General features: G+C 41.2%; 1 protein-coding gene across 6 annotated transcripts; it reads left to right on the forward strand.

Annotated features, from left to right (window-relative positions):
• The first annotated feature begins 26,446 nt into the window (after positions 1 to 26,446).
• KMT5B (lysine methyltransferase 5B) lies at positions 26,447 to 59,040 on the forward strand. 6 transcript variants are annotated; one of them, XM_052810832.1, is made up of 10 exons: positions 26,447 to 27,103; positions 35,796 to 36,038; positions 36,895 to 37,042; positions 46,834 to 46,999; positions 48,308 to 48,417; positions 50,406 to 50,572; positions 51,242 to 51,261; positions 51,459 to 51,595; positions 54,197 to 54,382; positions 56,327 to 59,040. In XM_052810832.1, the coding sequence occupies exons 2-10, from the start codon at positions 35,879 to 35,881 to the stop codon at positions 57,798 to 57,800; spliced, it is 2,568 nt and encodes an 855-aa protein (XP_052666792.1). In that variant the 5' UTR covers positions 26,447 to 27,103; positions 35,796 to 35,878; the 3' UTR covers positions 57,801 to 59,040. The 6 variants fall into 6 exon arrangements, with proteins under 6 accessions (XP_052666792.1, XP_052666790.1, XP_052666789.1 ...); XM_052810830.1 differs by having other exon boundaries at positions 26,449 to 27,103; positions 35,793 to 36,038; positions 54,197 to 54,393; positions 56,329 to 59,040; XM_052810829.1 differs by having other exon boundaries at positions 26,449 to 27,103; positions 54,197 to 54,393; positions 56,329 to 59,040.
• The last annotated feature ends 6,189 nt before the right edge of the window (positions 59,041 to 65,229 follow it).

The following is a 65,229-nucleotide window of genomic DNA, read 5'->3' on the forward strand; positions in this document are numbered from 1 at the left end:
AATAGCAGCAGCACTGAAAATAAGTGGAGAGTGCCCAGCTTCTGCTACACTGTATATTTAATAGTTCTGTGTCCAGATGCTTCTACTTTCTCCACAGACCATTTTTCTATTCATTTGAAATGGCAACAGGGAACATTCAAAAGGTACAAATAGATACAATACTGTAGCAAGGATTTTTGGAGGGGATCAAAAAATCTCAAACCATCAAGATGTAAAATTATGTCCTGTTGAAAACTGGAATAGACAAAAGCCATACACAACATCTCTGGCTCCTGTGGCTTGTCCTCCCAATTCCTATGGTCAATATCTCCTTGGAGCTAAGACCAAACACTTCATTTCCTCTCAACTATTACATGAAATCACTGGACTGTTGAGCACAAGAAATTAGATCACAGCAAATACAAATTTTCCCTCATAACACAGTGAGGATTGCCTTTTACACCATGCCATACTCTTAAGGGCTACAAAATTAGTGCTCTGTTTTGTCTCCTTGAACTAGCAGACACTGAGTTTCCAGGGCTATTAGAAGCTATGTGCACAACTTCTATGTGCACAGACTGGCTACTTTAGGAAGACAAGTGTGGATCAGAAAAAAAACTTGCTTTGGTGTGGGTTGGAAAAAAATCTTTTCTCTCTCGTCATTTTAGAGACTGTCATCCTTTTCCAGGTGCTCCAATACCATTTTAGGGCTTCATCTGTTGGACAAAATGAGGTCTACTTTGCACAGCTCAAGCTTTCTCAAGCCAGAGTCCTATGTTCACCTGGGAGATGTTGCTCATTCAAACATCCTGCCTTAGGTAGCCATTGACTTCAGCTGCAGCTATGCTCCTAGGTCCATGTGGTGATGGGAATTTCTTCACAATACATTTACTTTTTATGGGCTGCTACACCCATCTCATAGGAGGAATTCCTTGCCAGAGCATGTTTTATTTCTTCTTTGTCAAGACACACACTTCACTGCAGAACAGTCCTTCATGGAGTAGCAAAGGAGGCTACCTTCTCTCACAGGTACAAACCAAGTGTCTCAGAAGGAGACATCTCTTCTCACAATTTATTCACAAAGCCTATGACACAGCTGCTCTAAGGAAAAACGAAAGACCAACAATGTACAGGTTTAGGTCCCTTTAAGTATCCTGGGGATTATATACACTATCCATTTGGGTAGACTGTACTGTCTATCTAGACTATCTAGTGATATGATGGGAAACACCACTGGAGTCCATAGCCACAGTGAGCCCATAGGACATCCTAGCAAGTTTTCAGCCTAAACATGGAACCGTAGTCTCTTGACTACTTACTTTGTGTTTCTTTTCCCCTTTCATTCCTTCTCTGGTTCCCAGTGCATTAATTTATCTTGTCCACAGACCTGAAGAAGCTCTAAGTACTGTCTTCTCTGCCTGCTTCCTCTCAGGTAGGGCATTACCTTACTCCTGAAGACTTCAAGAGGGTGCCCAGTCAAGTAAAGAAGTGCAACTTGCACTTGCTGGGACTTGCACGTACAACCACACCCTTTCAAACCACTTGGAAGGAGTGTCTCACAGCAGGTTTTCCCCACTGAGAGACGTGATCTTCCACCTGTTGACCTCTGGCATGGAAATTAAGAAGGAACGTGTCTCAGTAGACCATACAAGTTTTGTGAGAAACCCTGTTCCTGCTACTGCTGAGAAAATCCTTTTCTCCTCTTTTCTTTCAACCCTTCTTCCCAAATTGAAGAAACACTTCTCATTTGGTATGTCTATTACATTTACAGACTCCCTGCTGCGTAAGAAAGGGTGATGCAATGAAAGACTTCTGCTGTCTCTTTCCAGAACTTCATGGTGCTAAAACCAATAACACACATTCACCATGGAACACAGAAAAGCTGAGAACAACCCAGCTCAACCTGGCCATGCCGTAGGAAAAACCTCACTTACAACAAAATGGAGACTGAAGACTCGTGGGCTTCCAACGTCATCATAGCATGGAGTATTAAAATAGCTAGCTCAGACCCTGAAAGCCATAAAGCATAAGCAGCATAACGATTCATACAGGCTAATTTACGCCTTCTACTCTGCAGTTAGTTCGAGTATCTCTGTGTAGTTCCACTGAAGACAAACCCTAAGAGGAAGAATGCCAAAAACTTAACAGACTTCATAGTGTTTACTACAAGGACATCCAACCAAGATCTTTCTGTGATCATTATTCCAGAATAAACTGATAGGAAAGAGCAGACAAGAAGTGTTTGTTAAGGCAAAGGAGGTTTGGATTTTAATCTTCCCTTTGATTTTTGCATAGTTTTGGCACTTACATTCAACAACTCTGTTCTAGTGCCTCTCACTGAACAAGGAGCTAGGTGTTACAGTAAGCCTATGTCAGTAATGCTAACTAAACACTTGTGATCCTGAGCAGATGGAGAAAACGCAGCTGAGGGGCATCGTATGCATTTTACTCATTTCTCCTTTTCTCTTCTCTCCTAGTCTCCACTACTGAAATAAAGATTGCTGAATCCACTGAGCCCTTCCCCATTTAGGGCCAATATACAATTGCTTCTGTAACATTTTCTAGTGCTTTATCAGTCCAGTCTTACATGACTCATAACAAAGCTTTCATCACTTTCTTCATAAGACAATTTAACAGTCTCCTAGACAACATGACAGCAGTACGTAGGTCCTAAAATTAAGCAAGAGAAGCTGTATTCCAGTTCCTCTGTAAAGGCATCCTGTGAACGAACCTGACTCCACAACTTTTCTCTTTGCATTTTTCAACTACAACCAAACAGTTATCAAACCTCTGTAGCATAGCCAAGTTCTTCTTTATCTAGTTCTTTTTTCTCAGTCTTGTTTGAATGTAAGTGTGACTCCTGGTTAGAATCAGAAGCTGAGATTTCACAGTGCTATCACTAGGTAATTTTTAGTCGTCTTCCACAGCCACTGAAGTGACCAAGCATTTTAATTTAATCCAGATGCTCCCAGTTCTTTGTTGAAAGTTGCTAAGGCAGATCTGAGACATTTTTCTAACGAATCCAAGATGCTCTCATGTTTTCTCTCAGTTTCCTGTCTAGGTCTTTCTCATTCAATAGAGCCCTTTCTCTAGCAGAGTAAAGCGTGTTGGGTCAGACATTAATTATTTTTAAGATGACTGGCAGTTGTTCTTGTTAGATCAGAAATCCAAAAAACCCAGGTAGAGAGAATCCCTAGCTGTGTAATAAATGGTCCTTGTTTAAGACAAGATTGTAGGTGTGAGCAAAGGCTTCTACAGACCTGAAGTTGCAACGTTGTTTACTTTACTAGTAACCACACATTCTCTGGAAGTCTTCAGTGGCATATACACCAAGGCCCAGATCCTAACAGGTTGCTTAAGCAACTAAGTGGAAATTAGAAATCTCGTTACTCAGGGATTTGTGATGAAGTAACATATTCAAAGTGATGACCAGGACATGCATTTAGAATGCCTGAAACTCAGCCATGCTCAGGAGCTTCAGGTCAAATTCTATTATAATACAGGGTGAGTCATGAAGAATACAATTGCCTTGAAGGTCTCTCAGTTAGACACCACTGGGAGCTTGGCATGCCTACGCAGGAATAATGAAAAGTAGATTCATCCTTGTCAAGATTTGAACTGCAACTCTGTCATATATGAAGCTTAGAGTTAGTTGATAATTATTTATGTAGGTAAGCAGTAGTGTGCACTACATGTTAATGTTTTATAATATGGGGACTTAAATCAACATAATAGGAAGAAGGTAGCAACTGGAAAGAAAAATCAGCAGAGAATTTTGACAGGATAGCATCTCATTCTCATATCTTACTTATTACTGAAAGAAATTGTCCCAGACAAATATGAATACAGGCTTGTGTCATTCCTGATCTAGAGAAATTTAGATTCAGTGCTATAACATGGATCTGTAACACAAAATGATTATTAGGTAGAATTTACTAAATGGCTTTGCTAAATCTGGAAGATGATTGCCCAGACTGTTGACTTTGAACCATTTCCATTGCCTTTTAAAAAAGAAAACTTAGTATCTTATTGTTTCCCCCTACTCCTGAAATACTTTTCTTCTTCTTTAAGTGGGGCCATCACTGGGAATTGCAGAGAGATGCACAAGGAATGCACAAAGTGAGAAATGGTGTAATGCAAGCACGCATTTCACCCTCCCATTAAAACATACTACCTATTAAAGATAGAAAACACATCTATCTTTTTTGTAAACTTCTTATTTTAGCTCCAGATCATTAGTATTTTGTCCAGTTCATTCAGAGATTCAGGAATTAGTTCATCTACAAAAGGTGACAACAAATGCTGCAGATGAAGGGGGGAAAAAAAGGGAAGGGGAATGTTAGATATAAAACATAATATCCCTCAGGCTATTATGTTACCCAATTGTGTTTTCATTAACATTCAATATTTCTTCTTTTAACTTGTAACTTGTATGCCCTGTATTTTAAGGCATCAAATTATACTGCCATATTGAGGATTATTTAAGCAATCCCAGTAAGTAGGTCAGCCAGTAATTTACTCTTGGTTTATTAGAGGGTGCTAAAAGAAAAGAGCAACACTGTTAGTTATTTGTTAAATGAACAGCTGGACCCAAATTGTTGGGGGAGAAAAAGCCATTAGTTGAGAAAATGTTTTGTTATGACTTCCAGCGTAAAGAAAAGTATGGCAAAATCTTTGTTTGCCACACAAATTTGTGTAGTGAGCAAACACAATTAGAGCAGACTCTTTTGCACAGCAGGTTAGATTAAGCATCAGGAGGAACAATGCAGAGAAGAGCTCTGTATGACCCAGGGGACCAAGATGGAGGATGCATTTGGTCTTGCGTAGCCTGATTAGACTAGGTTTTTCCCCAACTGTGTTAACAGTCTAGAAGCTGCCACTGAAAGAAAGAAGAGAAAAGGATCCCAGTCAGATTTCTTTATAATCACAAGGAAGAATCATTCAGTTATGATTTTGACATACATAAAAGCAAAAATGATGAAGTTGTCCTTATGAAACTAGAATAGCCATCTGGCACCAGACCTCAGATATTTACTTGTGAACTAATCTCCAATTTCCCAGTGTTACCACTGGAAATTCTCTCCAAAACTGTAATGCATCAAATGAATTTTAAAGAGAAGGTATTGATTTTGATGCATGGCTGTAGGTAAATATGTAAGGCTAGCATAAAGCTTTTAAAAGACACTAACTGAATGGCATAGAAGAGGTGAAAGGGCAAAGATCTGGTCTTAAAGCTGACAGATCAAGGCCCAAACACTTATTCTTCCTTCTGACAGCAGTATCAGCAGCTCCTCCATGTAAATACACCGTGGTGAGGGATTTTCATGGGTTTGGATAAAGATGAGGGTAGTGTCCTGTCTGTGCATCGTCATCCCCAAAAAACCGTCACAGTCACCCAGAATGGGCAATTGTGTATGTTCGTACTTAGCATTCATAAAGGAGGTAAATAGTAATGTTCTTCTGCTTCAATTATTTTACAACAGTGCAACTGTGCCTGGGCTCTGGTAGTGAACCAAAAGTTTTGCTGATGTTGGCCTCAGGAGCTTCCTTGAATGGTAGCTCTCAATTACAGTTTGTCTTTTCCTTTACTTAGAAACGTTGCTCCTTAAAAACAAGTTTTATTCATGAACCTAGCTCTAGCTGGCCTTCCTCAGTGCAGGAGACTGATTTCAAAAGCTCAGCTTCCCTTCCCCTTCTCCCTCCCTCACAAAGAAATTTTTTTTCATAACGTCTGAAGCAAAAACATCATTAAATTTCCAAATCACTGCTAGAGGGTTTTATGGGAGGCTTAACTTTCCAAAGGAGCCTGCAAGAAATCAGAAAGAGGGTTTAATTAACAGCTAATTAAAAAATCCTGATAATTTTTCATATTTATAAAAACGCAGAGGCCAAGTAAGACGGTCATGTTGGTCTGCTACAGAAAAGACAGAATTTGGGGCAGCGAGCAAGAAGAAATGGGTATTCAGAAGGTCACTATTGGGACAGTCCCTGGTCTCTATTTAATTCTCAGTTTTCTAAGTTCATAGCTTGTGGTGGATAACAGGATGTTCCTATTAAATATTGGTGAGTATTAAGCAGTTACAGAATACATTTTTGAACATGTTACAAGGACTAGCTTTCCACACAAGGAAGCATGTCCAAGTCCTTGCTGTTCAGAGCATTGGGAAACTTTGGGCAAATGCATGCACACAGGCATCCCCATTTTTAAAGGTTCAGGAAAACAAGTATAGATTCAAAATATGAACTGAAAGTCAATACATTATAGTTGTACCAACCTGATGGGGGAAACACATTTCATCAGAAATTCATTTTCAAGAAAAGTCCTAGATCCTTCTCTGGCAACCGTCTTGTGACTGAAGAGTCTATTAGCCCTGATATCTCAGACAGTCTTGTAAGCAGCAGTATCAGTCTCTCTCCTTCACGTAACCAGGAATAACCCTTTTAGGACATCATGCATCACATTCCATCTGACAATCCAGAAGCCAGCAGAGATCGCACAGCAAAAAGAGCTGTTTTCTGAGGAAAACCCACTGCAGTCAATGGGCAATCACATCAGTTGAAGTTCATGGCTAGTCCTAAGGCACAGCCGTATGAAGAACACACAGTTCCTGTGACATCCTTCAGGTGGCACAAGCACAGACTGCTGCTCCATTGTTTTCTCCAAATTCCTACCTAACTTCATTGCTGACAGCTGTGGCCACCTTATCTGCATCCCAGCCCTGCTGCCAGCAGGATACTGCATAACACCAAACAAACCAAAACAAGAAATATGGCTGCCTTCAATGTGTTGGAGATAGCATGACCTGCATGGCCTCACTATTACCTTGAAATGGCTCCAGCACTGAGAATAGGCTGACAGAAAAACTTACAATTCTCAATTCACTTTGAGATAGTAGAGGAAGATGGCAGAGTCAAAACAGGTAAGCAAAGCTTACTAACGTCTTTTGCCAAAAGTAAAGAATAAGGCCATTAAAGAACATGGGTGTCCCTGCCATGATGTCTAAGCATGTCAGTACTTCCATGGTCAAGAGAATCAGAGATGACTCAAAAGGGTCAGTGTTGACAACAGGCAGCCACAAAACTAATGCAGTCACCCAACTTTGTACAGGGTACATGAAACTATCCAGGCTCCAGAGAGTTAGTGGGCGTCAGGCGTTGTGATGGATGAATCACCTTTCTTCACAATTCTCTCCTAAAATAGGAGGATTAAGGGCAGAATCATAAATAAGATTGCAAACAGCAAGAGAGCAAACAAGGATCCAGTAATCCCTTGTTTGAAAACAAGCTTGACTGTGCTGCCCCCTGCAAAAAAAGGCACTGTCAGTCTGTCCTGTGTACCTACTGTCTCACCACAAGACATTACAGAGACACACACAGTCCATTAATAGATTCCCTCTGCAAAATTCCACTTCAGAAAACCTTTTGTTTCCAAAGAAACTGAAAATTCAAATAAAAACCAAATCATCTTATCCACAAGATATGACAAAACTTTCCATGTCAAGAAACAGATAGATGAACAGCTAGACAAAGGCAGCAGGATTTTGCAAAGAGTCTGCTATATAGTATCTGTCTGATATGATTAATTACTAAATTACTGGCTTATGACCTGTGGAGTTTCCATTCCCTTACACAGCAGAGGAATATGGGCTAGAACATGCTCTAGCAGAACAACTCAGTAGTACAGCACTTAGACACTAGCTACAAAATGCTGCTGAAAAATACACCAAAAGTAGAACCACCCCTGCTAGTCCTGCAAATACTACTTGTATTTTAACCAAACACATTTTTCTGCCTCGAGTTAACAAATATATGAGGAAAAAATGAACAGCTAGAAGACGCTTGTTCTTTTTTTCCTTTTTTATGTCTAGCTTAAGTAATAAATAGATTGCTTCTAGACTGATGACTTCCCAGTCAGGAGGGGCCATTTGGCTTTTAAGAGCTTACAGAGACTGTAACTAGACCACTGCTGCTTGCTTGTCAAATACGGTTGTCATCTAAAGTTTCATTCCCAACACAAAGCAACTGGAAGAAGAATGCAAAAAAAAGTATATGCATTTCTATGGAAATGCAGAAGGTATCACCTGAAATCCACACACAGATCTTAGGCTCCAAGTTGCAACAGCCTTTACAAGTATTGCCCAACCTGAGAAGCACCAGCTGGTCAAGCAGCTCTGACAAGACAATGACTGGAAGGAAAGGGCATCAGTGTGAAGTGGCCTTTTTGCAGCAAGGATGTGTAAGACTGGCCAACCCTGTCCTACTAGCCCTGCCTGCTACACCTAACAGATACTGGATGAAAAGGAAAAAAAGCTTAGAGAACAGGTTAGCAGTTATTATGGGGTGCAATAGGCCTGGCGGACTGGGGACCATATACAGACTGTAGCCTCACAAAAGAGCTGATGCAGGATAGGATTTTGTGAAGCAGAATTTTGGAGTTTAGCATTAAGCTTCATTTGCAACCCAAATATCACTTTAAGCAGGTTTTAACTTTTTTTTTTTTAAAGCATCTATATTTTAACTAAAATCATTGATCTGTTCTGTGTATCTATACTTTCTGGACAAAAAAGAATGGCAGAAGCCAAAAGTGTACCTATATCAAACATTAGGTGTTACTATGAAAGAATTAAAGCAAATTTATATTATTTGAACATAATGGAAATAAGGCCCAAACCCATCAAGGAGTTATAATGAACAAGTTCTGGTTTCAGTCGTGCAGCCCTTTAAAGGGGTTGCTCTTCCATACCAGCTTTTCTGCTTTCTTGCGGAGATGAACACACCACCAAAAGCAAAGCTGGACTGGAAGAAGGATGATTATTCTTCTGTGCTTCCCAGTTTCAGCACAGAAGCTGTTTCAAAGCAAAGAATAAATTTGCTGTATTTCTTGAGGCAGCTGAGGAAAACCTTCATGGTTTGCTGTCAAGGTACACTAATCCCTCTGCATTCAGCACAACGTTGCACATGCAGCAACATCTTTGGCAGCTGGGGCTTACACATAGTGCCCTTTATGCACAGGAACACAAAGCAGTCCTTAATGCCCAATCTCGAGCCTGGAATTCTGTTGTGGGTACATAAGGCAGAATCTATCAGCCTAATTAGACATTTAATAAGGCATTGCTCTTACCCTTAAGGTCCTCAGTGAAACCAGGGCCTTCCCACTGCCTTCAACTTTCCCCCCAAAATCACAAGCTGTATGCATTCTGCAACCACCTAGACAGCTCTTCCCTGCCAACTCCCCTGCCATGTCACCTACAGAACTGAACCTAGCAGCCTTTTCTTGGGACTAAGCATTTGTTAGCTGCCTGGCAGCCAGCAAGTAGTTATTTTTTCCAGGGTAATTGGGATGTTAAGAAGGCTGCATTGATAAACTGGGCTCTGACTCCCTGAGAGAGAACAGTCACTCTCTGCTTGTGGCAGGTCAGGCTGATATGATCGTTCATGTTGCAGACATCTGTTGGAGAAGCAGCTTTCTGACAGGATGGTACAATGCACTTCTGAAAGCAGAAGCACTACAAAGTTCCTCTTCATGTGAAAACCCACTGACTAGAAAAGCCAGGATCTCCTTAAAAGAAAAAGGGGCTTCCCATCAATATCAGAAGTTTCAAGGAAAGTTTCCCCTATCGTCAGATGTTGTCTTGCATTCAGGTAATAGGAATGAAGAAGGACAGCAAAGCATAGAAAGGAGAAGCAAGATTAATTTGCTTTCTGTACATAGACATGTGTGCAAGCATCTACTCTGATCACTCCATCCATGTTCTCACTAACCCTGAACATGGAAACTCCTTGTTTATCCTGTGCATTACTGAAGAAGTTTCTCTGTTCCTTTCCGCCTCCCCTCAGAGGCATCTTGGAGGTCTTCAAAGAAGTAAATGGGTTTGGCATTTAAGTGACTGGCCTTCAGGTACAAACTCAGAACCCTGAATCAGGTAAGCCAGACCTGCCCTCAGTCTCGGAGCACAGGCTGCTGCTTTGTCAACATTTCATTAACTCAGTATCTGCACACTGGGGCCTCCTTTCTCCTGCTGGTAAAACTACACCCTCCTATAAAACTGATCCAGGTCTTCAAAACCCACAGAGATGTCAACAAAGATGAAATTGCCCGGTCAGCCTTCATCTTGCAAGACCTATCATCTGCACTGCTACCATCATGATTACTTCTGTCAGAAGACTGAGAAGGAATGTCAGATAATCACAGCAAATCGAATAACATGTGGGTACAATCTGCATTTGCAATTAAGGAGCAATAGTCTCCAGACTATAGCTTCAATACTTTTCCTTCTAGATGATCTGAACAACAATGACAATTTTTGTCCTCTAAGAATACTAAAGAACTTATTTCCCAGCTCAGCTAGAAACCTGGATGCAAATTCCTTTTTCCTCTAAATAAAGGGAGAGGTGGAGAATGTGAAAGGCTGAATTTCAGGAGGACTTTTTACTTCATCGCAATGCACTTTTTAAACACTCTTAAGTCACATAGCAAACTTTTGGGGTAGATTTCATTAACTTACTGATAGGTATAAAAAAGAGGATTGGAAATACAGTGAACTAACAGAGGGAGACAGGAGATTAGTGAAATGTTTCACATGCAAAACTAGAACTGCATTGAGGAATCTGTCATCCCAGTCCTTCCCTAACCTCTAATGGCACAATTTTCAGCAGAAGGATTTTGTGTTTTCGTAATGCTTCCTCTGTAAACTGCTAGCAAAGTGTTTCGACTAAGTGGAAAAGCAGACAGACAGCTTTTGAGATTGACCAAGAGGAAGGTGTCTTCTGCAGAAAAACAAAGTCAGAATAAGCAGGCACACCTAGAACACATTATATCCTGATTTTTTTAGTTTGTCTGATCCCATCCTTCTGTCATTAAAAGTATTAGCCCCGCTCACCAAGTTCAAACCTTGCAATCCTGCCCCTTACATCTGCCATTTTGCAATTTCACACAAAGGCCAAAGTCATCAGGATGGAGCCCATAAAGGAGCAAAAAAACCCTTTCAAGCCAAAAAATCCTTGTTGCCAAGGCAAAGCCCCGTCCAGATGTGTTGGTAGTTTCTCACTTGCCTGTACAAAAGAATGCATACAGCCAAAATTTCCATCTCTTGCCTTCCATTCAGCCTCGATGAATAACACAGTCTTTCCAAAGCTTAGAAGAGAGATATCAAGCCACCTCCGTATACACCCATGACAGTAGCCAGATGTTTTTTTCCAAACTTGAATTCTAGACAGAGCTGAAAGGAAAGTGAAAAGGCCATTTCCAGTGACATATTTCAATGTCTTTTACAGTCACAAGGAAGCAGGTCAATTATGACAGCTCCTGAAGTAATAATAACTAAGGCAAATCTATTGCATTGCTCTTTGGAGTCGAGCGAGACTTTCTATCGTATTTAAGGAAGGGATGTTATCAAAGATGTAATTCCACGACACTGAGATATACATTCTTATCACAGGCACACTGAGTGAAAAGTTCAAATGTAAGCATAAATGATCTATTTTTCTTTCCACTCTGAGTAATCGAAGTAACTCATTATGTATCCCAGAGACTCTAGCAGAACCCACCATTGCACAAACAAAATAGCGAACTGGGCATAACGACCAAAATTTGCAAAAGCAGCTAGAGACTGAGTGCCCACTTTGTGACATTTTACAGCAATCTCTAATTACAGAAAGAGCAGAGCAACAACCTCTCTCAATCAGCCTAAGCTTGGCACCTTAAATGGTTAGTGATTGGGAAAACCAAAGGGAAAGTCACAGAAAATTCCATCTCTACAGAGTGAATTTGCCTTGGACCTTCCTGAACCTCTCCTGAGGCTGAGAAAGTCCTCTTTTAGGGCCAATGTCCTGTAAAATGATGTGACACTCCCATCTGCAGAACTGTAAGGGTGGTATAGCAAAGCAGATGCTTTGCACCCATACAGCCGTATCACCAGAGTAACGCCAAGATTGGTGTATATCTTTAAACCTCAAATAAACCAAAGTGATTTTGCCCACATAACTGATAGCTGGTACTGTATCCAAATGCATAACAAAAATTGGCTGGCTTTTAAAAAGAATTTTTTCTAGTTTCCTTCCAACCTGGTCTCAAAGCTACCTCCATAAGATGCTAGCCTCCATTGTAACAGAAATGCAAGAAAAAAAGTTGCTCAATAGATGCACATAGTAAATCCTGAGCCATTTTCCTTTGTTGCAGGTGTCCAAACTTACGTCAGCTCATACTTTTTATTCTTCCCCCAAAAAGAGGAATGAAGCAGACAAGGACAGAATTTGTTTAATTCCTCATCCTTCCCTCCTGTCGTGGTTTCAGCCCAGCCGGTAACAAAGGACCAAGCAGCCGCTCGCTCACTCCTCCCGCCCCCCTCCGGTGGGATAGGGAGGAGAATCGGAGGAGAGAAAAGGAAAAAAAAAAACGGAACCTCGAGGGTTGAGATAAGGGCAGTTTACTGGGACAACACACAAAAAAAGAGAAGTTACAACAAGAACAACGGTACTAATAAAAGACTATACAAAAGTAGTGATGCACAGTGCAACTGCTCACCACCCGGAACCCGACGCTCTGCCACTTCCCCCACCGAAAGTCGAGAGCGCTCCCCCCCGGCCCGCTCCCCATTTATATACTGAGCATGATGTCACATGGTATGGAATAGCTCCTTGGCTAGTTCAGGTCAGCTGCCCTGGCTATGCCCCCCCCCACCTCCCAGGTTCCTGTAAAAATTAACTCTATCCCAGCTGAACCCAGGACATTATCCACCCCTTATTCTATACCATCTACATCATGCCCAGATCTTACATTTTCCAATTAACCACTACCACTTTCCTTGTCTTTTATATATATATATGTATATGTATATGGACACCCCTCTCCCCCCACACACATACAAATAGTATTCCCTTAGTCGACGGGCTATCCCTCTAATGTGTCCACCAATTTTATTTAGTCCATGACTTTGGGGCTCCATCTGTTGTAACAGTCCTTCAGGATAGGAGAGATGGTGTGAGGTGTTGGGTTGTTGTATGCTGCCTCTGGAACTTGCGGCTGGTACATTTGGTGCAACCCATGCCCTTGGTCTGCAGGTCGAAGATGTTGATCTTGGGGAAATTGCTGGGCACCAGTTCAAGTTCTATCACTGTTGTACTTGGCTCAGTTTCAAAGTCCATCCTTCAGTCATTTGGGTAATTCTTACAGTAATACCCTTGATATGGCATATAGACACTATAGATACAATGACATACATTGGCAGGTTATTTAGCAGTTAAATATCATACAGCCTAATTCACTGGCTATTCTCTCCCAAAATCAAATCTCCCTGAGGTACACATCGAACTTCCCCATCCTTCTGCATCACCCACCAGGTGTACCCAGGTCCTTGAGCAAAAACAACCCCTTGGATGGGTTTGTCTCTGCTTGAGGGGGGACTGACCCAGACTGTCTTTCCTAACATACTCCTCATGCGCACTACAGGGACTTTATCTCCTTCTACAGTATGTGGAAGTCTTGGTTGGGCAGGGCCAGCCAGATTGGCAGATCCTCTGGTGTTGACTAACCAGGTGGCTTTTGTTAAATGTGTAACCCAATGTTTGAAAGTTCCCCCCCGCATTGCTCTCAATGTAGTTTTCAGCAGTCCATTGTATCATTCGATTTTTCCAGAGGCCGGTGCGTGATAAGGGATGTGATATACCCACTCAATGCCATGTTCTTTGGTCCCGGTGTCTATGAGGTTGTTTCAGAAGTGAGTCCCGTTGTCCGACTCGATTCTTTCTGGGGTGCCGTGTCACCATAAAACTTTCTCTTCAAGGCCCAGGATAGTGTTCTGGGCAGTGGCATGGGACACAGGATACGTTTCCAGACATCCAGTGGTTGCTTCCACCATTGTAAGCACATGGCACTTGCCTTGGCGGGTTCGTGGGAGTGTGATATAGTCAATCTGCCAGGCCTCCCACTGTTTATATTTCAGCCATCGCCCTCCATGCGACAGGGGTTTTAGCCGCTTGGCTTGCTTAATTGCAGCACATGTTTCACATTCATGGATAACCTGAGCGATAGTGTCCATGGTCAAGTCCACCCCTCGATCACGAGCCCATCTATATGTTGCATCTCTTCCCTGATGGCCTGAGATGTCATGGGCCTACTGAGCCATAAATAGCTCACCCCTACGTTGCCAGTCCAGGTCCACCTGAGACACTTCAGTCTTGGCAGCCTGATCCACCTGTTGATTATTTTGATGTTCTTCAGTGGCCCGACTCTTGGGTACATGAGCATCTACGTGACGTACTTTTACCACTAGCTTCTCTATCCGAACAGCAATATCTTGCCACAGTGCGGCCGCCCAGATGGGTTTACCTCTGCGCTGCCAGTTGCTCTTCTTCCATTGCTGTAGCCACCCCCATAGGGCATTTGCCACCATCCATGAGTCAGTATAGAGATAGAGCACTGGCCACTTCTCTCTTTCAGCAATGTCTAACGCTAGCTGGATGGCTTTCACCTCTGCAAACTGACTCGATTCACCTTCTCCTTCAGCAGTTTCTGCGAACAGTCGTGTAGGACTCCATACAGCAGCCTTCCACCTCCGATGTTTTCCCACAATGCGACAGGACCCATCAGTGAACAGGGCACATTGCCTCCCATTTTCTGGCAGTTTATTATACAGCAGGGCCTCTTTAGCCCGTGTCACCTCCTCCTCTGGCGACATTCCAAAATCTTTGCCTTCTGGCCAGTCCGTGATCACTTCCACAATTCCTGGGCGACTGGGGTTTCCTATGCGAGCCCGTTGTGTGATCAGTGCAGCCCACTTACTCCACGTGGCATCAGTTGCGTGATGTGTAGAGGAGACTTTCCCTTTGAACATCCAGCCCAGCACTGGCAGTTGGGGTGCTAAGAGGAGCTGTGCTTCAGTACCAACCACTTCTGAGGCGGCTCAAACTCCTTCGTATGCTGCCAATATCTCTTTTTCAGTTGGAGTATAGCGGGCCTCAGATCCTCTGTATCCCCGACTCCAAAACCCCAGGGGTCGGCCTCGGGTCTCCCCAGGTGCTTTCTGCCAGAGGCTCCAGGTAGGGCCATTCTCCCCAGCTGCAGTATAGAGCACATTTTTAACATCTTGTCCCGCCCGGACTGGCCCAAGGGCTACTGCATGAACAATCTCCTGCTTAATTTGTTCAAAGGCTTGTCATTGCTCAGGCCCCCATTTAAAATCATTCTTCTTCCGGGTAACTTGGTAGAGAGGCCTTACAATTTGAACTGTAATTTGGAATATGCATTCTCCAAAAGCCCACAACACCTAAGAAAGCCTGTGTTTCCTTTTTATTAGTCGGTGGGGACATAGCTGCTATTTTGTTGATCACATCCATAGGGATCTGATGACGCCCGTCTTGCCATTTTACTCCTAAGAACTGGATCTCCTGTGCAGGTCCCTTGACCTTACTTTCTTTTACGGCAAAACCAGCCTTCAAAAGGATTTGGATTGTTTTCTTCCCTTTCTCAAAAACTTCTTCTGCCATGTTGCCCCATACAATGATGTCATCAATGTACTGCAGGTGTTCTGGAGCTTCACCTTTTTCCAGTGCAGCCTGGATCAGTCCATGGCAAATAGTGGGGCTGTGTTTCCACCCCTGGGGCAGTCGATTCCAGGTGTACTGGACGCCCCTCCAAGGGAAAGCAAACTGTGGCCTGCACTCCGCTGCCAAAGGGATGGAGAAAAATGCATTAGCAATGTCAATTGTGGCACACCACTTAGCTGCCTTTGATTCCAGTTCATATTGAAGCTCTAACATATCTGGCACAGCAGCGCTCAGCGGTGGCGTGACTTCATTCAGCCCACGATAATCTACTGTTAGTCTCCATTCCCCATTAGATTTCCGCACGGGCCATATGGGACTATTAAAGGGTGAGTGAGTCTTGCTGATCACTCCTTGGCTCTCCAATTGGCAAATCAGCTTATGGATGGGGATCAGGGAGTCTCGGTTGGTGCGATATTGCCACCGGTGCACTGTCGTGGTAGCAATTGGCACCTGTTGTTCTTCAACCTTCAGCAACCCCACAACCGAAGGGTCTTGAGAGAGACCAGGCAGGGTAGACAGCTGTTCAATCTCCTCCGTCTCCAATGCAGCTATACCAAAGGCCCACCGGTACCCTTTTGGGTCCTTGAAATACCCCCTCCTGAGATAATCTATACCAAGGATGCACGGGGCCTCTGGACCAGTCGCAATGGGGTGTTTATGCCACTCATTCCCGGTTAGACTCATTTCAGCTTCCAATACGGTTAGCTCTTGGGATCCCCCCGTCACACCAGAGATACAGATGGGTTCTGCCCCTTTATAACTTGATGGCGTTAGGGTGCATTGTGCACCAGTGTCTACTAGAGCCTTATATTCCTGTGGGTCTGACGTGCCAGGACATCGAATCCACACTGTCCAGTAGACTCGGTTGTCCCTCTCCTCCACCTGGCTGGAGGCAGGGCCCCTCTAATCCTGGCTAGAATATCCGTTACTCACTTTTCGCACACGTGAATCAGAAGTCCCTTCAAGAGGATCAGAAATGGGATCAGCCCATCTACTGCATCTGGGGGACTGCTCACGGGAAACTGGAGCAGCAGCTTTCCAAGAAGAATCCTCTTTTCTGGTTGCTTTTTCTCGCAACTCCCGTACCTGTGCATCCAGGACTGAGGTAGGTTCTCCATCCCACTTCCTCATGTCCTCTCCATGGTCACGCAGGTAAAACCACAGGTTAGCCCGTCGTGTGTACTTTCTCTCTCCTCTCTCTTGGGCAGAGGAGTGCTTACTCCCAATAGCTGCGATGCGGGCCTGTACAGGTGGGGAGGAGGACATATCCACTTTGAATTGCTGGAACTCTCGGGACAATTCCTCTACAGCCGAGACACAGGCCCGTAGGGAGGAAGAGAGACTTCCTTCGTATTGCTGGAGTTGGACAGCCAATTCATCCACCGTTTGTCCATTGCCTTCTTTCCAGGACATTACTGCCAATGAGTTGTCATAGGTTGGTGGTGCACTTCGTAGAAACTTCCGCCACTTCGGTTGTGTGCACTGGACTTCATCTGGATCTGTGGGTGACTGCGCATTTTCTGGATCATTATAAATCACCTCCAGCATGGCTAATTCCCTCAGGTACTGGATACCTCTCTCCATGGTGGTCCACTTGCCTTGGTGACATGTAACTTCATCCTTGAAGGGGTATCTTTCCTTTACACCTAACAGAAGTCGCCTCCAGAGGCTGAGGACTTGTGTTTTTCTCCCAATTGCCTTGTCGATGCCCCCTTCCCTAGACAGAGATCCCAACTGCTTGGCTTCCTTACCCTCTAATTCCACACTACTAGCCCCATTATCCCAGCATCGGAGCAGCCAGGTAACAATGTGCTCACCTGGGTGGCGGCTAAAATCTTTTCGCATGTCACGCAACTCACTCAGGGATAGAGATCGGGTGATTATTTCAGGTTCTGCCTCTTCCTCCTGTTCTCGCGATGACCCTGGTTCATCTTCATCTCTCACTAAGCGAACTGATTTCTTTGTGTGTTTCTTTTTCTGTACAGGGGCGACTGATACTGGCACAGGTTGGTTCTCTGGTTTAGCTGCAGTACCTGTTGTCAGGGTTGGGGTAGCCACGCTGCCTCTTGCTCGGGTAGGGTAGCCATGGTGCCTGTTGTCGGGGTTTGGGTTGCTATGGTGCCTGTTGTCCTGTTTTCCATCTTTTCCCCCTTTTCCCCCTGAGGGTGCTGCCTAATATCAAGCAGTGTTTGGTAGATACTGGCCAGGGCCCAGCACAGTGCAGTGACTTGTACGTCTTTGGAATAGCCACAGCATTTTTCTTTCAAATATTCTACCACTTCATGAGGGTTCTGTAGTTGTTCGGGAGTGAACTTCCAAGCCACTGGAGGTGAGAAGTTCTCTAGATACCTGCCCATATCCTCCCACATGCCGTGCCACCCATGAATATCCAGCTTTGGGGCAGATCTCTGGGTGGTACTCTTAAAGAGCCTTTTTGTAGCCCTAAACAAGACCTGAAACATATTCAGGAGGCATAGCACTAACAGCACACTGGCTTGTGCATCCCAAGGATATTCAAAATTCTCAAAGGCTGTTGTAATTAGACAGAAGGAGAGAAGGGAGGCAAACGGACGGGGGGAAGCATCCCCCCCTAACTTCCCCATGGACTGAGTGTAATTACCAATAAAATCCGACAGAAGGTGCCCAAAGTATGGAAATGATATCACTGCCTCATACAGATACCAGCTTAACCTCATGACCAGTGATGTAATCATTTCACAAGTCGACATTGCCCAGTACAGCAAAATGATAATCCCAATCACTCTCCCAGAGGTGAGAAACGTGACTACAGGCAATACATGGAGCACATAAGAACTTACAAAACGCCACCATGTAAACAAATGAATCAACGTTGTGACTAACATCTATTTATCTAATATAAGAAATGCGTACAACAAATTTGTTTCAACACGCTCTGGCCAGATCTGTCGTTATCTCAACCCTTCGTGCCCCACGTTGGGCGCCAAAAAGGACTGTCGTGGTTTCAGCCCAGCCGGTAACAAAGGACCACGCAGCCGCTCGCTCACTCCGCCCGCCCCCCTCCGGTGGGACAGGGAGGAGACGGAGGAGAGAAAAGAAAAAAAACTGGAACCTCGAGGGTTGAGATAAGGGCAGTTTACTGGGACAACACACAAAAAAAGGTTACAACAACAACAACGGTACTAATGAAAGAATATACAAAAGGAGTGATGCACAGTGCAACTGCTCACCACCCGGAACCCGACGCTCCGCCACTTCCCCCACCGAAGGTCGAGAGCCCTCCCCCCGGCCCGCTCCCCATTTATATACTGAGCATGATGTCACATGGTATGGAATAGCTCCTTGGCTAGTTCAGGTCGGCTGCCCCGGCTATGCCCCCCCCCACCTCCCAGGTTCCTGTAAAAATTAACTCTATCCCAGCTGAACCCAGGACACCTCCCCTCCCCTGAACTAACCTCTTGCATGCTTCCGAAATGTGTAATCATAAGGTGAAAGACAACCTTTTCCCTTTCCGAGCAAGTAATCAACACAGTAAACTCCGTTTTGCTTGATGGGAATGCTGCAGAGATGCACTCAACTTATTTTTTGTCACTTGACAGAAATGCTCTGTTTTTCTGATTTTTTTTTTTTTTTTTTTTTCCGGGAGAGGAAAAATTCTTATGCCAGCCCTGGGCCATGAAGCTAAAATTACAAGCACACAAATTATTCTCCTCTGCATCATTGCTGGGTAAAGCAGCCTCTCTGGAAACAATAGCTGGAGCTTGAGGTATCTACAGGGAAAACAGAACATCGTGGTTGATTTAATGCCCTTCTCATGGGATTTACTCTTGGCAAAGTGCCTGTGTGGTTTATGTCAGAAGGGATACATGATTCGCATGTGGATTCAATGCTCACTGTGAGGTAACTCTTTAGTGCTAATGAGCATAAAAGGAGTGAGCATCCCATGAATTAAAAAAAAAATGCACCTGAGAACCACCCTCCATCAGGAGAAAACCAAAGGCCTGCCAGATTCTGGTAGTAGAGGGAGAAAGATGAATATCCACATATCTCTCCAATATAACCAAAAGCAGTGATGAGAAGAAATTACTATTAGGTTCCATAATTGGATAATGAGCAGAACAGTGTCAGTGCATGAAAATCTGCAAACAAAAATATGAAACAAGCACATTTTTGGGTCCCTTTTTGCCCTTTTTCTGCCCTTTGGACCATTTTAGAAACAGACACTATGTTTTTTCCAGGTGTGAGATAATGAATACAGGTAATATATATAGGCAAATAATGCCTTAATCAGCATGCTCTGTTGGAATCAGATCAGTACCCATTAGAAATTTTCCATGATCCTGTACTTTAAAAACAAAACAAAAATCTTTTACAGTAACAAAGATTGCAAGGTGAAAATACTCTGTTTGGTTTTGTTCTACGACTTGAAAGAAAGCATCCCATTGCTGTTCACATGGCTGGAGACTCTGTTCAGTAATAGAACTGCAAATACCATCATTTTGGATTTGGAAATCTGTAGTGGATGAATGAAGTTCCTTCCTTCCTCCCTTATAATAGGTGCAGTCTAGGCAACCCAAGGAGACTGCATAGCAGAACCAGGTCCACTGCTATTTACCATGGATCTATAGATAATAAATAGTACATTGTTTCTTTCGGTAGCCATTCAGGATTTAGATCAGCTGTAACAACTACCTCTATTTTGCCATTTAGAGGAGTTGGGGGACTGAGAGCATTAGGCAGCTCCCTGTTTTTTATGGAGGAAGTCATCTCAGAACTTGCAGAAATAATGCAGGACCAGGGAGAAGTACTGTACATCGTAACTCCTTGGGACCCCACAGTCTTGCACGGTTTTGCCAGTCGATATGGGGAGGAAAAGCCTGGCTATAAAAGGGAGACAAGTGAGAGGTGTTGAAGCATAGCACTTGTACAGAACTAGTAGCCTTCCTTGTTGGTATGACAAAAGAAAGTGAAATACCCCCTGCCAATATAATGAATCTCTGAACAACAATGGAGCTTTGGCAAGACAGTAACAACTCCTCCCTCCAAAGCATGAAAATGATGGAGATCAATACAAGTTAAGGGTGATACTTGCTGAGCTCTCAGTTCTTCTGCATAGCTTCCTTCATATAAACTGGGTTTGAGGTAAGCAAGTAGACATATAGAAACAAGAAAAAAAACCCAACCAACCTAACTTCAGTTTGAAAAGGAAAGAGATGAATTCAGATACAATTTGAGAGGAAATGAAGGAGCCTGTTTCAGAACTGACCTGGAAGTTGCAAACCATGGACAGACTGTGGTCCACCTGGTCATCTGCTCTATGTGTAGTTCCTACACAGTTAAAGGTAAGCAGGGAGAGTCAAGCTTTTGGATATATGCTCCTACAAATCCATAAGCAATTTTAAAAGCATCCAAAGGACAGCATATCATTCCAGAAAGCAGGAAAAAAAAAGGAGGGAAAAAAAGGCTATTTTTTTCTGGTTTCTTGATACCTTTCTGTGCATTTGTATAATATCTAACGTAGTGGGATCCTGATGTGATTAGGCTTTGTCCATGACACTCTAAGAGCAATAACAGGCTTACTGAAATTAGTAAACTCATAATGACTTCAAAGGGCTTTGCCTCAAGGCAGTGAACAATTTCTGGAGCTTGTTTTTCTTCAAATTCTAACCTTTGTTTTCTGTAGAAATATCGCCTTCCTTCTATTAGTACCTCTTATGTAGAGATGGGTCATTCAGAAAGAAAGAAAGAAAGAAAGAGAAAGAAAGAAAAAAAAAGAAAGAAAAAAAAGCAGGAAAGAAAGCAGGAGTAAAGCAGTATTTTTTTTGACACCAAAGCAGTATTCCTTGCTGAAGGACAGTAACTGCAGCATGCTTCCAAGGACTGGTAAAAATCTAACTATCAACAAACAAAACTGATCTTGGAGAAGAGAGAAGGCTGGAAGGGTTTTCACTGGAATCTAGCTGGCGTCCAAACACTCATTTGCTGTGAGTTCCGACGAGAAATTCTGCATCTTTAGCAAAAATAATATGTGGAGTTATTTGCAAATGAATTCTGACTGTTCCTTCCTGCCATGCAACTCCTCATCATTTATTCTCATCTCCCTTTTCCTCTCCCTCTACAACTTGCTTTACTTTTTGGAAATGTATCCCTTGTTTGAGAAACAGGATTTAATATCATCCTAATCGCCTCCTATTTGGGGGGGAGAGGGAAAAAGGAATAGAAATGAATATTATTTCATTTGTTTGCATATGCTCACGTGTTAGAAGGGTGTGATAAACCTGGGATCCATACTGAGAAAATTTTCCCTTTGACCATGAAGGAATTTTATGAAGGAAGGGTTTTCTCCCTGAAGAGGGATTGTATTAGGAAATGGGACAGTCTCTTCCCTGTACACAAAGGATTTTGGTTTGCAGGTGCCTTTTCCAGCCTTCTGGATCTGTTGCCTTCTTCCTAAACAGAAAAATCCGGTTATTGTTAGTGATAGCATTATTCCTGTTTAGCAACCAGCCCTCTTCTATCTTTTTCTTTTGCACATAGCCTAACATGCAGAGAGGCAGTAACTACAACATTGAGTGACAGAGGCTCCTGGATCAGAAGATACTGACATTATTTGTGTTTGATGGTGGGGGAAAAAAACCCAAAACATGACTTATGCAAACCTCTGCAGATATTGATTAGCTTATTTTAAAAATAAAGGGTTGCTGTTGGTATGCATTGGTGGAGAAAATCTGCCTCTACTGCAGGCAGGGAGCTGAGCTTTTATACTCATCATTTCTGCACTGTGCCCCTGTACTAGAGTCACAGAAAAGAGACCTATGATAATGAAGAAGTACAAACCACTGTATTTTGTAAATAACAATCTGCAGACCCTAAGTGAATACAAGGATTTAATTCACTCTAGGATTTCTGCAGCTGTTAATAAATCACTCAAACTGCACTCGGGCAGCTTATGACATCAGCAGATCCCCTCAAGTGAATTACAGCCATTAATTTACACAGAGAAGGCCATCTATCATTTATTATTGACCATCTGTTACTAGGAATATGTACATTTTTGATAAATTAATAAGATTTTGATAGAAAACATCTTTAATTTATTCCTATGTACATTCATTTGTGATGTGCAACTTTGGGTTTGTAATTATCAGTGAAAACCGACTTGTGACATCAGCCAGAGGTGATTACACATTGATGCTACAGTATGCCTCACAGCAAGTTTAGCGAGGCACCGTGGCTAGTGCTTAAGGCCACACTCCTGCACAGATGGAAGGGATTGATCCTCTCGAAGATGTCACAGAAAGATATTTACTCACTCAGCATACAAAGGAAACAAATTCTCTGTGTGCCTGTGCCAATAGAAAAGTGTCGTTTGCAATGTGAAACCTGTTACTCCTTTGCACACAGTTTCTTCCCAATAGTAAAAATAACGGCTATAGAGCATCTGCTTGCTGTAAACAGAAGATAAAACATTGCCATAAATGAAAGATCAAGTTCATTACACCTGACGATCTACTTTGGCTCCTTGTATTTCTTTCTGTTTCCTCATGCTTCTACCTCACTGGGTGATATTGCTGGGCTCTTAGAATCGGCAGAACTGAGGGTAGGGATTTGGGCACAGCATTTCCAGTTTAAAATTCCAACATAAATTATAGCATAAGACATGGTGTGCTTTAAAACTTTCATGGCACAAAGATGCCTTATAGCCTGGCAGGCCTGCTAAAGAGCCAGAACATATATGACAACTCAGCTTTGTTATTAGCACATAGACACTCCTAGATGTCCATTTCAGAAATGCTTACGCTGGGTCTATGTAAAAGTCCTGCAGAATAAAACTAAGCAAAAAAACCCCAAATGCCTGCGTGGCTGAGTAAAACTGTCAAGCAGGTGATGGACTTCTCAGTTGTGGTTATATGTTTGTAGTCCTCCAAATTACCCATCGCCACAGTATTTAAGTCAGATTTGCAAATAAAGTAAGAATGGACATAGAGGCATACAGGGACAAAACACCATTTGCTCAGCTAGAGCTGTATCTTTTTCAGCTTAAGCTGGATTTGGCTTCATATCAATGGAAAGGTTTTGTTGCAGGGGTGGTTTTGAACAGAGAGGCTTAGGGCTGAGGGCTGGATTCTGACCCTGCAGCTGTGGGCGAAAGTCTGGACTGATACAAAGCCCCAGAGATCGCAGTGCAGCAGGAGCTTCTACACGTCACTCGAGCCTAAAGTTCAAGTTTTGCTTCTTAAAAGATATGGTTTTTACAAAACCACTCATCACATAAATATTTTAATAACTACAAATTTTCAGTGAAGACTGGATGACCAAAAACATTTGCGATATTAGGACTGTACTGTCATAGCATATATGGGATGTTGAAAATGTAAAAGCTACTATTCCCAAAGTGGGAACATCTACAAAATCAGCAAAAAGGAAATTTTTGTAACTGTAACAATTTAGGAATACTACTTTGGGACTTAAAGACTACTGATTCTTGCCAACGCACACTGAAATAAACTCATCCATTGCCTGGCATATGCTTGAAACCTTTCGGTCCTACAGCATCAGAAAAAAATTCTCCAGCAGCAGAAGTCACAAAATCACCATAGATACATTGAGTAACATGTGACTGAATGAAATTTTTACGCCTTTAAAAAATAATGCCATCATCACCATCTTTTGATAACTAATTAGAAAGCAATAAAAGTTTATTATCTGGGACCTTTCATGTTCTGGTGAGGGTTAAGCCTGATATGGCAGTATTAATTTAGGAAGTGAAACCAATGTTGAAACTATCTATGGGTTTTTCACAATAAAAAATATAATAAATTTCTGAAATTACATTTAGTAGTCACCATGTATCTGCTGGTTTCCAGAAAAAACATGGGCACTCAAAATTGTTTAACGTAGTAAATTTACTCCTGAAGCATTCTATCATGATTGGACAGTGGTTTGATCACCCAACTTTCTTATTTGCCTTTGCAAATATTTTTAACAGTATTTTGTTTTATTGAATGAAAGACCTACAATGGGAAAATGCTAGAATGTAGAAGAAATGACGAACCCAACTGTAATCAAACTGGGAACAGTGCTTATTTTTTCTTTAACTTTTAGAATTGTCACCAGAATAGCAGAGGAAATAAGTTTTAGATGAATGTATTCTGAAAAACAGTAACATCCTTTCAGACATAGCCAGGGCTTTGTCACCAGAGCACCTGCTGGAGTCTATGGTGGGGATGTCAAGAGTTTTTTGTGTGCATTGCTTCAACCACATTAAGGACTCACCACCCCTTGTTGGAGCTATGGAGAACTCTTGTTGCCATTAGGACTGAAGCCACCATCTTCCAGTCTGGCAACATCTAAACTTCTGAGATGACTGTAGCCATTCCCATAAATATACAGAGCAACCTGGTACATCTATAAAACAATATACAAAGGCTGTTACTAATATTATCACAGTGTCGCTGTTTGCAATGGTATTAATAGTCCATTCTGGTTTGAAGTAAATCTTTCAGAGGTTTACAGTTTAACTGTAGAAGTCTGTGTTAATCTGGTATAGCAACGGGGCACGCAAAATCTTAGCTTCAGAGGCAATTTCTTGTTACCAAATTGTAGTAAAATCAATTTAGCTAGCAATTTGGTTTGTTGGGACACATGCCATTTCCAGATATTGTTTCAGTTGTATAATTAAAGCAAAATTAAACCCAGTTCCATGCAAAATTGTATTTTATTAAAAAACTTCAGCATCCTACTATGAATAAAACTGAGGAGTTGGTATTCCTGGTGAGTGGCTGCTGAGAGGAAAGGTGTTACATGGCAAAGAGTGGCAAGTCTTTCCCTCTTCCACAAACGTTTATGGTTACCTTAAAATGAACGCAAATAACCTAAAGGCTTCTAGTAAACTTATAAAAATAAAACTTATATTTGAGAACAGTCCATACCGTAACCAGCATGCCATATGACAAGAAACATAAAGGGCAACACAAAATACTAAGTACATAATACGACTTCTGAACTTTGAGCAGAAAAACGTTTGCTTTCGAGTTTTCCAACGTAGAAAGGTTCGGCAGCTACCGCGTTAGCGAGTTTTTTTCCACAAACGCACGTAACTCGGCCCGTTTCTGCTGGCGAGCGATAGGTACCACCACCACCCCCCACCCGACCCCGCCACCTCTGCCGGGTCCCGCAGCAGCGGAGCCGCCTTTTGTTTCGCGGGGGCTCTGCTGAGGCAGTCGGCCCACAGAGCTGCGGCCCGAACGGCACGCCGCCTCCGGGGCCGAGCGCCCACGCCCGGCCACCAACACGCGTGGGGAGGGGGGGAGGGGCGCGGCGGAGGACGGGGGAGCGGCCCGGCCCCCCTCCCCCGCCGCGGGGCTGCCCCACTCGGCGGCCCGGGGAAAGGAGGCGCCGTCCCAGCCCCTCCAGGCCGCGGGGGCCATTTTTAAATGCCTGCCAGGCAGCGGCGGGGGAAGCAGGTGGCGGAGCCCGGCAGCTCCCTGAGGCGCTGAAGTTGCGGTCCCCGCTCCCTCAGGCGGGGCAGGGTGGAAGAGGCACCCAACGCCTCCGCCGAGCACGCCAGGGAGGGGGCATAAAGGCAGCCGCCGGCCGCTCGCCCCCGCGGCGGGGAGTCCCCCGCATTTAAAGGGCAGCTCCGGGCGGAGGCATCCCTCCGCCGCGTGAGGCGGCCGGGCCTTCTTCCCCCACACACGGCCGGGCGGCCCGATCCGCGGGGTAGCCCGGGCCTTGTTTTCCCTCAGCGAGATCCCTCCGCCGCGGCGCAGCGCCGCGCTGAGCGCCGATGGGAACTGCGGTTCGCGCTGTGCCTCCTCGGCGGGCGAGGCGCGGGGCCTCGCGGGCTGGCGGCCTGCCTCTGCGCCGACCGGGGTGAAGCGCCAGCGCGGGGAGGAGGCGGGGAGCGGCGCAGGTTGCGGGGCAGGCGGGGGGGGGGGGCGGGCGGGCTGCGTTTCCTTGCGAGTGTTGTATCCTTCCGCGGCGGCGGGCGTAAGGCCGCGCCTGTGTGCGGTGTCCCTCCGCCGCCGGCAGCGCAGGGGCAGGCGGCGTCTTCCCGGACGGGGCGAGGAGGTCACGGGCTTCGCCGGCAGAAAGAAGAAGAAACTTCGGAGCGTGGTAGCCGGCGCAGCGGCCCGCCTGGCTCAGCAGGCCGTCGGACAGAGGGCTCCCCGCAGAGAAGAAGGCAAAGGAGGAAGAAGGGGCGGCGACCGCGGCCTGTCTTCGCCGTCGCCCCGCGGGGTCTCTGCGAGGGAGCCCGGGGAACTCTTTCTCGCGGGGCTCGGCGGAGGGATCTCTAGGAAGCGCCCCCTGTCACCTCCCCCCTGCACCGCTCGCCCCTCGGCGCCGCCATCTTGGATTTTAATCCGCCATTTTTTTTCCTCCCCCCACTCGGAATTATTTTTTTATCACTATCGCTGCTTTTCCCCCTACCTCCTTAGTTTTCCTCCCCCCTCCGCCCCTCTCTCGCTCAGTCTTCGCTTCCCCCCCCCTCCCCTTTTTTCCCCCTCGCCCCCTTCCCTTTGATGATTCATTTTCCCCCAGTGGCGGCTGGGGCAGCGCCGGCGGCGGCGAGGGACCCAGCGCGGAGGGCAGCCGGGAGGTGAGTGTGTGTGTGAATTGGAGGGGGGGGGGGCGGGGGGGTGTCGCGGCTCCCGTGGGCCCTGTGAATAGGGTGCCCCCACGCGTGGGAGGCGCCGGGGCAGCCTGTCAGCGGGGGGTGAGGCGGGGGCGCCCGGGGCTGTGAGGGGGCTGTGCCGCTCAGCTGGGGGAGGGGGGTGCAGAACTTGGAGGGGGCCCGCTCCGTGGGGTGGGGAGCGCGGCGCGGCAGGGAGGGGGTGTGAGGAAGCGCCGAGCCCGGTGTCCTGCCCCCCCACCCCAGCCCCGGGGCCGCCCCCCGCCGCGGGCCAGCCGAGGGGACAGCGTGCGGGGCCGGCGGCGTCCCCCGCCGCCTCGGGCAGGGCGAGGGCGGCTTTCGGCGGCGCTGACAGACGGCCCCCGCGCTCCATATGGCGGTCGATGCGGGGAGGGGAGGGGTGCGGTGGGAGGACGATGGGGACGACGGACCCGCGGCCGCTCGGAGAGAGGGGCGTCTGCAGGCGGTGCCGCCTCCCCGCCGCAGCGGGGGGCCGGCGGAGGTGGGGGGCCGCGGCGGGGCCGGGGGTTGGCGGCGGCGGCGCTGCCGGCGGGAAGCGAGCCCTAGGGGGCAGCAGGCGGCTGGGGGGGCGGCGCCGCCCGGCCCGGCCCCGCTCCGCTCCGCTGCCTTCCGCCGCCCGCTTCCCCCTCGGTTCGTTCGCTGGGTTTTGTGCGGGTAGCTCCAGCCTAGGGAGGCGTGTGGGGAGCTGGGGGAGGAAGCTGTTAGCTACCTGGCAGTTCGTGGCACTCCTGGTGCTAAATGGTTAGTGGTCCCGGCGGCACAGCTTTCCTCTGTATGAGCCGTAATAGGAGCTTTAAGTCGTGTTCCTACTGCTTGGTTTTTATTAAGGTCTGTCTTGAGTGACCACTCCGGCCTCAGAGCTTGCTGCCTTCGTTAGATCGAAACGCCTGACATCCTGCGGGTTTTTTGTGTATTTTCATTGGGGAATGTATGCTTTTAAGGAAGGGGTAAAGCACATCTTTGTCCGGCATCTGTATCTGAAAGTTTAAAGTCAAATTATCTTCAACACATTACTCTCTGAAAAAGTAAAGGTGGGGGGTGAGAGAGAAAGTACGTGGTGTTTTGTTGAGTTGTATCACAGGCAGCATGAGAATCTTAAGTATATAACTTGGTGTAGTTTTCTGGTGGGTTGAATTCAGTGCAGGGCGACACGTATGAGATGGCAATTTGATCGGAGTGTTTAATAGTGTAACTATAAATACATAGTGGGAGGTTTTAATCAATGAGGTTAAAGTGTACTATAGAGTAAGTTCACAGAGAGCCAAGTCATGCCCTGTTTCCATGATCTGGTCACTATAGCTATGGATGCATCCTCTTCCATTTTAATTAAAAATTAACTTTTGTCTTGAATTCTTTAAGCCTTTTTCCTTGCAAGTAACACTGTGAGGAAATCAAAACTTACTTGATTGAAAAATGGGATTTGTTTGTTTGTTGTGCTGGTTTGTTATTAGAGCCAGACAGACATGTACAAACATCTCTGCTTTATACCCATTTGAGTTCGCAAACTGGAGAATAAGATTTATTTAAAGTAATTACTTAGTGCATTGCATATTAAATGAGTAAGTGGGATGATGTGTCCTTGTATACTCAGTAACAGGACTGAACAGGGCTCTAGAATACTTGTTTTGCTTTGTTAGCGCTATCCTACTGCAGGACTACAATTTCCAGTATTCTTTTCACTTCAGACAGCATTGTGCTTTAATTATCGCACAAATTAACATAGTAAGTGTAAGGTATGATACTTCTGTGCTAAACAGTGAATCCAGAGCTGTGGTTTGAGAATGCAAAGCATTTGGGAGCAGTCCCAGTTTAAGTGTTCCTGACCACTTCCCTGACCTTGTCCCCCCACCCTCCTGTAACGTCGTCTTGCACCGTGGTTCAAGCCAGTAAGGTTCAGACTTTTCTGATGACTCCCCTGATTCAGTCACCACTTGGCTCTGCACTTGTTTTGCTGGCACAGAGGGAGGATGGCATGTAAGTGGGCATTAGCAGGCGAGGGAGCAGCAGGGCTGCTTTTGGGGTTAGGCTGGTTTGAAGTTTTCATTGAACTGTAGTGTTGTTTGTGCCAGCCATGGTGGGACTGCCCTGAACTGCTAGGTTCAGTTGAACCTGTGTAAGTCTCATAGCTAACCTGTTACAACAGCTGACGCTTCCCCTTTCAGTGGTCCTGCTGCTGCTCCTCCAGTACTGCATCCTCTCTTGCTCTAGTGCCCACTGGATCCTTTGCTGAATCTGCTCAGCACATTAAACCAGCAGAAAATTACCTGTTCTCCCCCATCTTGGATTAATGATGTTAAATTGAGTTATGGAGAGGTCCACTGAGCTCCAGAATTGGTGGAAATGTTTGTGTGAATTGGCAAGGGGGAGGAAGGAGGTTCTCCCTCTCCCAGAAACAGTGAGCTTTTGGATTGTCTCTGTGAAAGTCTGCTGAACACTGGTGTTGCTGCAGTGAGTTGGGAGATCGCAGCCTTTAGGGTGCTTTGCTCAGCCAGTTATTCAGCCTCACCCTGAGGGGACACCAGGTAGAGGAAGGCGGGGGTGGTAGGGAAGAGAAGGGTCAGGAGCTGCTGAAGCACTTCTGTATGTGCATTGCCTCTCTGCCACTCATTTGTACTGGTACGCTATTGCTTCTGTGCCTGCATTGTGCTTGGATTAGTATCCAAACTGACACACAAAAATCACGTGGCTGCAAAAGAACTGGCACAAGAGAAAGTGGGAAAGTACAGACCAAGCTATTGGTGGGGCGTTGAAGCCTGGGTTTGGGTCAGGTTTGGATCCATGTGTGCTCTCACAAACCTGCATCCTGGGGCTGCAGTTCTGCAAAAGTTTGAACTGACCTGAGTTAGTTTTGACACAGTCTTACATCCTCCCATGTGCCGCTATTAATCCATGTCCAATTCTGCATTGAGCTTGTTCTGAGAACTAACTAGCTGAAAAGAAACACTCAAAAAACGGGGTTTTGTTGGGTGTTTTTGTTTTGGGGGTTTTTTTTCTTTTTTTTTTTCCTGGTTGTCCTGGTTTCAGCTGGGATAGAGTTAACTGTCTTCCTAGTAGCTGGTACAGTGCTATGTTTTGAGTTCAGAGCGAAGAATGTTGATAACACTGATGTTTTCAGTTGTTGCTCAGTAGTGTTTAGACTAATGTCAAGGATTTTTCAGCTTCTCATGCCCAGCCAGTGAGAAAGCTGGAGGGGCACAAGAAGTTGGCACAGGACACAGCCAGGGCACCTGACCCAAACTGGCCAACGGTGTATTCCATACCATGTGACGTCCCATCCAGTATAGAAACGGGGAAGTGGGGGGCAGGGATTCGCCGCTCGGGGGACTGGCTGGGTGTCGGTCGGCGGGTGGTGAGCAATTGCACTGCGTATCATTTGTACATTCCAATCCTTTCATTATTGCTGTTGTCATTTTATTAGTGTTATCATTATTAGTTTCTTCTTTTCTGTTCTATTAAACCGTTCTTATCTCAACCCACGGGTTTTGCTTCTTTTCCCGATTTTCTCCCCCATCCCACTGGGTGGGGGGGAGTGAGTGAGCGGCTGCGTGGTGTTTAGTTGCTGGCTGGGGTTAAACCGCGACACTGGTGGTTTAATTTACTGAACCAGTTCATCCTGGGGCAAAGAAAGTCAAAAGTGGATGTGAAATCAGGTGGCTGAAATAAGCATCTGCAGGGGTGGGACTGAAGTAGCCCTTCCTAGGTAGCTTTTATCCTGTTGAGGAATTGCAGCCTCAACTCCAGAATCTTTGAAGTCCTGTGGGACCGCCTGACCTTTCTTTAAGATAGAGCTTTGACTACAGAGATTATGGGAAAGTAAACTCCCAAATACTACTTCTTTTTTTGTCACCTTCTGTGGTTGCACAGACCTCTCTTCCATAGCTGGTTTTGCTGTGTTTTAGTATCATCACTAATAATTTGTAGTGTAACATAGAACATCAGGTTCCTGTTTAAAGTGACACTGTGCATTGGCTTCACACCTTCTGTGAGCTAGAAGCATTCTGTGCCTCCCTTTCCTCTCTGGCTTAATGGTACTTGTCTGAGCTGTCAAAAACAGTAGCCGAAATAAGGTTTGAGGCTGTTTTGAATAACCCCCTAAAGCTGTGCAAGTTTTAATTCAGCTTTGATTTTGCTGAGTCTTTTATATTCTTAGAAACTTGAACACTTTTTAGGAGTGGGTGGGATTTTCTTGTTACGCAGATGGGGTGGCTGTAGTGAAATCGTTTACAGCCTGGTGATCTTATAGAAAAACTGGTTGCATAGTTTTGGTCTGCTTCCCAAATTAAAAGGTCTATTGCTTTTTTTTTAGAGCTATCAGTAATGAAACATACATATTTTCTTTTAATGCTGTTGATTTGTCCGGAAAAGCTGAGGCTGTGGTCTTGTGTTTTGGTTTTGTGTCCTGTATTTGCTTTAGGCCACTGTCTTGTTGAGGAAGACTTTTTGCAGCTATAGTTAATTTAAACTGGTTTAGATGCTTGAGTTAATTAAAAAAATAAGAAATTGTATTTTAGAAGGTCCTTTGCCTGTGTACTGGAGGCAATAGGAAAGGGGATTATGACCCCACCTGCTAGGAAACCTCCTGATCCTAGTGCCTTTGCCTGTGTCCTGGAGAGGGATGTACAAAATCCACTGCCTCTGTTTAGAAGCTGTCCCTGTGCTTTAAGCCGTATACATTTATATGCCAAAACTGTGTTACAGAAGACTAAAATAAATGATACTTGAATTTCTTAGGGTTACTGATGTATTTGTTTGTATGGTTTAGGGTTTTATTGATTTGGTTTTGTGCAGCTTTTTTTCCCCATCACAACAAGCATTTTCTGAATTGATAGATTTCACAGATGAGAGCCCAAAACCTGGGAGGCGCAGACAGCTTTTGAGATCCAACAGCCATAGAATTTCTTTACTCAAATTCATAGGGATTTACTACGCTTCTCAGTATAAAAGGACTAAGGCTTTTCATATGTGATATAAACCTGAATGGTACTGTTTAATCAGTCTGGTAAACACTTCTGGATAAATCTGGCTTTGCGAGTATCTTACGCTATGATAGCATTAATCGTGTTTATGCTTCAGTTGTTGATAGGTGCTTCCAAATGTTACTGAAATGCAAATAATGCTCAGAAAGTGTGTTTAATAGGTTTAATAAATTTAGAACCAGGTAAATGAAACTTGAGTTTTAGGTTTTGAGAGTACCGTTGCAACGAAATGCTAAATTTCTCAATGAGAGGTGCTGAATGCGATTGAGCTATATTTTGACATTTTAGGAAAAGTGTCTGTAAAACTACCATAATAGAATTATAAAAGGCAGTATAATTATGATGAGTAGTGGTATAATTAATAAGGGGTTAAAACAGCAATGTGGACATTTACATCGAAATAAAAAAGGTCCCTTGGAAGCTGTAATTGTGCTGGTAAACTTAACAGTATAGATAAACCCAAAGTCATAAGGGATCCATGCGTGGTGTTATATTATTTGATGGTGGAGCCCTTTAGCAGGAGTTTTTAAGTATGTGGAGCTGTAAGTATATTCCAGTTTTTTCTTGAATAGGAAGACGGTGTTCATCTCCTTTTCTCCCTCCGTTCCTAAAGGACTCGTCAGCATGAACCTGATGTAGAAAGTACTGAAAGCAAATCACATGGTGGTGATGAGCGGGGCATCTCTTTCTCCCTTTTAGGTTATCTGTTGGCATTAGGAGCTGTGATATTCTCTGGGAGAGGAATCCTGTCTGTTGGTTCTAGCTTTTGAAACCATCTCTTGAAAGCAGTGTTTGTGTATTGGGAGAGGGAATAGAGGCTGAAGAAGCACTCATGCAGTCTTCAAGTTTGTAATTTGGCTGGTGTTAGAAAATAAAAGGCAGCAGTAGATGGAGACAAAGGTTTTCTTCCTCATTAGGCTGCTAGGCTCAAATAAATAATGATTTTTCACAAGAATGTTTGCTAGGCTTCGCTAAATGACTTTCAATTTTGCTTGGGGAGGACCTCTGTTCTCATCTATATCAATGTATTTTGCAACAAAACCAAGTGTTTTTCCTAATGCTTAGTATGGCTTGAGTATTCGTCTGTGGCTACATTCCTTCTTACTTTTGCTATCGTTCTTTCCTTGTCATTACTGTATTTGTTAGGTAGAAGTGTGTTAGCACAGATAGTACTCACCTTCCCAAACTGGACTTAAGAAAGATCAGTTACCTTCTTCGTGTGGAGTACACCTTTATCCAGCTGAAAGTGTAGCGACCATACCTGTTAGTTGTCAGAAACACTACCATATTGAATGGTTTTCCTCCAGATTGTTGCATACCAGTATTCATCTACAATTGGACTTCATGGTAGACTTCATTTACCTGTACTGCTCTTGAACTGTAGCACACCACAGAGTATAGTTCAGTCCTGGTTTGCAAAGAGACAGAGACTGAATGTAGTTGAAATCTGTAATATAGTTTCTGTTTTAATACTCTTTATTACCACTGTTACAAAAATGGGGAACGGGGTTTAATTAGAGTACATAGAGCTGTAAAATGAATTGATTGAGAAGCAGAAAGAGGGAAGTTTAAGAATGAGTCTGTCATTAAGTGTTTACGTGTTAACTCAGTGCAGATCTTCACAGGGTAGCTGTCTTCTGAAAGAAGTTCAGGTGGGATGCTTAACAAGAAAATGTTGGGGTTTGGGTTTTGGTTTGTTTGTTTGTTTGTTTTCTTTCCCCTTTTTAAATGTATGCTATCAGGCAAGCTCTATGAAGAAAGGAAAAAAAAAAAAAAAAAAAAAGCCTAGTGTTGTCTAATACAGGTTTAGCTGCAAGATTTCCAAGGGGTTTTTCGGAGGTACTATGTAAAAATGTCTGGTTCTACGTATAGCTAAATGCAATGAATAGGGTTTTCCCTAGTAAATTTTAAGTCTCTGGTTTGTTTTCTGAAGGCTGTGTCTGGTAACTTCCTAAAGAATTTTGTCAGTATGCACAGCAACTTTTGCATTCTGGTAGTCAAACTGTTTGGTTCCAGCTCTGTTAAAGAGCTTTCTGGTCCCCTAAAATAGACATTTAAACTTTTTTTTTAATCTTGAGGTCAAAGCCAAGCCGTTCTATCACTGGCAGCAAGAAAACTCCTTCAAAGAAGGAAGAAATTATCTCAATTCTTTTTCTTTATATTGAGGCAGTAGTTCAGCCAGCTTTTGCTCAGTATGATTCTGTTACACTTTGTCGATTAACCTTACTACCCTTCTGTGACAATTTGTAAAAGGGTCTAAAACCTGTAGATTTCTGGATGATAGTTCTAGTAAGATGATTGAGACAATACATCTGTTAAGAGAAACAGTAGAGACAAGTGACTTAATACATCAATCTTCTCAATCTTTGTAAGTAACTTAGTTACTAATCATCTGGCTATAAATGTTTCTGTAGCTTTAAGTAGCTGGATCACATAGGTGTCTAACAGAAATCCAGTATTTTGCTAATCAACTGATTAAAAACAGAGTTTCTATAAAAGACACTATTTCAAAACATCTGTTAGTTTGTTGCAAATTTCTGCCACCAGATTGAAGTGCCTGCCACATGATGCCTGTTATCTGCTGTGAACAGAGCCTTAATGCTTTTTTTTAAAATTACAGTAAAAGGAAAAGGCACAATTTATTGTTTCTTTATGAGGAAGCAGTAGGGAGGAGGATTAATTAAAACCAAGCAAATGAATTACTAATGCATAAATGCAATTGTAAAACAATTGTGTAAATCAATGTTGGATTTTTTTTTTCCTGCAAGTTATACAGAGTGAGATGCAACTGTGTACAAAAGCGTTAGTAGCTTTCTTATAATTATTTATGCAAAAGGCATTGAGACTGCAGGTAAAAACTAGCATGTGCTTTGCTGGCCGTTTATGTACTACAAAATTTCGGCTTTACTTGTGACCCCACTTACTACTGGCCCATTGAGCCAGGTGTGTTGTGACTGTGTGTGTGTTACATGGAACAGTAAACATAGTAGCCTGGGTTCTCTAGATCATCTCTGAGGGGTTTTTGAACTCTGATTTTTAAATGAAGATTTAACATCTTCCCCCACCCTCATTCCAAAAATTTTGTCAGTTTTCTGGTTGGGGTTGTTTTTGTTTTTCTAATTGTGTTCATCCTTAGTTCTTGGAGGATGTTTGTATAATGTCATTCTTTGCTGTAGAGTTCCAAACAGGTTACAGATTTTATTTATTAGGAAATATAATCTTAATTGGGTGTATATTTGAAAATACTCCATTTTTGGAGTCACATAGCTGTGTGTGTATTTATCCATGTGTATGTATGCCTATATAAGTACATAGGTTTTTATGTGTGTGTATAGTCCAGCTCTTAAAATTGAGTTGTCCTTAGCAATTTATTAGCTTTAGAATTCGACCTTTGCTTCCAGATGTGGTCGTAAGTTGTAGGACAAATACTTCACCTGTGGATATCTGCATTTGCAATAGTTCCCTGTACTAGTGCTAATGAACTGCTTTTCTTTCTTCCTAATGCAAATGCAGATCACCATCTTTCCTTCCTGCCACCCCTCCCCGGTGGTGTTTTTTTGTTATTGTTGGGTTGTATTGGTTTTTTTCTTTTTGTTAAAATCTGCGTCGTGGAAACAGTTTCCCAGTAAGTTCTAATCATGTTTATGTTTTGCTTCCAGTAGGAATTGGAACTGAAATTATTCATCCACTTCTCCAAGCCTTTTGAAAAGTGACTAAATGCAACTGAGTCAGACTGTCTGTGGGAATGAAGTGGCTGGGAGAATCCAAGAACATGGTGGTGAATGGCAGGAGAAGTGGAAACAAGTCGTCTAATGACCATGCACAGAATCAGACCAAATTGCAGCATGCAGGAAAGGAGAATCCAAAGGCGGGCAAAAATGGAGTTGAGAGAAGATCAAGCAGATGTATGTACATGTTTATACAGCTTAGTGGAGTATGTGATTCTTCTATCAATTTGGAAGTCAGGCTTCTGTCTTGTCTTAATTCATGAAGGAGGTCTGCATTCAGCATGTAGCTGTCATCAGAAGTATTAATTATGTTTGTATTTGTTGGATGTGTTAACTCACTTCAGGAATATAGATCTCTTCAGATCAGTTTAAAAGTTAAGTGAGAATAACTGGATGTAAATTAATTTTGAACTGGTATAAGTATAAAATACATGATTGGCACTAAGGAGAACTAGTGTGATTGGAAGTGGATAATGTGTAAGTTGAATTACGAGCCCAACTTGTAGTGAATGCACGTGTAGAAGTAAACCCAGTTTTGAATGCTGTCACATATATCAATAGTCATTATGAATCGGTTTTAAGGAACATGGATTTTTATTTTTGTTATTGGTCTGGGATGAAGGACTAAATACAAATTCAGAGTAAGTCATTTATTGAGATTTTGGGAAAATTGGGTTTGAAATTTTCATGGCTTCATCACGTTTATAGGTCAGAAATTTTAGAGACAGGTGTGACTGAGCGGTGTAGTCTGGAAAGATGCTTGTAGTTGGGGAAGGGGAAGAGAGGAGGAAACCAAAATTAATTAGAGACACCCATAAAATATGTTCTAAAATACTTTCTCCATTGGCTGCTACATAAATGAACAAAAGCAAGAGTGAAAAATTAACTGTGCTCCTGCTTCTTCAGATATTTTATCATCTTCCTTATTTGTTCTATATTTTTTGTCTCTGACCTGTGACCGTCTGTCCCTGAGTGTAGCTGGGCTTTATAACATTCCTTCAATGATGTCTAATTTGTGCTTTCTTATTTGCAGGTAGCAGTGCTTCAGGATTTGAGGGTCAAAGTCGTTATGTGCCTTCCTCTGGAATGTCTGCCAAGGAACTGTGTGAAAACGATGACCTAGCAACTAGTTTGGTTCTTGATCCCTATTTAGGTTTTCAGACACACAAAATGAATACTAGGTAACTTGTCTTTATTTTTCTAGAAAAGAATTGATCTTAGTTGATGTAATCAGGGCAAAACTGTGGAGTTTCTTGCATGTTTACGAAAGTCTGAAAAAGTGGCAATTTGTGAGTAGCTTCTGCCTTTAAAATGGTATTGCATGTGAGACTGGACCTCAGGGCTCTGAGACAGTGTGCATTTGTAATGCTATTATAGGTCTACTAGCACTCGTGTGTTTATGCTGTAGAACAGGTTGTTAACAGACACTGTTTCTTAGCTTAAACAGTTAATTAATCATAAGTTTTAAAGCATTAGTCATTTGAAATATTTCAAATACAGAAGCTAGTGTTGGGGGACTTTTCTGTTTATTTCATGTGCCTGGGTGCTTTTTTGGTTTTGTCGCCCCCCCCACCCCCCCTCCTTACTCTTATAACATCACAAGAAAGATATAGTTCCTGAGCACTTCAGTGTTGGTGCCACTTGATCTTAAGTTCTTGCAGACCCATGCTGAAGGAATGCTACTCAAACATGTCTGTATGTATAAGATAAATTAATGTGCATGCTGGGAACTTGCTTACCAGAATTGCACATACTTTTGCACCGTTATGGACCTGTCTGAATACTTCTGGTCTAAATTCAGTGTGGTCTTAGGGTTTAGTTGTTGCATGCTTCTTCCTGTTTTACAGATGTACCACTGATGATAAGTATATTCTATAGATCTCTATTAAGCTTCTGTTTGCATACAAGGTCTGCATTGCCAGCATAATGGAGAAGCTATATATAAATGATAAGTTTCTAAGGACAGGAATCATGTGCTTATTATTGTACAATAATAAGAGCTGGGGTTTCCAGGCAGCACATCATGGGAAACAGGCTGCTCAACCCTTCAAAATGTTGCTGTGGCTATTTTTTAAAGAAGAACAGTTTACCTGTGCAGCATGGTGGCATAACCAGAGTATCAGTTAAGTAGATTTTTGTATGTATGTAACAAGCTGATAGCTTCAGAAATGACTGCTAGATTAATTGGTGTTGTCATGTAACATAAATGGTTGCTGGTGTAACCTGACAGCATTAGTTGCATAGGAAATTGCAGCAATGTGGTCCTAATAACTGTAAAGACTCCAGAGAGATTTTTCTTTTTTGCTGGAGAGTGCAACATCCATCTTTAAGAGGAATGCTTGAGTTCTTCCTGTTCGCTCCATGCTATTGGTTACAATAGCACATTGTGCCCAAAACAGCATCTAGGTAGATACTCTTACAGTTCAGTTGGGAGTGTCTTTGTATTTCCAGCAGTTAATCGAGCTAAATATATATGCTCAAAAGACTTACTTGTTTTGTTGCACGAATGGTAGTCTACAGCTTATGCACAGGTAGTTAATTCTTATGCTTTTTGCTAAGGAAATGATGTATTCATTGTTTAATAGTTGGAGAAGCTATATTCATAAATGTTGTTTTCTGCTGATATGTTTTCAACACCCAAAATACTTTTTTGATTACTAATTTGAATCAAAAGACTATACAAAGGCTATCATCATGTATTTCTTCCTTTCTCAGACTTGGAAAACAGTTACAGGCAGTCTTCAAGGACAATAGTTAATAATCTTGGAGCACTATGGGAAATACTTAGGTGAGGCTTACAACTTCTACCAGAAACACATCATCTTGCCTCTTTCATAATGTCCTATTGAGAGAGTTTCTATTGTTGCAATGAATTAAAATGAAGGCATCAGTATAGTTCTTGTTTATCTTTTTGGTACAGTGATGACACCTGCTTGTTACTGTAGCTGTGATGCTTAGATCATCTTCCTTCCATCTAGTAAGCTGTAGTCTTTCTAGAGCTCCTGAGATGTATTGTTGTTGTATGGCTTTGAGGGAAGGCAGGGGGGAAAGCAAATACAAAAAGACTAGACCATTTTCAAAATACCACATGCCAGTACCCAAGTAGATGATTTTAGTAGAAATTAAGATTTGCAGCTTACATTTGGGCATCTTCTGCTTTAGTTTGATGAAGTCATATTAGTTACATAGTTTGTGTATTGAGGTGTGCTTAAAATAAAACAGCCATTTATGATGGCAAGCAAGTATTTCCTGTTCCCTTGCTGTGATTTGTTTGAAGATGTACTGTGGAAGTGACTGTGCCAGCATTCTGCTTTGCTGTTGGAAACACATAAGAGGTTTGTATTTTTGCAACTAGCAGCCCGGTGTAAGTTGATGACCACTTACTGAAGTTGTACTTTACCTTACCTCTGGAAGCCAGGTCTGTATTTTTGTATGTATAAGTGTCTTCTATATAAGCATTTTCTGTACTTCATTCATTCCTTTAGTTGAAGAGTTTGTAAAGACCTCGTTTTGCCCAGAGTATATTGATTAGAGGAAAAAACCTCATAACGTTCTAGTAAAATATCTAGATTATTGTTGGAATGTCTTTGTTTTCCATCTTCTTTATACTGAATTAGTCATCTTATGGTACAGTAGTGACAAGAACGTGATTGTTATTTTTCTTTGTTTTTTCCGGGGGCCATAAAAATAAAGTCCTGCAATTCCTGAATGCCCTCCATCTTGGGAATTGAGCTATTAGCTCTGTAAGCTGTCAATCAAGTCAGTAATGTCTGAAAGAGCTGAAGACTAGTTCTCAAAAGATTACAATTGGATCACCCAATGAGTTTGTCCAGTGTTCCTCTGAAATATCTTCTTGTCACCAGTGATTTGATGGACAGCATAAAATGTAGCTCTGGAAATGTCTTCAGTGGCTTTACCCAAAAGTAACTCTTTTTCATCCTCTTGGATTTCCAAGAGAAAGCAGGTTGTTTTCAGAGCTTCTGGCCCTCTTTACAGGCCATGTGGTCATTCTTTCATCAAATTGGTAGATCTTATCTTGACAAAATAGGAGGTTAGCAGTTAATAAAAAAAGTAATCCATGTTTTAGGAAGTACAATCTTGTCAAGTATAGCTGTTCTAAGAGGTTTTGTTGCTTCTTGTACAAATCCTGTTATATCAGACCTTTTTTCTTTTTTTGTGTGTGTGACAAAGGCTATCCTGGCTGTAAGATTTACTTAGTCTTGCATGCCTGTCTTTTTTGTAAAAACAAAACTGATTTTGCAAGCTATTACTTCCTGTGTTAAAGGTTGTCTAACACTAGAGATTAAAACTGATGCTTGTAAAAAGCAAAGTGAATTCGTGTTTATCTTACCATCTCTTATTTTCAGATACTTTTGCCTAGGCTGAGTGCTGAATCTTGAAGTTTGCATGCCTTAATGGCTAATCCACTCTTCACTGTCTTGCATACAAATGTGTTAGTATTTAAATCTTAAGGCAGACTTCTGATAATACTGCTTCTGTTACCAGTCACTGTTGTTTCCTGGTTCCCTAAAGCACCAGCATCAGGCTAGGGAATACTGAGAGCAGTTCCAATGTCTTTCTAAGTTTGCAAGTGACTTAGGAAGTCAAACGCATTGTAGTCTCTTTTAAGAGAATCTAGGGGTGTTTCCTAACTCCATATTGCTGCTTTTAGTGAAGTTACAAACTGGTGTGTGGTGTGGGTAGTTTTGTCTGATAATGTGAGACTAAAGGACTAAGCTTTAAGAATTTCTGTGTTTTCCATAGCAAACATGAAGTGTGTTGGGGATGATGTGTGGGAAGCTGCTTTCTGTCAACACTACACTAAGAGCAATTGCTGGTCTTGGTGTAAACCGTCAGGTACTTGACAGGGTACATCACTCTCTGTTCCGTAGAGTCACTGTTGAGCAATAAAGACAAGGCAAAGCAGTTCCATATCACTTGCGTTCATGGGTCTGTGCTGAATCTCTGCTGTGCTCCTTAGCTCATTTTGATATAATAATTAAAGGGCTCAGTATTCATCTTGAATGGGGTTTGGAGGTAGAACAAGTTATGTGGCTTCTGCTAAATAAGGTTACATGGCTGTATAGTTCCTCTTCTCCCTATGGAGATAATGGATTAGAGGTACACAGCTCTTATGTAGTGACACCGTGTTTCAAAGTGGAGCTTTTACGTTCTTCAGACCTCAGTGTCTGTGTACTTTCCAAAATGATCTTGTTCGACTTTTGTGTAAAGTCTGCTGTCTCCTTTTAATTTTTGCTGATAACTTAATTCAGTGAAGTCCTTTAACTTGCTCCTGGTTGTCTTCCTTCACTGTATGTGATCACACACAGTGATTACATTGGAACTAACTGTTTTGCTGCTGCTGAATGTTTTGGATTTAAAAAACAGAATCGCAACCAAAACCCTGCCCAAACAACCAAACCACCCCCCACCCCACCCCTCCAAACCAACACTCACCACCTTCCTCTTACACAGTTTTTCTAGTTGCACCTTTAACTTCAATAAAAAGTGTTATATCTCTAAAAGCTGGAGTGGCTTGCATCCAGTAGTCATGGTAACTGCTAAATTAAATTTACTATGTGGAGTGTCAGAATAGCAATGAAGAAAAGTGTTGGGGTTTTTTTTGTTGCCCATATTTATTTTAAAAAAGCATTTATTTAATAACCATATTAAGGAGAATGAAATCATGTGGCTGTTAGAACTTTCTTTACTTCTATTCTAGGCTGTATTGGAGTTTTGACCACACTGGTGCGTGTATAGTTTCAGTTCAAGAAATTTAAGTAATATGGAATACTTTCTTAATTAAAAATTCTGGTTTGAACTTTGGCCTTTAAAGAGTGTGGGTTTTTTTCCAGATAACAACACTGGAGATTAAACACAGAACAAGTTGATTTTTATGTAACTAGCTTTTAATTAAGATACTCACACTACAGGGTTGGGCAGGGGGAAGCCAAAATGTATGTTAACTAAATCAATTGTTTCCACTTATTATAAGCAGATGATTTTCAACTCTTGTTGTGCTGTCTTGAATGCTTAACAGCCTTGCAGTTTTAGCGTCTGTGCTGAATCTGTGGTATTAGATGAACATAACTTGCTGTCTTTCCATAGCCACTTAAATAAAAATATCATCCATACAAAGTGCCTGTTGTTAAGAGGCTAATGGGGTGCTATGTTTTGATAAATTCACTCTTCTTGATGTTCTGTAGACAGAAGTTAAGAAACAGGTTTAGAAGTATAACCCTTTATCATGCACTGGTATGCTATGTGGAGTTCCATACTGGATCTCTTGCAGGATCAATTTATCCTTTTTGTTCAAACTCACTGCTCTCAGTGACTTGAGACTGAGCAAGGTACTGTGCTTCTGAACTTACCAGAAACTCTCCTTTAACTTCCTTTATAGGCAAGCATCTCACTGACCTTTGGCTTTATACCTTGGAGTTTCAAGATTCTTTAAGTATTCCCGAGGTAAGAGAAACTTGAGAGAGAGAAAGAGCTTTGCTTCCCCAAGCCATTTTCCTACGTCTTCCTTATTGAGACCGCTTCAGTTTGCCCTTAACTGGGATAAGATCATCTTCTAGCTGATTTTGAAATTGCAATACCCATAGCTTTTTTGGATCTTGTTGACTAGGGAAAAATGAGTGTTTCCTAGGGAAGTGTGAAAAGTTTCTATTCTGCAGGAAGAAGGGCTATTATTATTATTTCTTTAAAGATGCTGTGATAGCTGAGTTTTCATTCTTAGCTTACTTTTAATAACAGACTGTTTTGTGGCAGACTCCATGTTCTGTGAGACCTGACCCCTGAAGCTGTTTGTAGGGTGGCTCAATGGGTCTGTGCCTTGTGAGCAGATTCAAACAACAGAGTGTCTTGTTCAGTTTCCATGATGGAATCTATTAAAGGTGCTGCTCATAGGAGCAAACCAGAAGTCTGGATAAACAATTCTGATGTTAATTGACTCTGTTTAGAGACTGGGTTGGCTGGTTTGTTCTGTTGGTTTTCTTGTGCTCTTTCTATCTCTCTAGTTCTCTTCTTTGAACTAGTCTCCTATTTTACTGACACTTAAAAGCCAGTTTCTTTGGCTCGGTTTATATATATACATTTAGCTGTGGGGTCTTTTCAGGCTCTCTTCATGGTGGTGCTCAAAAACAGTCATGTAGACTTTCAGCAGATGCATAGATTTTTTTATTATTTTTTTTTAAATGTCATGTGTAAATGAGGAAGCACTGTAACACCAAAATGATAGTTTTTAAGGTTGCATCTCAAAACCGATTGGCTTTTTGGTAGGTAGTGCTGGGAAAGACTAATGAATGAACTGCTATTTCATGATATTCCTGGGAGAGGTGAAGTGTCTATCAGCAGACCCTCAAATTCTTAAGGAATGCTCAACTTCTAGGCTTTCTTGGCATATTGGCTGCTTCAGTGTCTCAAATCAGAAGGTGCCTTTTAAAGTATGGAGATACACCTGTGAAAGCACTGCAGCTTTCATGAGGAGTCTGGGTTGTAGTGTCCTGGATTAGCTCAAACTTTATATGCTCTCAGTGCAGTTTACACATGCTGTTGAGCTGCGAACAACTCACTAACTCGGGCTCAGGGTGCAAAGTATCATTCTGCTTCATTGATTTGGGAACCCTTGAAGTGAAACGCTGTACATCATGATGTTGGTTTTCAGCATCTTCCCATGTACTTGTGGACAGTTCTTGCTTGTTTGGATTCCTGTTTGTCTTTTCTAGTTATCTCTGTCTTGTGACCATGTAAAAAATATCAGTACAACATTTTGATAGTTGTTCTGCAGGGGGGCCTTGGTATTAATTTTTGAACCCTTGGGTGCTGAGAGTCGTGTTCTTTGAAAAACCCAGTCCCTGTTTCAAGTTTTAAATGCTTGGCATACACTGTAACATTCATCTGACCTTTTAATGTTTGGGGGTTTTTAAAATCTCTTCACCCCCTTCCTGTTTCCACCCTTCTTTTTGGCCTTTTCAAGGCTTGGGCATACAGTAACTATTCTACGTCTCAGGAATGATGTTACATGAGTTTCTGCTAGACATTTAAAGGAATTCTGCCCGCAGTGTGGAATGCCTGAGACAAGAACCTGTAGAAACACCTGCCTTTTTTTTTTTTTTTTTTCCTCTTTTTCCCCTCCCTGCTCGTGGTTGAGTTGGGATACTGCTTTCTTTAGCTAGCCTAGACTAAGCTGCTTCTTGGTGATAAACAAGTATGATTATGTCTATCAGCACATATGCATTGCCTGCCTCAGGTGCTAATGCAATTTTGAATGTGATGTTTTTTCCACCTATCTTTGCTCCTGCAGGTCACTTAGCTAAAAAAAAAATGGTGCATTTTAACATATAAAATGTAAGGGAGAGGGTAATCATTAATTTAGCCCGGCAAGAATAGACATAGCTGAAGACCAGTTTTAGCAGTAAATCCTGTGGCTTTTTCTCCTATAATGTTTGCAGATAAAGATATAAACCAAATGTTGACCTGTCATGTTTGTGCATATTGGTGTGCTTTGTACTTCTCATGATATAAATACAGTTGGATCCTTATTGGGAAAACTGTTTCTGAAAATGAGAGCAAGTCTTATTCTGAAACTAGTCAGGTTCAGTTCAGGCTATATCATTTTAAATTCCCTTAATGTCTGAGGAAGCTCTCTGAGTTATGACTATCAAATCTGGGAGAAGTCTTTCTGGTTTTGGGAGAACTGGGAGATATTCTTCTTGTATCTGGCAAGTTGAGGGATGCTACAGAACAAAAATAATAATGATCATGTCATCTGTAGTCTGAAGGGAGTTTTCTTCCACGATGAGGTTTCAGCAGCTTGTTAGGCAGTTAGCTTTTGGGGGAGATGGGATAAGTATATTCTTTATTAAAGGACTTGATTTGAAACTTCTTGGCAGGGTACATACTACAATTCTAAGTGGGCATCTATTTCTTGACTGACTCTTGCTATCTTGTTAGATGTTATCCCAGCCAGAAGAAAACTTATGTAATGTCTTCTTGGAACTACTTACTATATCATATCTGAAAGCTCACAGGTTTATGCTGATAACTTTTGCCATATTCAAAAAGATCTAAAAGATTGCTTAGTCGTTATATTACAAAGAAGTTTTTCAGATGGAGAAATGCAGGGAAGATGCATGAAACGCTGATAACCTGCACTGCTGCTGGAAGGGATACTGCTGTTAGGAGGTCTTTATTGTATCAGGAGCATAAATAGAGCATTTCATTTCTAATGAAGAAGCTTGAATCCTCATCATTACTAGTTATTTATGATTTAAACTCTTACTATTTTACAAGGTGCAATAAAATTGGGATGTGCAACACTTAAGGTGTTTTGTTTCCTTCATACAAGTTGCATAGAAGAAGCAAATCTTATTCAGTCATCTGAAAAGAAGTTACTTACAACATTCAGCATTCTAAGATGAGGATAAGCCAGGTGATACGGTAATTTGAAGAACAGGGTATCAGTGAGGGAGCTGATGAGGTTTCCTTTCACCAGCTTCAAGAATTTATTTCCCCTTGTTTACTTTTGTCATCAAATACAGACTTCATTTGGTAAGTAGGAGGAAATAAAATCAGCATGGTAACACACTTCAAGCAACAAGTAATGGGACTTAGTGTTATGGGTTTAATCAAAAGCTGTTAGCCTGTTCAACACTTTCGTTATATGCTGTGTAAGCAAAAGGTGTGAGTTGTAAAAGGAGCTGCAGAAAACAGCTTTTCATGACCCTAGAAAGTTTTTACCTTTGTGAAGAGTCCCCTGGGGTGTGTCATACACTTAAAAGTACACACATCCCACCTCCGCCCCAAAGCAGAGCATATACAGGTATGTGCTCAGTCTAAGGCAATTTATAGAGATTTGACATAATCTCTAAGTTCTTCTTTCTCTTGATGGTTTTGCAGCTCAGAAGTGGAGCTCCTGCTTCTTGCAGTCATACAGGTTTTTTCTGTAGCCAGTTTTTTCCTGTTGATATGAAGGATAGTTTTTCTTAAATCTCAAGCTTTGTGAAGAAGGCAGAATTCTCTGCTAATGTACAGGGGTTTATTTTCATATTTTTATCTATCCATGATTTTCAGATACCTGTTTCCTGTAGCCAATATTCTGGGGAAAAAAATCTTACGATCGCACTAACCTGTGGAAATTCAGTCTTCCACAGATGTAGTATCTGTGCTGTATGTTACTATTTATAGATACTTCTTGTGTAGTCATTAAAAGGTGTGTTTTACATTAATGCAAATGTTGAGTTTGCAATCTACATAAACCCATATAGTGGATTTGTCAATATAATAAGGCTTTGGGTTGGGCAAAAGTTGATTTGAAATCACTCTTCAAGATAGTTACACATTGTTTCTGTTTTGAGATTTATTATTCAGTCTTTTCAGTTGCGCTGTCTTAATTGTTTGCTCCCTATTAAAAAAATTTAGTGTAATATGTGAGGTTGTAGAGGGCTTAAATTTAAAATCACACACCCCCCAACCCAGCTACAAAAGCCAGAACTGTGCATAGATCCCCTGATACTAGTGTTAACTAGGAAGCTTTACAGCATCTAGTTTATTTGCTGGACTTTTTTGCACATGCACTTTCAATGATAGTAAATTTATTAGGAAAGTAAGGGCAGTGACACTTTTATTATACTACTTCTTTAGCTTCTTTGTTCCAAATGATAGGTGCTGAAAAAAGTGAAATATTATTCTGTGTTGGTTAATCTTATTGGAGATTTGTTTTAGAAATAAATTGTGCCTCTTGGCAGAATGGAGGGTTTTAACGTTCCAAGTAGTATGCTCGGCTTTACCTTACCTCTGCCATTATCTCAGGAAATGAGGGCCTGTGATTTGAGTACACAGTGGTCAGTTTCTTTATGCTAAAAGTTAAATATTTATATGGCTAGCAAAAGAACTCTGTGTTGCGAGTAACTGTGAGGAAGAATTGAAAATTAATAACGGTGGACTGGAATAGCTTTATTCTTTATTTCAGATTTCGACCTATTAAAGGAAGGCAAGAAGAACTAAAAGAGGTGATTGAACGTTTTAAGAAAGATGAGCACTTAGAAAAAGCCTTCAAGTCCTTGACGTCAGGTGACTGGGCCCGGCACTATTTTCTTAACAAGAACAAAATGCAGGAAAGGTTGTTCAAGGAACATGTAGGTGTATTTGTAATTAATGTGCTTTTTCAGATGGTTGAAAGGCTAAGAAAATGTAAAAATTTCTTAGGAATGTAGCAGTAGTAAAGTAATCCACTGCTCTGTTATTTCTTTCATTGCTTTTCAACAGAAACTTCCTTTGTTTTTTAAAAGCCAGCTAGCTTCTACCTCCCCCCCTACCCCTGCTTTTTTTTTTTTTTTTTGAGTTAACTTACCACTGCCTTTTATTTAATAGACATGTAGAAGGGAAGACACATTTGCCTCTTCTGCTGTTCGCTTAAGTGATAAGCAGGAGAGAAGACCTACTTCCAGGAGATGAAGAGTTTCAAGGACTTCTTTCATTCTTTGGAAGGGGTTTCTCCCCCCCCCCCCCCCCTCCTTTTTTTGTTTGTTCTGTGTTGGGTTTTTGTTTTTTTAACTTGCAGCTATTTTAAACCAAATTGTGTGACAAAGAAAGGTGAAGGAAAAAGGAGAAGCCTTGCTACCTCAAATTACCTCAGTTGTTTGAGTGTAGCGGCTTTATGTGGGAGTGTTACTCCTCTTCCTCTACTTCCCACACCCCAAATCCATTTTGTGTATAGCATAAAGGTTGTTGGTTCTCAAAGTTGCAAGGAAATCATAGTATTTTTTTACTTAAAAAAAAAAAACAACCCCCCAAAAAAACAAAACAAAAACCAACTCCTTCAGGAATGAGTGCGTTGCTTTCAGATATAACCAAAAGGAATTTGGCCTACTTTAAAGTGCATAAAATCTAGTAGTATAGAAAAAAGGAGGCAGCAAATTCTGCTTTCCCATAGTGTTTTTTGAGTAATACAGCTGCACTTTAAAAAGAATTGATCAAGCAATCCCTGAATTCAGTATCTAGATTTGTCAGGGAAGTAGTATCTTTCTCAGAACTGGAAGGAATAAAATTGGATCCTGTAGATTGTTAGGTCTCGGTGGTTTTTAAAGATCAGAGAAGAGTTCTTGAATGCAACTACTCAGTGACTTTAAGAAGAAATAATCTATTTTCATTGGTTGGACCAATTTTGTACCATTCAAGGCATCTTTAATTTTTTTAAACTCTTTGGATAGTCATGTTAGCCATGTGAGGATTCCTGCAAGTCAGTCTGGAGAAATAAGATTAGCGTAATGTGTATAGTTAAAATTTATAATCAAAAATGCATTTTGGCAAACAACATCCCATTGCAATATCCATTTTTTGTGTATTTTTTTGTGCAGTTCACTGACTTTCATTATTTTTATATGAAGTTCCCCACTGCTTTTGTTTTGCTTGTAACAGAAAAATACTGTTTTCTTTCATTGCAGGTATTTATTTATTTACGAATGTTTGCAACTGACAGTGGGTTTGAGATACTACCTTGTAATCGGTATTCTTCTGAACAAAATGGAGCCAAAATTGTTGCAACAAAAGAATGGTAAGAAATATAGTTTACTGTTGCATTCCATTTCTGTCAATTAGTTTGAAAGGTTCTAAAAAATGATATTGAAGAAGTATGATTTAGAATTAAAACTGCAACCAGTGAAATAGAAGGTTTTGTATTTTTACTTACAAATTAAATTTGGTGTCTGTTTTTGCTAAGTACTTAACACATAATACATGCATCTGTAAGACGTGCCTTTGTATATTTGGATGTAGCTGTACAGTTTTCAGTATACAAGTTTTTTTTATCTTGTTTTCAGTCAGATAATTATTTTCCTCTAATCGTGAGTTGTTGGCCTCTTGTGAGAAAAACAGCCATGTCGAGACTGGCATTATGCTGGATTTGTTATACAACAAATAATTGTGAGGAAAATGAGTTTTTCGCCTTTGTGAAACTGAGGGGTGTTATTTGCATATTTTGATTGTGCAAGATAAATATCTCCTGGAAACACGAAGTTGGAACCACAGTGTATTACCCCATCTCATTTTTGCACATCTGAGTTTCATTATAAGCATGTTGGTGGCAGCACCAGCAGATCCCTGGGTTAATTCAGATTTTAAAATAAATTTTCCCCTTCATTCCCTGTCGTCCCCCGTCCCCCCCTGTCCCCCCATCCCCCGTACTTTATATTTGTTTTGCTTTGTGGCAGTACGTACTCATAACATCACATCTGAGATGATGATAATGCTATTATGTGCGGGCTAGGATTGAGTAGCTAGATATTACACAGGCAGCATACCAAGTAAGCATGCCATTACTGTGGGGCTATGGCCTCAACATGTGGGAGGGTAAGCTTTAAGAAGGTTGAGGCCAGTTTCTAGCTCTTCATAACTGTAGCTGGAAGTTTCACAATTATGATATAATCATGAGTTGGTTTTTTTGTTTGTTTGTTTGAATTCTCCCCTTAACTGATTCTTTGGGGTGGAAGCTTTGTATTTAGGTGTGTTGAAAATGAACTAACTTTTCATGCTCAAAATCTTGAGTGACCTGAGAGAGCAAGACAGGAGAGCTGCTTCTTAACCCTGCCAATATCTGGAAAACTGTTGAGACTCAGAACTGATAGAGTTCTCAGCACTCTCTATAAAAGGAGAATTTTGGACTTAAAAGGCTTGTCTTCACAAACCTTGGAAGGTTTGTGTCCTTCGTGTATATTTAGTATCTTCATATTCATCTGTGTCAAAGTAATCTGGCCAAAATTTGGAATGGCCACTCTAAAAAGCAGTAGAAACAATGCCCTTGCAAGATAATGGAAATTGTGTGCTTCTTCCTAGGCTGAGTATTCAGCGTATCTGATCTGCTATATTTATGATGGCAGTTTGGCTGTCTGCACATGAAAGCCTCATGGTTTTGTTGGTCATCCGTCTGTGTGTGTGTGTGTGTCCCACCCCCTGCCAATGGTCTATTTCAAGGACTAGCTTGATGCTGAAGAACTGCTCATGAGAGAGGAAAACATCTTGTGTGAATTCTGGCCTTTTTTTGAGTCAATACTGGCCCTTTTTTAAGAAGCCACGGAGTTCTGAGTGTCTTCACTATGCTGTGTTTTCCTGGCCAAAGGAAGAAGTATAGGAAATGCAAACAAGAGCAGCTGGAGGAAGTCAAAATGTCTTATGTGCTGATGGGGAGGGAGTGTGCACAAATGAAAAAATCTTGCTTTTCGTTTTAACAACAGTAGAAGCTGAAGTAATCAACTCTTGCAATTTCTTGCTTGCAGTGTCAGGACATGGTAGAAACAATGGTGGTAATGTCTGTCAGAATTGATGTAATTGGTTCTATATAGTAGCATAAAACCATTTATTTCATGTCTGATAAAAAGTCTATTTAGCCTAATATCCTGTCTCTAACTGAATTAAAACATGAGGTTTATAGGGGTTGAGATACAGTTTACAAAACACTTCCTGTTATTGACAACTTTTCTTTTTGTGAAATTACTTTGCAATTTTGGCATATGTATTCTTACTTCTGCTACTCTTTTTACACCAAAGGAAACGAAATGATAAAATAGAATTACTTGTGGGCTGTATTGCTGAACTATCAGAAATGGAAGAAAACATGCTGCTGAGACATGGGGAAAATGACTTCAGCGTCATGTATTCCACACGGAAAAACTGTGCACAGCTGTGGCTTGGTCCTGCTGCATTTATCAATCATGGTGAGTAGTAAGTATAGGAAGCATGTTAAAGGACATAAGGAATTCTGCTCAGAAGTGTTGTTATATGTAAGCTGAACAATGCAGGACCTTAGAGAAAAGTGTCTGAATCTGGCATACTGGATTACTGTAGGACAAAATCCTGTTGGGATTTTCCTAGACCAGACCTGATCAGCTGTGTACTGGGAAATTCACAGAAGGCTCTAGGAAAGTGATGCCTTCTTCCTTCACAGAGACTTTGGAACTGGCAGCTAAATTAGTGGAGCATATTGTGGGTTACCTTGAATTCTTTGTGAACTTAGTCAACAGTAACATATTTCTTAGGTGAACTTCTTATGTCGTCTTTAACCTTTTGCACAGAAGCTTAACTGATTCTGTTGCATTTGTATGCTGAAGGAAAAGCAGGTAGGGTTTAAGATAAATCCTGTTACCTTACAGAGGAGAGAAACTGAACATTTGTGGTAGCATAGGGAAAAGCTCAGAAACCAAACTATACCAAAATAGATATCTTTTGATGTATAGCTTTGTGCAATACTAACATAACTCCCAGTATTTAGTTGAGATTCTACAGTTATTGAAGTCAGAGTGAATCCTTACTTTAGATATCTACAACTATTCATGTTTCAGGTCTTATCAACAGTTAATTGACTTTATCTTTTGGACCTTTTTCAGATTGCAGACCTAACTGTAAGGTAAGCAAGAAATTAAAAGTAAATAAATAAAGTACCCCACTTTTTTTTTTTTTCCCCTCCCCTTTTTTCCCTGCACCTTTTCTTCCCCAACGGTTTTACTTTTTTTTTCTTATTCAGGTACTGTTCAACCTTAACGATTAACTTTTTTTTTTTTTTTTTTTCTTCCCCCCTCCCCTTTCTGTTGTCTTCTTCCCCAGTTTGTATCAACGGGCAGAGATACAGCATGTGTGAAAGCTCTAAGAGATATTGAACCTGGAGAAGAAATCTCTTGTTACTATGGAGATGGGTTTTTTGGAGAAAATAATGAATACTGCGAATGTTACACCTGTGAAAGGTATGCATTGATGTAAATAAGTTTGAAATGGAGTTGGGCATATTCACAATGTATTTTGTGAAACTTGAAGTCCTTTATTATGAGCACTCAGATTTTTGGACACATTACAATTGCTTCCTAACTATTTGTTGTAATGATTTTTTTTATGTTGTTACTGAACGGTCATGTTTCCTGAGAACTCCTGCATGCTGTTTTTCTTTTAATTCTCTGTTCTGGACATAGCCCAAAATGAGAATAACAAAAAAGAAGTGTAGATTCTTAAAAATATTTGTACAGAATAAAGTAGAATTGGAAGGAAGAGCAGTTGTAGCTTCTACGAAGCCATTAGCAACTGACCCCCAACTTTTGCTCTTTTTTGCACTAGAAAAAGTAAATTTCATTAATGTTTTCTATGTTGACCTGAAATTCTCTTCTGCTGGGAATGGGCAAAGTAGTTTTCACTCTATGGTACTAGAACTTGGGGGTTTGTGTACTCATAAAGATCTACTGGTTTGGACAGTACTTGCCTATATCTGTCCGTCGCACAATAGCAGCAAAGTTGTTGTTATACTTGTTTTTCACCTGTGCTGCCCCAACCTAGTTTCTTCACAAAATCAGTTGAAAGAATTTCATAGTTGGTTTTTGCCATGTTGAAACTTCTGCTTACTGTGAGCATGGAGGCTCAACATCATATGCGAGAGCTTCACCTAGTTCCAAGAGGAACTACACAGAACCTATGACAGTTCTATTACTGTTTCACCTAAGTGTGGAGAGAGAAAACCTACAAAGGACAAAATATTAATCATATTGAGAAATAGCTTTGTGCACCTACATATAAACAGTTTAAGAACCCTACCTTCATTTTTTACTGGCTAGTTTGGTCACTAACAATTCTTGCAATTCAAGGGAAGACCTTCTGGTGTGGACTTTCAAGCTCATATGCTGTTGGTAGATCATTCCAAGTGAAGGGTACAGTCTCAGTCTATCTAGAGAGCTGCTACTAAAAATGTACTTCAGTCCTGGGAGGTGTTTAGTATTGAATAAATGGGCACCATGATTGTTCTTTCCTTGTTACTTGGAGTGATAATGTTTCTTTTTACTCAAGTTCCTTTGATTGTTGATTTTAATGTAATACGGACATACTTTCTCTTTCAGAACAAACCAATTTTATGTGTCTGAACACTTTCGCTAACTCGTCATCTTCGTATTTTAAGTACAGGAAAGTGTTATATTTTAAAGCTAACGTTTGGGTAATTCTAACTTTAGGAATCTGTTTTTCGGTCACAAGGCTGTGTTACAGCAATCGAATATGAGAGATTTTAATTTAGCAGAGTTGAGCAAGGAAAAATTAGTCCTTACCAACACTGATGAGGCAACTGTTGCTTCGTACACCACAAAAAAAATCATCTTTAAGTGACCCAATTTTGACTATGCTGTAAAGGGTGTTAATTTGTAATGTTAAACTGCTAGACTTCTAAGGATCTGTGGAGTACGTTTGGGAGGGTTGGCTCTGTACAATTTTTTTTCCAAGTCTCTGAAAGTCATCACCAAGAAAATTGCATATCTTTACATATGTGCATGTACTGTTTTTAGGTGAGCCTGCTGTTCATGCTGGCTAACTGAGACAACTGGGCACCAAAGATGACATGTCAGGAGACAGTTGTGGTTGTTCATAGCACTATTACTTTCTGATCTAAAGTGGCTGTTGCTTGTGCTAGGTTCAGTCTAGTATCTTAAGCTGCCTGTAATTTACAGAATACAAAATAATACTGAAAGAACATTTCATATCAAACAAATACCAGTTAATTTGAGAACAAGTATTGTGACTGCATAATAATTAACCTTGAGGAGCTTGAGAGCCTGTCTAATCTTTTTGGTGCGCTTTTGGTTAAGTTCTGTAGATTTTCTTCCAGTACAACACACTGGAATCCACACTGAAGTTGTCTTTAGTAATTCTGCAGATTGCAAGCATACTGGATTATTAAAGAGTATCAAAGGAATCCTAGTAGTAGTGGTTGAAGTGCAAGTACAGGAATTATTAATCTTCATCCTTTTCTGTGATTACTTAGAAAAAAAAAATAAGTTCTAGGTTTGCTCAGCCATTTCATTTTCATGGTAAATACATACATACTGGAGTCTTTCAGTTACAAAGGAACACAGAACTATGTGATAATTTTATTCCATTTTCTGTACTTTTCAACTCTTGCTGATGCAGTAAGAAGCATTGTAACTGAAGCTGACATATTTGTACTAGCCTGCTGTGATTAGGAAAAAATTGAAGTTGTTATCTAAGCTAAGTAGTATTTTGAATGAGCATATTTCATTTTCATCTGTATAATTTGACTGTGAAATGATACTGAAATAGAAGTAAAGCAAGGGAAACCTACTTTTGCAACTTTTCTTCTTGCAAGAAATAAATGAAGGTTTTTTTCTGCACATCTTACTAAAACGAGATGAGTGTATGGATATCCTATTAAAGCAGCCCACAAAATGCTAATAAATTCAGTGGTTATTGGTATTGTTTATCCAAATATACCTGGGATTCAAACTATTGTATATGAAACACAGTTCTAAGTTTATATTAAGAGTTATTAATACATTGTGTCCTCTTTTTCTTTGTAGACGTGGAACTGGTGCTTTTAAGTCAAGAGTGGGATTGCCAGCACCTACTCCTGTGATTAATAGTAAATATGGACTGAGAGAAACAGATAAACGATTGAACAGACTTAAAAAGTTGGGTGACAGCAGCAAAAATTCAGACAGCCAGTCTGTCAGCTCTAACACTGATGCAGATACCACTCAGGAAAAAGCTAATGCAAGTAAGTAAGGGGAAAAGCTTGGAGTGCAGGATTAAAGGTTTCATAAAACCATGAAAAACTTACACTGTCATGGAATTTCTCTCTTAGTGTTGAGATGCATCTCAGATGCTGGTCTTAAGATTCCTGTATAAATTACAGTTCTAAAGGCAATTTAAATAGCAATTCACTTTTCCATAAGTGTTTCAAGAACAAGAGGTTGGTATGTTCTTGTTTGGTTTTCTTTTATTTATAACAAAAGCAAATAGCTAGTGTCATATTTCTGAACATGTCAGTTAAAGTTCTATCGGTAATGTATGTATTTGAAAATACTGTAAACTATCACATGCAATAGTATAGTTTAGGAAAGAAAACTTACATAGTTTGAGTTATCTACATTCTGTAGGAAAACAGTTTTTAAATAAATACTCTTAGTAGAGATTATTAAACAAATAGTCATTTCCTTTAGAGATCCTTTAAATTGGGCAGCTATTCCCTCTCCACATCCAGGACTGATATAGTTCAGGTACCTATTCTGAAGTAAAAGTGCACAGTTAGTAATCTCGGAAGAAATTGGAAGGGATTTTTGTTTGTGATGCTCCTGAGAGACTTTTCTTCATGGAGTAGTGAGTATCATTTATTTACTTTCCCCCATTCCCCATGTCTGCCACCGTCAGTATAGGCAAAAATAACTTAAACTTTGACTTAACTAGCAGACAGGTTTGGAGCTGTGTAAAGTATTATGGTCCCATCTGGCTCCTGTTTGCTGCTGTGGTATTTTAAAAAAAAAAAAGAAAAAAAAGTTTCCCAAAGCCCTCTTACGATCTCTAATTACAAAACTTTAGAGTTGCAGCTTTGCTTGGACAAAAATCCCTTTGCTTACCACAGTAGGTGACAGACAGCTGGATACTTGAAACTGAAACCATTTGTTGTGGTTTAACCCCAGCTGGCAACTAAGCACCACGCAGCCGCTTGCTCACTCCCCCCCCACCCAGTGGGGTGGGAGAGAGAATCAGGAAAAAGTAAAACTCTTGGGCTAAGATAAAGATAGTTTAATAGGACAGAAAGGAAGAAAATAATAATAATGAGGAATAGTAAAAAAAGACAATAATAATAAAACATTACAATAATAATAATAATAAAAGAATTGGAATATACAAAACAAGTGATGCACAACGCAATTGCTCACCACTTGCCGACTGATGACCAGTTAGTTCCACAGCAGCAATCCACCCCTCTGGCCAACTCCCCCCTATTTATATACTGGGCATGACATCACGTGGTATGGAATATCCCTTTGGTCAGTTTGGGTCAGCTGCCCTGGCTGTGTCCCCTCCCAACTTCTTGTGCCCCTCCAGCCTTCTGGCTGGCTGGGCATCAGAAGCTGAAAAATCCTTGACTTAGTGTAAACACTACTTAGCAATAACTGAAAACATCAGTGTGTTATCAACATTATTCTCATACTGAACCCAAGACATAACGATGTACCAGCTGCTAGAAAGAAGATTAACTCTATCCCAGCTGAAACCAGGACACCATTACAGTACTTAAGGTTTGGGGGGTTTTTTCCTCCCTCTGTAGGAAAAAATTCTGGGGTTAATACTAGAGCATGCTGATCCTCAGATTTTGCTTCAATAATACTCAGTAAAAACTGTGGACAATGTGGGATGGATTTTAAAAAAAAAATGGTAGAAGAAGAAATTAAGTAAAAACTAAACTTGGTATATTGGGGGCAGTGAGGGAAGTATACCTGGAATTTAGGTGTACTTTTGACTTGTTTGACAATTCCTTTCATGTCTGAGTTGCAAGTTAAGCAGTCTCACTCCTTACTGGGTACTGTCTAGCCTGTTTCACAGATTTTGATGAAGTGTTTAAAATAAATGAAATAACTACAGTATTTGGGAGTGGGAAACTCCGGATAAAGCAGTGTCATAACAAAACCACTTTTTTCTTTTGCAGCTAACAGAAAATCTTCAATTGGCGTAAAAAAGAACAGCAAAAATAGAACATTAACAAGACAGTCTATATCAAGAATTCCAGCATCATCAAATTCTACCTCATCTAAACTAACTCATATAAATAATTCCAGGGTACCAAAGAGACTGAAAAAGCCTGCAAAGCCTTTACTTTCAAAGATAAAGTTGAGAAATCAGTGCAAAAGGCCAGAGCAAAAGAACGCTTCTAGAAAGCTCGAAATGGGAAATCTAGTTCTCAAAGAGCCTAAAGTAGTTTTGTATAAAAACTTGCCCATTAAAAAGGATAAAGAATTGGAGGGACCAGTCAAAGTTGCAGTCTCTAGTGGATGCTTAACAAGGCATGCAGCAAGAGAACATAAACTGAATTCTGTGAAAGGTGCTCATGAGCATGGTGATATACCACCCTGCACATACATAACAAGGAGGTCAATGAGAACAAGGATGAATTTGAAGGAGACCTCTGACTTAAAGCTTGAACCAAATACATTGGATAGCTATAAGAATAATTTGACTGGAACGCAATCGGACATTTTAGAGCAGCAGTCTCATGTGGTAAATGAAAATGATGTGGACCATCATGGACCATCACATAAAGGGGAGATTAGGTGCCAGAAAAATGATGCAGGCATGTCAAAAAAGAAATCTCGACAAGGAAAACTTGTGAAACCATCTGCAAAAACAGAAGAAACTGATACTATGCACAATACACCTGTGAAAGATGAAGTACCAGATTTGATTAGTTCACATTCAGAGCTCGGAGAGAGGAATAATGTGGTGGACGCACCTGTTGGCTATAAAGACTGTATCCCTGGATCTGGTGGCTGCTCTGTTGTAACATCTGACAATTTTAAAGCAAAAGACAGCTTTAGAACTGCAAAAAGTAAAAAGAAAAGACGAATCACGAGGTATGATGCACAGCTTATCCTTGAAAATAGCTCTGGGATCCCTAAACTGACTCTTCGTAGACGCCACGATAGCAGTAGCAAGGCAAATGACCAAGAAAGTGATGGAATGAATTCTTCGAAAATAAGCATCAAATTAAGTAAAGACCATGAAAAAGATAATAATTTATATGTAGCAAAGCTAAATAATGGGTTTAACTCAGGATCAGGCAATAGTTCAACAAAATTAAAAATACAGCTAAAACGAGAGGAAGAAAACAGAGGGACGTACCCTGAGGACCTTCATGAAAATGGTATGTGTTGTAGTGAAACTCTTTCCCTTTTGGAGTCAAGAATGGAAGTAGATGATTATGGTCACTATGAAGAGGAAACAGCAGATGAATCTTCATCAGAAGAGGATGATGAAGAGGAAGATGACTATGATGATGAATTTGATGACTTTATTCCTCTTCCTCCAGCGAAGAGATTAAGGCTTATTGTTGGCAAGGATTCAATAGATATTGATATTTCTTCCAGGAGGAGAGAAGATCAGTCTTTAAGGCTCAATGCATAAGCTTATAGGTCGTAAACTGACCTGGATGTCATTTTTAAAAAAAAAAATTAAAAATTAAAAAAAAACAAACAAACCAACCCACAACAAAAAAAAACCAACAAAAATTCCATTTGATTTTTCCTCAACTGAAGAACTTTCTGGAAAACTTAGTGGCAGCACTTCTTTATTGTTTATTCACCTATCAACGTAATATTGTAGAAAGTGTACAGCATACTGACTCTTCTTAAGTCTGATTTGTGCAGATTTTTATTGTACTTTTTAATAGCCTTCTTATGTGCAATTCTGAGTTAGAGGTAATGCTCTGTTGTAAAATAAAGGCTCAAGCAAAGTTATGAAATTGCATCAAATCTTTCCATGCAGGACAATGAGAATACAGTGTGGCTACGTAATTATTTTTGATCAGTAAGAGCATTAGTTTGCTCTTATAATATTTGACTAAACAATTTGAAAAAATCATAGTAGCAGCATATTAAGGTTTTCTAGTATATGCTAATATCACCAGCAATGATCTACAGCTTTTCGGTTTATTTGCTAGATGTTTTTTTTCCCCCTTGGAGTTTGTCAGTTTTAACACTGTATGCTGTCCCAGATGTACTGTTTGTGGCCTTTGTTATAGTAGCAAACCGTTGGTTGGAAGTCAAATTGATTTCTTTAAAAAAAGAGGAAAAAAAAAAAAAAAGAAAAGGTGTTGACAATTTGCTGACTTTTTAGTACATTATATGTACAAGGGTAGCAGTATGCAGAATAAAAGTTTGGATATGGTGTATTTATTGCTTGTTATGTAAATTAAACACCTTGTATTTAACACTTTTCAATACTTTTAGATAAAATTGTTCTTTGCAAGAATGATTGGTGCTTATTTTTTCAAGAATTTGCTGTGAAATAATGTGATTACAATGGGCAACATTTATCCAATGAACTGCAGCTATCCTAAATTGGTTCTTCATATTTTTCTGTTGCACTTGTAAAATGCTACAAGGAATTTAAAGAAAATTATTCACTTTAACTTATGATAGTTTTATGAAATTAAAAACAACTAAGTCACAGCTTTTGTTCTGTGGTAACCTATAAATTGTTTGTCTTTTAAGAACCAGTTGTAAAAGACTGAAAAAATATGTATATGTTGTAAATATTTGTGTGTTGTGAGAAATTTTGTCATAAGAAATTGAGATAACTTGCCAGAAAGGTTTTTAAGTTTAGAAATACATCCATGCCAATAAAATAGGAAATTGTAAACCTAGTTTTAAACTCTGCATCAGTTGGAGTTCTTTGCTCATACGTAGTTCACTTAATATTTCAGAGTCTGCTTTATAACAATGAAGAGTATCAGGGCAATCTTTTTGGCTCTTTTGTTTTTAATAAAAATGTTAGGAAACTTCTGGGCACAATGGACTTGTTTGTATGTATAAATCGGCTCATTTATAAGCCATTTCTTTGAAACAGGTCTAAAATGTCATAGCTGACTTAACTGTATAGCACTTTGGTCTATGCTATTTGTGTTTTTACTCAACCATGGATTAAGGTTTAGAGTTGGGTTTTGGTTTTTTTTATCTAGGGGTGTAGAAACAGAAGTCACATCATAAAATGTGTGCTGTTGGATTAGTTGAATCCACTGTTAGCTGAACAGTATTTTCATGTCAAGTCCAACCCTCTCTGCCCAGAAGAGCAAGAGCTTGAGTTACATGACCACTGTATTACCCAGTTGTGAGAGCATTAGTGGAAATGGGTGGGTGAATTTGCATGTGAGCTGATTGTAATGGTTTGGCCCATCTCCCTGACCCTCACAGAAATGAAGAATTTTTCCAAAGAAATCCTTCCAAATGCATTTCAGTAATTTGTTAGACTGCACATCAGCTCGTGGAATCTGCCTTCATCTTGCTTCCCTTCTGTATTCTTAGCAGAGAATTAAGTGTAGAATTAAACATAATACTTGTAACTTTGGTTTTTACAATGTCCAGTCTCTGTTAACAGCCCACTGTGTCTCATGTATGGAGTACATATATTTTTAAAAAAATGGGTAGGTCTGTATGTAATGCACAATCTCTCCTGTCAGACCTGGGCTTTTACTTCATGGAAGACTGAACACGAAAGCTTTGGTAAGTATGCTGACATTTTTGAGTACCGAGTCAGCTATGGTGATTGTCTTGTGGGATTTTTAATTGTACTGTATCATATAAAAATGGGTTATTAAAGGTTGGGTTACAGGGAAGATAGCTGTGTTATTAAGGGCTTGCTTTGTAGTAGGAAGTTTACCAGCAAACAGTTGATGACAAGTAACAGTAATATAGCTCTTTCCTCGAGAATTCACTTGCATTTTCACTGGGTGGTGTGCCCTGCAAGTATGTGCTGTATCGGCGAAAGAGGTGAAGAGCTGAAGAGAGCAGCTGCATGCTTTCTGTTCACTGCCTCACAGATTATTCCTGGAGTGTGCCCTGGGATACCAGTTTCCTACTTTGCTCTGTAGCCAGTTTTTCTTGCAGCTGTTCTGTCTCCCTGCTGCTCCTGCTTGCAGACTCGTGCTGAATGGTCCTCTGGCAGTCGTGGTGGTTCTAGGAAGGGGTGATTGGTTTGCAGAAACATCATTCACCTGGGCATTCGAGGAAAAGGGGTGCAGCAAGTACGCATTGCCAGCTGTTGTTGGCATTTACTGACCAGTATGCTCAAGAGCAAGTTTAAGGGCTTGATAAACCAGCCTCAAGCAGTGAAAGCAGATCATGAAACAGGTAGTAAAGAAATTGGAAGAGAATCCTGCCCTTAGAGGCAGAAGCTTTTTGCCTGGAGTAGGTGTTCCTACTAACTCATGGTTCACACAACCCCTTAATGAGAGCTGCTTTGCTTTTTCTCTGATGCAGAAGTAAGTAAAAGTAGCTCTTCGGGCATTGGGTACTCGGGACTGCTCTTGTTCATTGAACAACCTTCTTGGAGAATTTGGAACAAAAGCTTTTAGTCATTTCCAGGGTAGACAGGTCCATACTGATGTCCTGCTACACAGATTTTTGGTGTTACAGACACCTTCATTAAATGCATTCCCCCAAGTTGATGAGGTAGGCAGGGGTTGCACAACCTGTCTCTTCTGTCCTTATCCGGCCGCAGAATTTTTTTTTTCCCCACCATTTAGATGTGAATTGGCAGATTGTGCTGTTTCCCTAACCTTAGTGGTAGGGGAATATGAATGTTTGTGTCACTTGTATGAGAACCTGACAACATGGGGATGTTTCTTGCTGTCCAATTCAGATCACAAAGCACTGTGAAGTTAATAGTGACTTGGCTGTTGGGGACCCTGTCTAGCCTTTATGTGTCTCATTTCCCAAGATACTGGAGAGAAAAGTTGCAAAGGCTTGGTAGGTTTAGGGTGACCGCAGCACATCTTTTAGTGGGTTGAAGAATGGGAGGAAGCGTGTTACAGATGGCCTTTGTCAGCTAGTTTTGTGTTACGTGTAACAGGGTGGGAGGCTAAAAAAGAAGCATTACAACCGCCACGGAAATGGCAGGCTGGCTGCGGATCTTTGAGCATCCTGGCACAGGCAGTGCATACTGAGCTGCCATGTAGTTGAGGACAGGTTTAGCATGAAATTTTGAATGTTTGGGTGGCAGATGTAACTGATAGCTGACTTGCACCTTTGATGTGGTGAGTTAATAGGGTAGAGGCAAAGGTGTTAATTCTTCGTGAGAGGAAAACAAATACTGTTTCTTCACAAAACTGTTAAAAAATTGTGTTCTTTAAAAAAAAATAAAATTGCAGTGAGCATATGAGAGAGGGAGCAGTCTTAAGCAGTCTGCTCAAGTAGAAGCTTGCACAGACTTACTGTACAGTAAAATTACTGCAAAATACGTTACAGGTGGTTCAGTCTTACTGGATACTATTCATGTCAATCCCAGAGAAACAGAAAAGGTAGTTACTCAGTGTGTTTCTGTCTGCCTTGCATAGGGCAGCCTAACCTTTCCCATGCCTCTTTGGAGTGATATAGAAAGGTATTTTACATTTATTTGAGGAGGAGTGATTTGACTGGACATAGCCAAATAAGAATCAAGCCTTTCCTGCTTTACGTGTACAGGGACATTTCCCTGGACATTGAGGAGTTTCTGGAAAATTGCTTGTGCTGAGAAGCAGCAATGTTTCTCCAAACAGCAAAAGTGTGTGATTGTTGGATGTTACTGTAATATTGTCTGAAGTGAGTCCCCCTCTGAGCTATTCGAGCATGTTCTTTTCTACCTCATCTGTAACTCCAGCTCTAGTGTGCAAGCAGGGAGTTTTGGACTTGAAAAAATTGTCTGATAAAATTGCTGTGGATTCTCTGCAAGATTAACATGAATGTCCTGTTACTGTCGTCTTTTTCTTCTGTTTTGCAAATGCTTTTTTCTTCTTTTTTTCCCCTCCAGTGTATTTGTTGGGCATTAGGTGTTGTCTCTGTATGTACTTTGAATGCTCAGGTATTAGCTTGCATGAAGCTTACTGTCGTTCAGAGTGTTACTCTTGTTCGCAATGCATTGGCTTTGTTCAGTTATGCTGCCGGCCACTATGTGTTAAACGCACCCGAGGTACTCCCCAAAGTACATGTTCATGTCAGCTTTTGGCTGGGTTTTTTTCTGGTTTCTTTTTGTCTGTTTTGCCCAGTGCTGCCAGTGCATGCTCTTTAAAATACGCTCAGAAACAGAATTCCTTTGCTCCCCATATTTGTATGGTTGGTTGCCCTTTTTAGAATGAAAGGGTGAAGGTCTGGGAGCTGTGCAGAGTAAGACTTACTGAAAAGTAAAAGCAAAGTCACTTAAGTTTGCGTTATATCTGCTACTGTCACATGTTTTCCAAAATCCCCTTCCCCATTGAGTATTCTCTTGTTTGGGCTGGGTCATAAGTAAACCAATGGCCTTGCATAATCTCTGTTGCCCCTTCCTAAGCTCTTGATTTCACAAGTTAACAAGGTTATGGTAGGTTGTCTTTCTTCAGCATCATTTCATGGCAGCAATGCTAGCTATGTATTTGCACTTTTTTGCCTGTTGTAGCTCCTGCTTTTTGCCTACCAAGGCAACTCCTGTGGCAGTCATGCTTGAGTTCACATAACTTATTTACACTAATCCTATGAAATATTTTTATTATTGCAAGGTATACCTGGTTGTTTGAGCATTACTCCTCCTCCCCATAGGCAAAGGAAATCTGTGACTTCTTCCCAGGCAGCTACTTTTGATTTAACTGTAATTTTACTTGGATTCATCCTTGCATGAAATTTGATCAGAACAGTTCCTGCCACAGAAACAGGAGCATAGGTGGTGGTGTTGGAGGACTCCTTGTTGTAGGTACAGGTGCGTCAGCGCTGAAACAGGTATGGGGCCAGTTAAACAGTGTTGTTCAGGAATTGTTTTAGCTTAACAAGCAAAGATTCATGGTTTTGGTAGTGAGTTTCATTCAAGTTCAGAGCTATCAATGGGTCCAACAAACCATAGATTTTTCCACTGATGCTTTCTGATGTTCATCAGAAATCAATTCTATTATGTAATTAGTTTTATAGTCTTTTCTGCTCCAATTACTATGTTTGGCTGCAACATTTTACAACAGAATTGGTTGTAAACTGGTAGTTCTAAGGTAGAGAATGACAATCGTAGAAATGTGTTGGGATAGGACATGATTTTACTCATTTATGTAAATCATGTCCATACAGCATTAGGACAGGACTACTGGGTAATTCAGGGTCAGGGTTACCAAAGTCTCTTGGATAACACTGGATGCCGAGACAGAAGGATAGTCTTTCCGGATCCAGAGATTAAGTCCTCTCCTGTAGCTCAAGGGCAAGGCCCGCCCAAAATGTTTTAAAGCCGAAGATTAGCCACGGCCCATCCAGTCACAGCAGTCCAGGAGGGGTTACCTTCCCATAATGCCAAATTGCCAATGCTTCAGCAAACAACACTTTCCGACTTCAGAAGTAACAGCAAGCTTTGAGATACAACCTCGGGTATGACCTCAGAGTACACCTCCTTAGAAAGGAAAACACTGCTGATGCCTTCAGTCACGAACAGTAAGACAGGGTTTGCAGTACTTTTAAGAACCAGATTTAGGCTTTTAAGTGACTTAAATGCTTCTGAAAGTTTTCTTCTTGACATGGCACAGAAAAGTCATGCATAATCTGGCTATTTTAGATCTACAGTGAAATCCAGATGCCAAACTACTTCTATCCCATTTAAACATGGGACCAAACATAGGTTCTGAGGTCATGTTAATCACTCCTGAAAATTCAGTGTATTTCTCTTTTTTCAAAGCTGTGTATCTGTTGATAGCTGAATAACACATCAGTTTGTTAAAATCTTGAGTTGTTAAAAATCTGTAGATGTCCCATGCATTTTCTGCATGCTGGCTTTCATTTAAAACCATTTTGAAATAAATATTTTTATATTCTTCGGGCAGGGGGCAGCAGGGAGGAGGGGGATATGTTTTGAGGCAGAATAGTTTTTTTATCTTTTCCTGTCCTCTCTTAGCTGCCTTGTTAACTTTTATATTGAAATTGAGTGTTGTAAAATCAAGTGGAAAAATAGTTTCACCTCACCCCCCCAAATCCATGCTGTTCCATGCTGCATTGCATAAAGATTCAGCCTAGAGTAAGTCCTCTTCTGTAGAAGGTAACTCTGAATTCTGAGGCCAGTATTGAGTAGCAGAGATGATTCAGCTGTCTAGAGTAAGTGACTAATGGGGAAGGATTCCAGCTTGGGGAATATGTTGTGTAGTAAAATGAAAATCTTTTCAGGTTTATTAGATTTCTAGCAAAAAGCCCAAAGCTGTTGGTATATCTGCTTTTAATTTACAGCACAGGATAGCAAATGTAATTTCTGGTGAAACTAACCATATGTGTGTGTGTCAGTTATTTTGGTAGATACAAATATCATCAAGTGTGAACTCAAGATAGAAGAAAAATAGCAGGCTATACATGGGAGGAGGATTAAGGAAAGGTTAAGGAATTGAGATATTAAAAGCATTCTGAACATTTTTTAAGGTTTCAAGAAAGACTGAAATGTAGCATCTTACCTTTTTATTAAAAAAAAGCCAAACCCAAAACTTAAAGTCTTATTCTTTGTAGAAGAAAATACACAAAACATTAATATTTCCTAGGTTTGTAAAACACCTATGAAACACTGATGGTAGTATTTGTAAGTGTAGTCACTTAACAGGGAGTGAGTTTACACCATTGAGCTTCAGTCAGTTGTGGGGAAACAGCGGCAGTGTTACTCTTAAAAAGAAGCGTGTGGACGTGTTACCTGTGTGCCAACCTTACGTTATCGGTCACTGCCAGAGATTGCATGCTGCAATAGATGGACCTGTTCGGGTCTGAGCCATTACAGCTTTGCTCATGCAAGGTGTGTCAGGATGGACAGGATGTATGGGACTTTCAGAGGCTTGAAGAGGGAGAAACCCCAAGAGGGAAGATCTACGAGGAGTGTTTGGTAG

This window comes from Harpia harpyja, chromosome 16 (assembly GCF_026419915.1).
Source record: "Harpia harpyja isolate bHarHar1 chromosome 16, bHarHar1 primary haplotype, whole genome shotgun sequence".
Lineage (NCBI taxonomy): Eukaryota > Metazoa > Chordata > Aves > Accipitriformes > Accipitridae > Harpia > Harpia harpyja.

Bases quoted from the DNA above. Each gene is read 5' to 3' on its own strand.
- KMT5B (XM_052810830.1), top strand. From the start codon at position 35,879: ATGAAGTGGCTGGGAGAATCCAAGAACATGGTGGTGAATGGCAGGAGA. The intron at 37,043-46,833 runs GTAACTTGTCTT...TCTTTATTTCAG, and splicing joins ACACACAAAATGAATACTAG to ATTTCGACCTATTAAAGGAA. The intron at 54,394-56,328 runs GTAAGTAAGGGG...TTTCTTTTGCAG, and splicing joins TCAGGAAAAAGCTAATGCAA to CTAACAGAAAATCTTCAATT.